This window comes from Coregonus lavaretus (genome assembly GCF_964263955.1).
Source record: "Coregonus lavaretus genome assembly, contig: HAP1_SCAFFOLD_347, whole genome shotgun sequence".
Classification (NCBI taxonomy): Eukaryota; Metazoa; Chordata; class Actinopteri; order Salmoniformes; family Salmonidae; genus Coregonus; species Coregonus lavaretus.
In genome coordinates, this window is record NW_028162446.1 from 308,717 (window position 1) to 370,877 (window position 62,161).

The 62,161-nt window shown below is 43.6% G+C and overlaps 2 protein-coding genes and 1 long non-coding RNA gene across 4 annotated transcripts in view; 1 reads left to right on the forward strand and 2 right to left on the reverse strand.

Moving 5' to 3' along the window:
- The window catches only part of LOC311119230 (PHD finger protein 3-like), a 20,607-nt gene extending 8,856 nt beyond the window's left edge, over positions 1-11,751 (reverse strand). The window contains exons 1-15 of the mRNA XM_084193956.1: positions 11,644-11,751; positions 10,831-10,915; positions 10,058-10,320; positions 9,786-9,917; positions 7,467-8,853; positions 7,117-7,264; positions 6,740-6,883; positions 6,080-6,134; positions 5,701-5,824; positions 4,173-4,329; positions 3,788-3,904; positions 1,986-2,114; positions 1,345-1,501; positions 857-1,112; positions 370-517 (exon numbers count right to left, since the gene is read on the reverse strand). Of these exons, the coding sequence (XP_084050082.1) occupies positions 370-517; positions 857-1,112; positions 1,345-1,501; positions 1,986-2,114; positions 3,788-3,904; positions 4,173-4,329; positions 5,701-5,824; positions 6,080-6,134; positions 6,740-6,883; positions 7,117-7,264; positions 7,467-8,853; positions 9,786-9,917; positions 10,058-10,295 (3,192 nt within the window). The 5' untranslated portion in view covers positions 10,296-10,320; positions 10,831-10,915; positions 11,644-11,751. The remainder of the gene's footprint in view (positions 1-369; positions 518-856; positions 1,113-1,344; positions 1,502-1,985; positions 2,115-3,787; positions 3,905-4,172; positions 4,330-5,700; positions 5,825-6,079; positions 6,135-6,739; positions 6,884-7,116; positions 7,265-7,466; positions 8,854-9,785; positions 9,918-10,057; positions 10,321-10,830; positions 10,916-11,643) is intronic.
- A 14,446-nt stretch (positions 11,752-26,197) lies between these two features.
- slc1a4 (solute carrier family 1 member 4) lies at positions 26,198-58,343 on the reverse strand. Of its 2 annotated transcripts, none has more exons than XM_084193961.1 (8): positions 57,744-58,343; positions 50,939-50,981; positions 44,351-44,416; positions 42,040-42,206; positions 41,457-41,690; positions 38,405-38,599; positions 28,109-28,243; positions 26,198-27,545 (listed from the first exon to the last, which is right to left on the reverse strand). In XM_084193961.1, exons 1-8 carry the CDS (start codon positions 58,253-58,255, stop codon positions 27,296-27,298), a joined length of 1,602 nt encoding a protein of 533 aa, XP_084050087.1. In that variant the 5' UTR covers positions 58,256-58,343; the 3' UTR covers positions 26,198-27,295. The 2 variants fall into 2 exon arrangements, with proteins under 2 accessions (XP_084050087.1, XP_084050088.1); XM_084193962.1 differs by lacking the exon at positions 57,744-58,343 and adding an exon at positions 53,957-53,977.
- On the forward strand, positions 30,321-38,165 carry LOC311119235. The gene is made up of 2 exons (XR_014611927.1): positions 30,321-31,164; positions 36,676-38,165. It is a non-coding gene; the product is annotated as an uncharacterized lncRNA (long non-coding RNA).
- Positions 58,344-62,161: the final 3,818 nt, after the last annotated feature.

Consider the following 62,161-nt stretch of genomic DNA (forward strand, 5'->3'; position numbering starts at 1 on the left):
TTTCCCACATGACTTCGGCATTCTGATCGGTTTTATGTAATAACTCCAAAAATAGAAAAGTGAGGTGTAACTTTGCATTGGGATTGCATTCTCGTGCATATACTAATGCAAATCCATATGCTATCTACCCTTCAACTTGATAGTTTGTTGAGTTGTTAATATAAATGGCATTTACAAAAGAAAAGGGCATTCCATAACTAGAAAATCGAAATGCTGTGTTGGTAACACTTTAGCACTTTAATGAATAAGCATTAAGAAGATTTATAAAACAATTAATTATTAAAGTATTTAACGCATTACATTTAATTAAAGCATAAAAAAAAAATATATGCATTATACGAATGAATAAACATTTATAAGTGGTTTTACCTCTGTGAGGTGGTCCAGGACTCCTGATACAGGGAAGGCTTTAGTGAGGAGCTTGGCCACAGCAGGCATGTTAACCAGCCCTCTCCATAGTGACTGCAGGTTGGACAGGAAGGAAGCCTCGCCATCTCTGCCACTCATAGACACTGACCTGGAGGCCAGGAATACAAACACAACTTTAGAATAACCCTGCACTTAATTATGGGTTTATTGGTCATTTAATAATATTAATATACATTTTCTAAATACATTCAGAATGGTCGCGTAACTAACTCAACACCGCTTAACTTCAGATGTTATTTTTTTGTATGACAGAATTACATTGATAGCCTTTGTGATTCTATCACAAGGAGGAGAATGATGGAGGACAATATGGCCACTGTGCTAGTGCTTTGCCTGCTCTTTGGGCTGTAGGCCGGGTATACTGGAAAAGCACTAACATCTGCCGACTGACTGGATGGCTGGGTAATTGACCGATTGATCCACGTACCTCCCCTCGTAGTTGGAGAAGACTTTGGCGCTGAGGAGGCTCTCCTCTAGGACTTTGAGGTGAAGGTCGTCGTCCTTAGCAGACGAGGAGGAGGGTGTGTTCTCGGTCTGTCCCTCTGTAGAGGTGGAGGTAGTGGACGGTGTGTTCTTGGTCCCTCCCTCTGTAGAGGTGGAGGTAGTGGACCATCTCCTCACTACAGTAGTGGCCACTTTCACCACTTTGGTAGGAGCCTCCTCCACAGGTGGAGCCATACGACCTTCATGAATTACAATTCCATTAGTCCAATAGAAAACCACTGGTAAGACTTGACTTAAAGCCACAATCCTGGGTTTGTGGGGCTCATTCGCCGTGTTCACCTTTTCTCCCCGTCTAATCTATCTCCCCTCTACTTCCATTCTATCTGATCAAGCATCAACACATAATCTATAGTACTTCCACTATCCTTAAAAACCAAAACCAGAAACGGAAAGAACAGAATCAGAGCCTACCTGTGCAGATCTTGCAGTTGAGGTCAAACAGGTGAGTCTTATGCAGACTGGTTGTATCTTGGAAAATATTGACGCTCTCTGTTGTTGTCGACGTCTTCTTCTCTTGGGGAACTTCCGCTGGCTCCTCTGTCACTTTGGGAGCAGCCACAGGCTCTGGCTGGAAGAGTTCAAACACAACAACAGTGAAGAGTTCATAAGAAATGTATGGACACACTGGGTAAAATGTCAATTGTATTTCCTTGATTCCTCATTGTCCTCTCTGATGCGTGTTAAGGAGGCAAGGAGAGATGAGGGCGTGTTAATTTGAGTAAATACAATTGAGATTCACCCATAAATGATTAAAAAAGGTATGAACTATTTCTTAGGAAGAGAACATGCTCAACTCTAAATCCTCTTGAACCAAAAATCCAGGTGGTCAATAAAGGTGTTAGGAGCATATGCAGTGTGTGGGCCATTCTGTTTATGTGTCCTACGTTTATAAGGATGTGCCTATGACTAAGGCCGTAATACAGTCACCGTAACAGCCCTACCTATGACCACTAACTTTTCTAGAAGCCAAAATATATCACAGAAAAGTGAGAAAAGGCCAGAACTCACTTGAATATGAAGCGGTGTGTTTCTCTACATCAGCTATGTCTTACCTCCGGCTCTGTGGCTTCTGGTGCCTTCCCAGACTCCTGGCTCTCGATCTCTATCTCTCCTTTGTGTGTGATCTTGGTGATGGGTCGCCTCTCCGCCTCTCTCTGCTCCTTCTCAATCATCTCAATCGCCTGGGGGGGTGAAAGGTCCTTTATAGTTCAGGTCACACAAACCGTTTTAACTTGTCAACAATAAATCAATATGATTTGGTGTGATATGACTAAGTTTAATTTATAGGGAGGTGTGATCAACCAATGAGGTAAGCTACTCTCATTCTACAATGCCTTTTCTATTAACTGTTTTTAGGGCAGCTTTACCGGACATAGATTAAGCCTCGTCAGGGACTGAAAAGCACACTCAATAGGGAATCTCCACTGAAAGGGTTATTTAGTCCAGAAGTAAACTTAATCTGTCTGGGAAACATGTCCTTAGAGTATTAGTCAAATACTTTGAAGGAGGGCAGGCAGTGTGTTTCAGTGCTGAAGGAGGACAGGCAGTGTGTTTCAGTGTTGAAGGAAGATAGGCAGTGTGTTTGAGTGTTGAAGGCGGGCAGGCAGTGTGTTTGAGTGTTGAAGGCGGGCAGGCAGTGTGTTTGAGTGTTGAAGGAGGGCAGGCAGTGTGTTTCAGTGTTGAAGGAGGGCAGGCAGTGTGTTTCAGTGTTGAAGGATGGCAGGCAGTGTGTTTCAGTGTTGAAGGAGGGCAGGCAGTGTGTTTCAGTGTTGAAGGATGGCAGGCAGTGTATTTCAGTGTTGAAGGAGGGCAGGCAGTGTGTTTGAGTGTTGAAGGAGGGCAGACAGTGTGTTTCCGTGTTGAAGGAAGACAGGCAGTGTGTTTCAGTGTTGAAGGAGGACAGGCAGTGTGTTTCAGTGTTGAAGGAGGACAGGCAGTGTGTTTCAGTGTTGAAGGAGGACAGGCAGTGTGTTTCAGTGTTGAAGGCGGGCAGGCAGTGTGTTTGAGTGTTGAAGGAGGGCAGGCAGTGTGTTTCAGTGTTGAAGGAGGGCAGGCAGTGTGTTTCAGTGTTGAAGGAGGGCAGGCAGTGTGTTTGAGTGTTGAAGGAGGGCAGGCAGTGTGTTTGAGTGTTGAAGGAGGGCAGGCAGTGTGTTTGAGTGTTGAAGGAAGACAGGCAGTGTGTTTCAGTGTTGAAGGAGGACAGGCAGTGTGTTTCAGTGTTGAAGGAGGACAGGCAGTGTGTTTCAGTGTTGAAGGAGGACAGGCAGTGTGTTTCAGTGTTGAAGGAAGACAGGCAGTGTGTTTCAGTGTTGAAGGAGGACAGGCAGTGTGTTTCAGTGTTGAAGGAGGACAGGCAGTGTGTTTCAGTGTTGAAGGAGGACAGGCAGTGTGTTTCAGTGTTGAAGGAGGACAGGCAGTGTGTTTCAGTGTTGAAGGAGGACAGGCAGTGTGTTTCAGTGTTGAAGGAGGACAGGCAGTGTGTTTCAGTGTTGAAGGAGGACAGGCAGTGTGTTTCAGTGTTGAAGGAGGACAGGCAGTGTGTTTCAGTGTTGAAGAAGGACAGGCAGTGTGTTTCAGTGTTGAAGGAGGACAGGCAGTGTGTTTCAGTGTTGAAGGAGGACAGGCAGTGTGTTTCCGTGTTGAAGGAGGACAGGCCGTGTTTCAGTGTTGAAGAATGGACAGGCAGTGTGTTTCAGTGTTGAAGGAGGACAGGCCGTGTTTCAGTGTTGAAGAAGGACAGGCAGTGTGTTTCAGTGTTGAAGGAGGACAGGCAGTGTGTTTCAGTGTTGAAGGAGGACAGGCAGTGTGTTTCAGTGTTGAAGGAGGACAGGCAGTGTGTTTCAGTGTTGCTTACGTGGCGATTCTCTCTTTGTCTCCATGCAGCCAGTTCCTTTGAGGCTAGTTCCTCGGGACTCATCCTTATCAAAGTGCCAGGAGAAATCTCTCCTTTCAGGACCCTCTTGAATAACACCTGAAATACACAAGTTATAAAGTCATTTATACCCAAGTTATAGTACCGGAGCTTGATATCTAGGTGAACTGATATCAAAATGTATTTTACATTATGTTTGCGTTTTATACGTTTCATGTAGTTAACGTTCAAGCGTATCTCATTTCAAGACCAAGTACCTACTACAAGCTGTGAGAAAATCCAGTATAACATCCATACAATTGTGAGTAGTCAAAAAAATTCAAAATTCAAGAGAATTCCTTGCATAAAAATTGTTAACATAACTTACATTGTTTTTGGTGTCTTTGAGGTTGAACATCAAGCTCCGGTACTTGCTCTTGTATTTGCAGTCTGTGTCTCTGTAGAACGCAAACAGCTCTCTCTCAGTCTTCTTAGCCACCTCAGCAGCCTTCTCTGGTGACGCCTGGAAATCAGACTCCTTCAGCCTGAGACAACGTAGGGCACAATAGAGGATTACACAGGATCACCACCATTCTCTACGGCAAGTATGTGGACACCCCTTCAAATTAGTGGATTTGGCTATTTCAGCCAAACCTGTTTCTGACAGGTGTTTAAAATCAAGCACACAAATTTCTGCCCTGCTAGAGCTGCCCTGGTCAACTGTAAGTGCTGTTATTGTGAAGTGGAAACGTCTAGGAGCAACAATGGCTCAGCGGCGAAGTGGTAGACCACACAAGCTCACAGAACGGGACCGCCGAGTGCTGAAGCGCGTAAAAATCGTCTGTCCTCGGATGCAACACTCAATACCAAGTTCCAAACTGCCTCTGGAAGCAATGTCAGCACAATAACTGTTCGTCGGGAGCTTCATGAAATGGGTTTCCATGGCCGAGCAGCCACACCCAAGCTTAAGATTACCACGCACAATGCCAAGCGTCGGCTGGAGTGGTGTAAAGTTCGCCACCATTGGACTCTGGAGCAGTGGAAACGCGTTCTCTGGAGTGATGAATCACGCTTCACCATCTGGTAGTCCGACAGAAGAATCTGGGTTTGGCGGATGCCAGAAGAACACTACCTGCCTCAATGCATAGTGCCAACTGTACAGTTTGGTGGAGGAGGAATAATGGTCTGGGGCTGTTTTTCATGGTTCAGGCTAGGCCCCTTAGTTCCAGTGAATGGAAATCTTAACGCTACAGCATACAATGACATTCTAGACAATTCTGTGCTTCCAACTTTGTGGCAAAAGTTTGGGGAAGGCCCTTTCCTGTTTCAGCATGACAATGCCCCATGCACAAAGCGAGGTCCATACAGAAATGGTTGGTCGAGATCGTGTGGTAGGATTTGACTGGCCAGCACAGAGCCCTGACCTCAACCTCATCGAACACCTTTGGGATGAATTGGAACGCTGACTGCGAGCCAGGCCTAATCGCCCAACATCAGTGCCCGACCTCACTAAAGCTCTTGTGGCTGAATGGAAGCAAGTCCCCGCAGCAATGTTCCAACATCTAGTGGAAAGCCTTCCCAGAAGAGTGGAGGCTGTTATAGCAGTAAAAGGGGGAACCAACTCTATATTAATGCCCATGATTTTGGAATGAGATGTTTAACGAGCAGGTGTCCACATACTTTTGGCCATGTAGTGCATCATCCAACTGTTATAATGGTTATTAGACTAAACAGATTCCATCTGACTGTTATGTGTTTATAATGTTATGCTACTGTTATAGCATGTTTAATTACCTCTTCAGGAGGATGTCCTTCAGGGTAAGGGTTATGCTACTGTTATAACATGTTTAATTACCTCTTCAGGAGGATGTCCTTCAGGGTAAGGGTTATGTTACTGTTATAGCATGTTTAATTACCTCTTCAGGAGGATGTCCTTCAGGGCGTCACGGACGCTCCGTCTGATGTGGTCAACAGACACGGGTTTCTTAGAGGAGGAAGACGACACCTTGGGCCTCTTGGTCTCCTGTTTGACTGCCACTCCTAACGGGACACAGCCACAGACAGTAGGAGACATCGCAGAGTAGGGCATGTTCATTAGGGCACCTTGTAGTAAAACATTTTGGAAAACGAAAACAAGCGTTTCTTATTGGACAAATTCAGATTCACCCTCCTGGTTTTGGCGTCCATTAACATCCCCTCCCCCTTTTCCAGTTTCATGCCTATTGAACCCGACTCCTGTGAGGGACATGGACAGCAGAACGTAGAGGCACACTACACAACAACAGTAAAACACACCTGATTTCTGCGTTGAATCTTTGACTTCAGTTGACTGCCTTCTTTCCACAGAGTCCTATGTTACGGAGTGAGACACAGACGCAGAATATCTCCTCAGTGAGACTAAAAAAATAATCTTAGAAAGTCAATAGTACATTAAAATGTTTGTTTTTCTTGGTGGGCAGGGGGGTTGTGCATGATGGTACTGAAAACATAAGGACATTTAAAATGGTGGTTAAGACAGATGTTGAATAGAATCACCATGGTAACCTAACACCCTTCCTTCCATGTGTACCCATGCAGGGAAGAGGACAACCAGCCCTTGAGTAGTGCCAACACTGGCTTTCATACATATCAGCTGAATAAGCTGAAGAGGACAACATCTGCATCACTACATTTCATCAATGGTAGGGCTTGTTGAAGATAATGTTACTAAAACATTTATTGGGTGTTAAATGTAAGATTTTGACAACAGATAATATGCATATAAAGGTTTATCATCAAATCTCTTCTCATAGGATTTAATATCATAAATATGCACTGACCCGATGGTAATCCATTATGTTACAGCTCCATTTAAGATTATTATAATATTCTTATCCGTTCTTCAGGCCTACATTAAATGTACAAAAATATATATTTAAAGCATTCAATGCAGACTACTAGCAGGGTGAACCTTACCTTTCTGAAGGGCCTGACTCCCCCGGAGGTGACAGGATGTGGGGACGGCTGTTTCTGCTTGGCGGCCATCTTGTTGTCCTGGGTCTCAGAGGGCTTCTGCTGTCCCTCTGTCCTGGCCTCCCCCTGCACAGCACCACCTGGCTCCTAATGAGGAGAAGAAGAAGATAAATAACATTAAAATGTTATTATTAATATATATCTATATTATTTTAGTCCTTTCAGGACACCATACATTAAAAATACATTAAAATCAAAGCGCAAGTTAAAATAAACTTTGAGCTAGTGCAACTTAAAATCAATTCACAGACCTTGCAGCACTTCAGAGAAATATACTCCCTTCTCCATTAAAAAGTCCATTAAAATCTAAACCCACAGACCTTGGTGTTGGTGTACTGGTGCTTGGCGCAGCACTTCAGACAGATATACTCCTGGTCCTCCTCCTCCATCTGCTTCACCTTGGCCAGGTCCAGACCCGCACAGTCCCCATGGAACCAGTCATCACAGTGCCCACAGCCCACCATGAACCTGAACAGAACAAAAACCCACAAAACAAACCTATGTTTAGAAGAACACGAGCTCACTTCCCAGGGAATATTCTACATGTTCCATTGTTGTAATTTAGCCTAAGATGTAACAACTTAGTAATAACAGGTTTACAATGTTGCATAAGTACTACATTTTCTATTCAACTCTCATCACTTTGGTATGCAAAGAACACTAGTCTTACTTGTTACTATGAGGTTTCTTGCACAACCCACAGTTCTTGTTTGGATCCCACACAACGGTCTCGCTGTTTGCGGGTTCCTTCTCTGGTCCCTTCCCGGATTCTTTAGCCTGTTCTTCCTCGCTGGTTTCCTTCTTCACGACGGCAGGAGCGTTGTCGGGGATGAAGAGCTGTGGTTCCTCCACGGAGATGCTTCTGCTGACGTTCCTGCTTCTCTGTTTCTGAAGAGACTTGTCTGGCTTCTTCACTTTAGGTTCGTCTTCCTCCTCCTCCTCCGATGTCTCCTTCTGAGGATTGGCAGGTTTACATGGTGTCCATCCAAACTGGGGTTGTGGTTGGGCTTCGGCCACGTGAGCGTTGGACGGTTTGGTTGTAGTCGTCGTCCCTTGCGACATACCAGGAGGACGCTTTCCAGACGGCAGTGTTTTTTTGACCGGACCGCCGCGACCCATGTCAGGTAATCTCTGCTTTAGTTTCACAGGACGTCCGTCTTGCGTCCTCTGAATCTTAGGGCCGGGTTGAGCTGGGTTAAATTCACCTGGCCTTTTCAAGGACATGATGACTTGCTTGGCTTTCATTTCGTCCATATTGTACATTTTGCCTCTCTGATGGAGCTTCTTCCCCAGGGCGTGTTGTTGGGTTCCTTTGGGCCCCTTACCTATGCTGCTTGGTCGACCAGCTACCAGGTGCTTGTTCTTAGCAGAGGACAGTGCTGACAGCTTCGGCTTGGGCTGCTGCTCTTTGGCTGGATTATTAGCGGTAGGAACTTTGCTGTTTGGCAGGTGCTGCCGCGCTGCCTTCTTGCTACTGGCATCTTTCCTCACCCCCGCTGGATCATGCTTCTGAGAATCGCTTTGGTCGTCGAGTTTGGTCTCGGCCGAGCAAGAATCTCCTAGAAGCGCCCCGTTGGAGGCCTGAACGTCATTGGGGTTCACGTAAGGTCCTAGCCCTAGGGGCAAGTCGTCAGCACAGTACTTCACCAAGAGCTGAGCAGCACCCACACCCCCTCCACTCCCTGGCGTGGGATTCTGTATGTGTAACGGTTCCTCTTGCACCATCGTGTATTCCATCCCCTCACCGTACAGCGAACCATCCTCATAGCAGGCGTCAGTGTTTTCAGTTGATGTGAAAGCAGTAAAAGAGGGTCCCGGGAGAAGCTCGATTTTGAAACCCCCGAAAGTGACCGTCAACCTCTGTAACACGACGACGGGGTTCATCGACGATCCCAAGTCAAGGTGGTTGATATTCACCCTGCCGCCACCCAGGTAAAGCTCTCTCCTTAACTCGTCAGCAGTAGTTATCTTCTCACTCAGAGTGGACTTCTTTCTAGGTCTCCCAGGTTTTCCCGGGGGCTTTTTGTTGTTGGAAGACCCTCTGCCAGCACTTCGCTCTGGAATGTAAAAGATGGAAACTGGAGCGTCACGCACTGACGATTCTCATTTGACAATATAAACGAAGCAATACGGCTGACAAAGTTAATTTAAAACTATGCACCACAACAATCCAGTCCTATATACATAAAGTCCTCTCCCCACCAGAGACCAAGGTTCAATCCCTGCTCTAACCCTTCACTGTTTCTCCCACCTGGCTGTCTCCCCGCTCCAACCCTTCAAACTGTTTCTCCCACCTGCCCGTCTCCCCGCTCCAACCCTTCAAACTGTTTCTCCCACCTGCCTGTCTCCCCGCTCCAACCCTTAAAATTGTTTCTCCCACCTTGCTGTCTCCCCGCTCCAACCCTTTACTGTTTCTCCCACCTGCCTGTCTCCCCGCTCCAACCCTTCAAATTGTTTCTCCCACCTGGCTGTCTCCCCGCTCCAACCCTTCACTGTTTCTCCCACCTGCCTCCCCATTCCCACCCTTTACTGTTTCTCCCACCTGCCTGTAAATTTTTTAAATGTTTTGTCATTTAGCAGACGCTCTTATCCTTATTACAGTTAGTGCATACATTATTTTTTATACTGGCCCCCCGTGGGAATCGAACCCACAACCCTGGCGTTGCAAACACCATGCTCTACCAACTGAGCTACATTCCTACCGGCCATTCCCTCCCCTACCCTGGACGACGCTGGACCAATTGTGCGCCGCCCCATGGGTCTCCCGGTCGCGGCCGGCTACAACAGAGCCTGGATACGAACCAGGATCTCTAGTGGCACAGCTAGCACTGCGATGCAGTGCCTTAGACCACTGCGCCACTCGGGAGGTAGTCTCCTGTCTCCCCACTCTGCCTGTCACGTCATAACCGTGCAAAAAAAAAAAATATATATATATATACACTCTCCTTTAAAAAACAAAAAACAAATGTAAAACGGAAATGTTGTTAACCTGGCGTAACTCCTAATGCGTATTTCCTGGGTCTGCCAACAGACCGTTTGACTTGCGGAGTCTCTGTACCAGCCAACCCACCACCAGGGGTACCGAGGATACCCTCTGTTGCACCAACATCAATATCTGCAACTACAGGGGGAGAGGAGAAGATGAGAGATTACATAATAACTTCGATTTATTTTAGAAGCATTAACAAAACATCAGTTGTTACAAATTGTGGTTTCTTTAAACACGGTCTTACAAAATAATTATATCTAGACTACAAATACCTGTTGCTCCGGCGATCTGGAAGTTGGCGTCTTCATTATCTAAGATATTGAAGTGTGAACTTGCAGATCCAAACATGGGATCTTTATCACTTAGCATGTTCCTCAGTGAGTCTCCCAGTTGGTCGACACCTGTTCCAAAGTCATTACTTGCTTCACATTCCAAGTTCTGGCCTATCAGTAAGGAGTCATCCAACTGGTCACTTGGAATCAAATGGTTGAAAGTGTCCACTACATCCATGAATGCTGTTCTCTTCCTGTCAGCTCTGCAGGAATAAGAGGATAGGATATTTACATTTACATTTAAATTTTAGTCTGCTAAATATTAATAACATAGGCTACAGTACAGACAACAGAGATGGTTCAGATTCAGAACAATCTATTTCAATCTTCAGTCACTCCATAACAAATAGGCCTCCCTAGACAGAGACAGACAGGAGTCAACAGCCATGTAGGAGAGATAGCTAGTACATTCACTTTCATGACATTTCTAAAAACAGTTCCTGTGCAGCAACTGCAAAATTGACTAGCTAAAGTTAGCTATCATTATTCAATAACAATCCATGGTGGATGACACTGGACATGTGTTGGACATTTAGTGCAGACAAGAGTAGCTGAAAGAGTAGATAGCTACTGAATAAGCAATAGCTACTGGGGATCCTAATAAACGAAAAAAAAATTAAGGAGAACGTCAGTTAGTTAGGCTACCTTGCTAAATTATATGACGTTGCTAGCTAGGTAGCTAGCAAATTAAAGAGAAATTAGCTAATACTTACTGTCAGGACTGACAGCTCCAGATAACTTCATTACAGGACTGCAAACACAATGTGTTTAGCTCCGTTTATGATACCTAGAAAGAGTCTAAAAACATAACTTTCATCAGAGTGGCAGGAATCAGATGCAGACAGGTGCACTAGCTAGTCAGTTAAAGATAGGCTAGGGGTCGTTAGCAGCTAGCTACTTCCAGTTAGCATAACAATCCAGCAATGCAGCTAACTAGCATACTTTAGCGTAACTTACCGAGGGCGAGGATATACATGCATGCATTTGCGCCAAAACTACTTTATCTTTATGATTAGCTTGTTGATGTTAGCAATGGATGCATATGTGCCATATGCAAGGTTGCATTCGTTGCAAAGTTAGCTAGGCAACTCCTGTAACTGCAGCTAAACATATTGGCTAACCAGTTACTGTAGCTAGCTAACTTAGCTAGCTGACAAACAAGCTCGTGCAGGCCTGACTGTGACAGTGACATGATAAGCTTTACTTAAAAGCACCATTCCCATAACGAAGTACTTAGCTACTTAGTTGTACAACCACAGAATACATGTAGCTAGTTAAGCATGCTCAACACAAATCATAGCCTGTAGAAATAGACTCGTTCAAAAATAAATAGGGAAGCTAACAATGTTACATGTTAGTTAGTTGGCTATCCAGCGGCGAGGAACATGATAGGCCGCGAGTTTGTTTGTAGCCTGCAGCAAGCTAGCAAATTCAGCACTGATCACGCCCCCCAATTCGTCTCATTGGACGCCTCCACTGAGGACGTTTCAATATTCACAGCGACAGAAACGTATAATGGCATTTACATTTCTCTGCGGTGTCAACGCCAGTGCATTCCCGAGCGATTCTAGTAGCTTTACACACTAGACTTCCTCGCTACGCACCGCCGCCATTCTCCCCTGCAAAGCTACTCCAAAGATGGTTATAAGTAACCCAAGATAGACCGCAGCCTGTCGTTTCCAATGGGAACAAATGAGTCATAGTGGGCAGAACCAAGAACGAGCTAGCGAGATCCAATTGGCTCGTTGTAGCACACATTTCCATATTTCCGTTAGAGAACCCCTACTCTGTGAAGTGCGCGTGTGCAAAAGCTAAATTCGCCCTTGCACTCCTTCTAAACAACGCAATTTGTAGAAACTTTGACAAAGGGTAAAGTCTACTTAACTTAGTCTACTCTGTTCGTAACATATTCTAGTTTTGGGAACAGAAAACTGTATTGAGATCAAATGTTTCATCGATGAGAACATTTGCAGAATATCGGCCAAAATCCATCTTCTCCCACTGCCGGCTACTGAGCTTCCTCTCACCACCATAGTTGGTAGTGAGTGGAAACGCCAATCGGATGCTTCACATTTATACATCTGGTGAAATATCTGTCTCATTGTTATTTTCGTGGCTACTCCGGCAAGCGACGTTAGTGTCACGTGCCTCGTGTTTACAATGGCCCACGCAACTGGCGTCAACATTGCGTGGTGTACAGAGTAAAGTGTGGATCACCAATCAATCAATCAAGCAACAAAGCACTTTTTACATCAGCAGGGAGGACTTTTACCGTTGCCTAACCCCAGTACTCCAAATAGCAGGCAGAAGCACAGAGGCAGAGAGGAGCCAGGCTCAGAGGGGAGGCCCACCAGTGGTCATGACAGAACTAGAATTACAACTAATTCTATGAGACCCACCCTCTTCCGGCTGCAGTGGGAAATGCTCAGTAACTAGGCTCTCTTGTAGGCTAAATTCAGTGAGTTTGTAAAGGGAACTGCATTTGACAGATTGCTGCTTGCTTATCAATCTGCCCCAATAGCCATGGCATATTGCTGCATCATTATATCTGTCTCAATAGCCCCAAATGCAGTGTAAGCTATATTAGGCAGTGCTGTACAGAAATATATACCTACCTTTCATACAATGAGAGGATCTCCACTCAAGGGCACCCTAGGCAAGGAAATTGTTTTGTGGGCGAAGCAAAGTAACGTGACCTTAGCATATTGTTGCGTCAAAAGACAGGTATTCATATTCAAGGCATTCACATTTTCAACTTATTTCATAGATAAAACACCAGCAGGGGGCGAAAAAGTGTATGCATTGTGGAACCTATCATTAGCTTGTGTTTCCCTGGGGAATATATATATATACTGGTGCACCTTTGTGATAGCAGGTGGTGAAATGTTTGGTGAAAAAGTATTTAACTAGAATTCCTTCATGGAAGAGGAGACTCTCATTCATACACATTCAGCTCATTTAGGATTCTGGAGACTCAACCGGTAGGCACATGGACATTGTTGTATACAATTGTTGCCAGTTAGGTGTTTATTTGTGTTGAGAATTGAGACCAATTGTCTAATTTAGTATATATAGTATAATTTAGATAATATGACCACATTGAGATTATATATTTAATTTGAAATGACCTTACTTGAAGTAATATATATTTATTTTTGTGTTTTGCCTTTAAAGGTTATCAACCTAACTGACTAACTGACTAACTAACTAACTAAAGAACTGGAATTAAATAAAAGAAGTCAGAAGAAAATTGAGTTGTCCCTTGCGTCCTTCAGTCCTTAAAGAGGCCTTTTTCAAGTTTGGGCAAAGAGCTGCAGTGTGAACCATACACAACTTGACAGTTGATAACCGGCGTGGCAGTGAAGACAAAAGGATTAACGGCCTGAAGTCAGGAAAGCTGTCGTCGCAGAGAGGAGTATTGACTGACATCTCAACATGGCGGAGGAAGCTCTTGGAATAACAGTGAAGGAGCTGAAGCAAAAAAGAACTTTAGCTAAAAGCACTTTTACCAAGCAGGCAAACTTCCTCAGCAGAGGCGCAAAGCACATGACTAAAAGAGAACTACAAGAGGAGTTCAAGAAGCTCAAGTCGGAGGCGAGGACGGTCAGTGAGACAAATGACGAATACAGGGTTGGCCTTCTGGCAGACATTGAAGCTGGAACCGATGAGGGTGAAGAAGCTGAACTGAGCAAGGAGCAGCAGACTGAACTTGAGAAGATGTTCCAAGAATGCGAAGCACGATTGGATGAGGTCAGGGAGATGGTCCAGTCCAATCTATGGCCTAGATACGGCGAGAATGAGGTGAAGTCTGCAATCCATGAAGACGAGACAGCCTGTGATGGAGTTGCTCAGATACCTGTTACCGCTGTAAACAGAGATGGCTTTGAGCTACGGTGGGATAGTGCGAAAACACAAGTCCAAAATGCAATCGCAAGCCTAGCAGAGTGGGAAATGTGGATTCCAGTGGCAGAAAAGGAAAGGCTGGGCGGCAGAGTGAAGGATCTGAAGGCATTCGGCAACAACCTTGAAGCAAGGAGGGCAGGATTTCTCACAGCACAAAGAATTGCAGAAGAGGAGAGAGACAGAGGGAGAGTGCCGCAGGTGCCCATGCCAGCTCCACAACCGACACTGAGGATAAAGCCAATCTGTCTACCCAGGTTCAGTGGGTATAAAAGGAATTTCCATCGATGGAGAAGAGACTGGGAGAGTCTGCAAAAGCAGAGGGAACCAACAGGCTCAGTCGAAGTAAAGAAGATCCAACTCATTGACAGTATAGATGAGAGGATATGCAGAGACCTCCGTTTGTCTTCTCACAACACTGCTGAGGACATGTTCAGGGTGCTGGAGAACAGGTATGGAAACAAGTCTACAATTGCCTTGGAGATAATGGAGGATCTGGAGAACATTCCTGCTTTAAGGGCAAATCAGCCTAGGAAAGTTATCGACATGATCCAAACTATAGAGAAGGCCCTGGATGACCTCACGGAGCTTGGAAACAAAGGAGCCGTCAACAACCCTCTAGTGATCAGATCCATAGAAAGCAAGTTACCTGACAACATCAAGAGAGATTGGCTTGTCTTCATGGTTAATCCGAGGAATAATGTCACACCAGACAATCACTTTGAGAACCTTCTTAAATTCCTGAAAACACAAGAGGAAATTCTTGAAAAACTGGAGCAGCTGGGAATGAGTGAAAGGCCAGAAAATAAAAATGCTTGCATGGAGAGGAAATATGCGTCCACGTGGTCCACAACGAAAGGCGGCTGTGTTTTGTGTGTGTGTGTGTGTGGAGATGAAAAGCACAGAGAACATATTCTTTTGCAAGCGTTTCAAAGAACTGAAGCCAGTGGAAAAGTTGGCTGCTGTAGAAAAGCTGGGGGCCTGCAAGAGGTGCTTGGTCTGTCATGGAGAAGATGGTGAATGCAAAGAGACATACCTGTGCAGGAACAGAAACTGTAAAAAAGACCACCATTTCTTTATATGCCTGAAGGGAGACTTCAAGAGGAGTGACTCAGAAAGAATACAATTCAATGTGAGAAGGCATAAGTGGACTGAGGAGCAGGAGGAATGTGTATCTAAACTCTCCCCAGAGATGGTGGACAAATTCAAGAGAGCGTTCACCAACATCACCGCAAAGACAAACTGTGTTGAAAAGATCCAGCTTGGAGAGATTGTGTCAAGTGCAGTAGAATAATTGCCAGTTATTCTAATGCTGCTCGAGGTAACTGCCAATGCAGGACAAAAAATTGGAACCCTGATCGACTTGGCATCGGACACAAATTATATCACCCACAGAGCTGCCAGGAGATTAAATCTTTGAAGTGAAAACATCACTTTAGTCGTCCATGGAGTTGGGGGAATGGCCATGAAGGTTGAAACCAGAAGATATCTCCTCAGAGTGAGGGTCAAAATGCCTAGAGGCACAGAAAGAGCCCATGAGCTTGTCTGCTATGGTTTGAATGAAATTGCCAACATCCACAGAGTCATCAAACCTGAGCAACTCAAGAAGTTCTTCCCAGAAGTCAATCTAGGAGATCTGAGGAGATCGGAGAGCATTGAGCTACTGATAAGCCACCACGAAGGAAGACTTGCTCCGCAAAGAGTGAAGGTGATTGGAGACCTTGTATTATGGGAGAGCCCGCTAGGAAAGACTGTTGGTGGAGCACATCCAGATCTGTTTGAAGAAGTCGATATGGCCGCACACAGGTCTGGAACGCACTTTGCGCGATCCATGAGAGCAACCGCTATCAAGAGATAACTAAAACACAAGAGTTCACAGCTGAAACCAAAAGCACAGTTGCTCGCAGAGAGTTCTTGGATTGGTGGAAATGGGATAGCATTGGAGCAGCTTGCGAACCGAAGTGTGGAGGATGCCGGTGCGGCAATTGTCAACCAGGAGGCAAGGAAATGACTCTGAGTGAGGAAAGAGAGCTGGAGATCATGAGGAAAGGCCTCACCTACATCAAAGCAGACGCTCACAGCGATGAACCGCACTGGGACACAAAATACCCCTGGATTCAAGATCCAAGTTCCCTTCCCTACAACAGGAGTGGGGTTGAAGCCACCTTCTTAAGAACAGAAAAACAACTCAAAAAAGAGCCAGAGTGGAAAATAGCATACACAGCTCAAGTGCATGAAATGGTGGAGAGAAGAGCAGCAAAGAAACTCACCAAAGAGATGATCGCCAGCTGGAAAGGACCAGTATGGTATGTCAGCCACTTGGTGGCGCCAAACCCCCACTCTGTCACAACACCTGTGCGACTGTTATGGAACAGCAGCCAGAAGTTTAGAGGGGTCAGCATGAATGACCTGCTGCTGAAAGGGCCTGATGTCCTCAATCCCATCTGAGCAGTACTACTCAGGTTCAGAAGAGGTGTCCATGCTGCTCTTGGCGACATCAGGAAGATGTACAATTCAGTGTGGTTAGAAAACCTGGAGATGCATCTCCACATATTTCTCTGGAGAAACACTGAGGAAGAAGAGATTGAAGAGTATGCCATCACCAGAGTCAACATTGGCGATCGACCAGCAGGGTGCATTGCACAACTGGCCATGAGGGAGACAGCAAAACTGCCCATGTTCGCTCACCTGGAGGAGGAACGTAGGATCCTTGAAGAGGATGCCTATGTCGATGACATCCTGACTTCCCATAATGACTTACAAAAGCTGGACAAGGACACCAAAAGAGTTGAAGAGATCCTGAGGACAGGCGGATTCTTCCTCGAACCCTGGGTCCGGTCAGGCCAAAGTGGGAGGCAGGAGATCGTACCAGGAGAACAAGGAGCAGAGTTAAGCACAGTACTTATTCTCCCAAACCAGATGAGGAAAGGAGACACTAAAGCCCTTGGAGTTGGATATCTTTCTTCGCGAACAGAGTTGGAGAGATCCAGAAATCCACATCCGTCGAAGATTGGTGGTGGATCCCGGGAGGCCTGAACAGTGCTGACATCATAACAAGAGGGGCAGCCCCGGAAGACCTCCAAGAAGATTCCATGTGGCAGAATGGACCAGCGTTCCTGCGGCAACCTGTGGAAGAGTGGCCACAGAAGTCAGCCAAAGAAATTGCAGCTTATGCCAAGGAAGGCATAAACAAACTTCAAAGGAAATATTTCTCTGCAGCACTGACCAGAACGCAGGCCAAGAGAAACAAGAATGATGTACTTCCTGAAGTGGGAGTTCAGAAGGAAAGTCAGAGTGATGCACAGCAAAGCAGGCAAAATAACCCAGATGAACCTAAGACTAAGATCCGAAGACCACCAGCTGGCTCTGCGGTAACAAAACTGATTGACATCAGGAAATTTAGCAGCCTGACCAGGCTGATCCGAGTCACTGCCTGGGTTTGGAGAGCAACAACGAAATGGAAAGAAGTGTTGACCAAGAATTCAGCCTCAGATAAACCAAAGTGGGAGGGAATTTTCTCAACAAACTGGAGGTCCAGAGGCAATCAAGCTGTACTCACTGTTGGGGAGTGTGAAGATGCACTAAGAGACCTGTTCCTTGCAGCTGAAGAAGGTATAACCTTTCAAGACACCACTCTCAACAGACTCGCTGTTTACAGAGATGAAGAGACTGGGATCTTGGTTTGTGGAGGGAGGTTCAAGATCTTTGATGAGGACGAGACTGCTGTACCAATTCTACCATATGAGGCATGGATATCCACTCTCCTAGCTCAAGAGGCCCATGATGCAAACCATGAAGAAATAGCAGGTACACTCCTCCGGATGAGGAAGAAAGCCTGGGTGATAAAAGGCCAGAAGCTGGCTAAAAAGAGAGTTGACAACTGTGTGGTGTGCAGAAAGGCTAGGGCCAGAAAGTGCCAACAGATCATGAGTGACCTTCCACCCAAGCGTATAACACCAGCCAGACCATTTGAGTACACAACAGTGGACTTATTTGGACCATAGGAAGTCAAGGACGAGGTGAGAAAGAAAGTCAAGCTCAAGATGTGGGGAATTGTCTTCTGCTGTATGGCATCCAGAGCTATACACACAGATGTTGTCAGTGACCAGTCAACTGAAGGCTTCTTACTGGACTACCAAAGATTCACGGCACTGAGAGGGCATCCAAAGAAACTGTGGTCAGATCCTGGAAATAACTTTGTGGGTGCCAGACCTGCCCTCAAAGAGCTCTACCACTTCCTGGATCAACAAATTACATCTGAGCTTGAAAATGAAGCTTCAAAGCATGGAACAGAGTGGAGGTGGAAGATCCACCCAGCAGACTCCCCTCACAGGAATGGTGCTGCAGAAGCAGCTGTTCGCACTGTGAAACGGGCCTTGCACAATATGAGAGGAGAAGGACTCTTCACATGGAGTGAGTTTCAAACATTTATGTTCATGGCTGCTAACTTTGCCAATGAAAAGGCCCATAGATGCCAGGACTCAGAGCCGGGAGGACTGCATAGAATATGATCAGCCCTAATTCTCTTCTGCTTGGAAGGACCTAGGGGAGACTTAGGAAGCTTTGAGTTTGAAGACTACTCCTACAAACGGTTAAGAGTCATTCAAGTGGAAGTTAACTGGTTCTGGAGGAAGTGGAGTCAGTTGGCTGGACCTAACCTGTTTGTGAGGAGTAAGTGGCACACAAAGCAGCGAAACATGGCCGTTGGAGACGTCGTCTGGCTTGCAGACCAGAACGCTTTGAGGAGTCAGTATAAGCTTGGTAGGGTCGTCAATGTCAACGCTGACAAGAAGGGCATTGTGAGAGATGCAAATATACGAACCTTCCCAAGTTATCCCATCTCAACTTTGAAGCATGTTCATGGAGACAAAACAAAGAAACGTTCAACCAAAATCCCTGCTACAATTCTTCACAGGGACGTCAGGCGTTTGGTTGTGTTATTACCTGTAGAAGAGCAGAAGTAAAGCCATCGAAGATGAAGCCGATGTGACCTCCTTGGGTTCAAGAACCAGGAGATCAAGTGGGAGGTGTTGCGTCAAAAGACAGGTATTCATATTCAAGGCATTCACATTTTCAACTTATTTCAAAGATAAAAGACCAGCAGGGGGCGAAAAAGTGTATGCATTGTGGAACCCATCATTAGCTTGTGTTTCCCTGGGGAACATATATACTGGTGCACCTTTGTGATAGCAGGTGGTGAAATGTTTGGTGAAAAAGCATTTCACTGGAATTCCTTCATGGAAGAGGAGACTCTCATTCATACACATTCAGCTCATTTAGGATTCTGGAGATTCAACCGGTAGGCACATGGACATTGTTGTATAAAATTGTTGCCAGTTAGGTGTTTATTTGTGTTGAGAATTGAGACCAATAGTCTAATTTAGTGTATATATATATATAGTATAATTTAGATAATATGACTACATTGAGATTATATACACTGCTCAAAAAAATTAAGGGAACACTTAAACAACACATCCTAGATCTGAATGAATGAAATAATCTTATTAAATACTTGTTTCTTTACATAGTTGAATGTGCTGACAACAAAATCACATAAAAATTATCAATGGAAATAAAATTTATCAACCCATGGAGGTCTGGATTTGGAGTCACCCTCAAAATTAAAGTGGAAAACCACACAACAGGCTGATCCAACTTTGATGTAATGTCCTTAAAACAAGTCAAAATGAGGCTCAGTAGTGTGTGTGGCCTCCACGTGCCTGTATGACCTCCCTAAAACGCCTGGGCATGCTCCTAATGAGGTGGTGGATGGTCTCCTGAGGGATCTCCTCCCAGACCTGGACTAAAGCATCCGCCAACTCCTGGACAGTCTGTGGTGCAACGTGGTGTTGGTGGATGGAGCGAGACATGATGTCCCAGATGTGCTCAATTGGATTCAGGTCTGGGGAACGGGCGGGCCAGTCCATAGCATCAATGCTTTCCTCTTGCAGGAACTGCTGACACACTCCAGCCACATGAGGTCTAGCATTGTCTTGCATTAGGAGGAACCCAGGGCCAACCGCACCAGCATATGGTCTCACAAGGGGTCTGAGGATCTCATCTCGGTACCTAATGGCAGTCAGGCTACCTCTGGCGAGCACATGGAGGGCTGTGCGGCCCCCCAAAGAAATGCCACCCCACACCATGACTGACCCACCGCCAAACCGGTCATGCTGGAGGATGTTGCAGGCAGCAGAACATTCTCCATGGCGTCTCCAGACTCTGTCACGTCTGTCACATGTGCTCAGTGTGAACCTGCTTTCATCTGTGAAGAGCACAGGGCGCCAGTGGCGAATTTGCCAATCTTGTTGTTCTCTGGCAAATGCCAAACGTCCTGCACGGTGTTGGGCTGTAAGCACAACCCCCATCTGTGGACGTCGGGCCCTCATACCACCCTCATGGAGTCTGTTTCTGACCATTTGAGCAGACACATGCACATTTGTGGCCTGCTGGAGGTCATTTTGCAGGGCTCTGGCAGTGCTCCTCCTGCTCCACCTTGCACAAAGGCGGAGGTAGCGGTCCTGCTGCTGGGTTGTTGCCCTCCTACAGCCTCCTCCACGTCTCCTGATGTACTGGCCTGTCTCCTGGTAGCGCCTCCATGCTCTGGACACTACGCTGACAGACACAGCAAACCTTCTTGCCACAGCTCGCATTGATGTGCCATCCTGGATGAGCTGCACTACCTGAGCCACTTGTGTGGGTTGTAGACTCCGTCTCATGCTACCACTAGAGTGAAAGCCCCGCCAGCATTCAAAAGTGACCAAAACATCAGCCAGGAAGCATAGGAACTGAGAAGTGGTCTGTGGTCACCACCTGCAGAACCACTTCTTTATTGGGGGTGTCTTGCTAATTGCCTATAATTTACACCTGTTGTCTATTCCATTTGCACAACAGCATGTGAAATTTATTGTCAATCAGTGTTGCTTCCTAAGTGGACAGTTTGATTTCACAGAAGTGTGATTGACTTGGAGTTACATTGTGTTGTTTAAGTGTTCCCTTTATTTTTTTGAGCAGTGTATTTAATTTGAAATGACCTTACTTGAAGTAGTGTATATTTCTTTTTGTGTTTTGCCTTTTAAAGGTTATCAACCTAACTAACTAACGAACTGGAATTAAATAAAAAAAATCAGAAGAAAATTGAGTTGTCCCTTGCGTCCTTCAGTCCTTAAAGAGGCCTTTTTCAAGTTTGGGCAAAGAGCTGCAGTGTGAACCATACACAACTTGACACATATAGATGTTTAACCTTTGCCCTGACCTGACACACCCAACCCACTTAGCTTGTGTGTATAGCCAGAGGCGGACTTTGCTACGTTTCAGGGGTTTCAATTTAAATCGGTCCAGGGGTCCCCCACTGACTGAGTTTAACGGACATTTGTTAAAAACAGCTCTATCTGTTCTATATCTATCTGCTCTATATATCTAGCTGTTCTATCTCTCTAGCTGTTCTATAGCTATAGCTGTTCTATATCTATCTGTTCTATAGCTATAGCTGCTCTATATCTCTATCTGTTCTATATCTCTATCTGTTCTATATCTATCTGTTCTATAGCTATAGCTGCTCTATATCTCTATCTGGTCTATATCTCTATCTGTTCTATATCTCTATCTGTTCTATAGCTATAGCTGTGCTATATCTCTATCTGTTCTATATCTATCTGTTCTATATCTCTATCTGTTCTATAGCTATAGCTGCTCTATATCTCTATCTGTTCTATATCTATCTGTTCTATATCTCTATCTGTTCTATATATCTAGCTGTTCTATCTCTCTAGCTGTTCTATAGCTATAGCTGTTCTATATCTATCTGTTCTATAGCTATAGCTGTTCTATAGCTCTATCTGTTCTATATCTATCTGTTCTATAGCTATAGCTGTTATATCTCTATCTGTTCTATATCTCTATCTGTTCTATATATCTAGCTGTTCTATCTCTCTAGCTGTTCTATAGCTATAGCTGTTCTATATCTCTATCTGTTCTATATCTCTAGCTGTGCTATATCTCTATCTGTTCTATATCTCTATCTGTTCTATAGCTATAGCTGCCCTATATCTCTATCTGTTCTATAGCTATAGCTGTTCTATATCTCTATCTGTTCTATATCTCTATCTGTTCTATATCTCTATCTGTTCTATAGCTATAGCTGCTCTATATCTCTATCTGTTCTATATCTCTAGCTGTTCTATATCTCTAGCTGTTCTATATCTATCTGTTCTATAGCTATAGCTGCACTATATCTCTATCTGTTCTATATCTCTATCTGTTCTATATCTCTATCTGTTCTATATCTCTAGCTGTTCTATATCTCTATCTGTTATATACCTCTATCTGTTCTATAGCTATAGCTGCTCTATATCTCTATCTGTTCTATATCTCTATCTGTTCTATATCTATCTGTTCTATATCTCTATCTGTTCTATATCTCTATCTGTTCTATATCTCTATCTGTTCTCTATATATCAGTTCTATATCTCTATCTGTTCTCTATATATCTGTTCTATATCTCTATCTGTTCTATATCTATCTGTTCTATATCTCTATCTGTTCTATATATCTATCTGTGCTATATCTCTATCTGTTCTATATCTCTATCTGTTCTATGTGGTTGTTGTCATCTATGCCATGTTGTCTGTAAATGTTGATGGTTTAATGTTGTCGTCTTTGACTCAGTGCTCTGGAATGCGGAACACATTTCCTGTAAAAGGCCTAATAAATGAACTGAACTGATTATGGGGCATGATCACTGAGCCGACCATCTGTAGTAGGCTGAGACACCACTCAATTGGCTTTGCAACATTAGACAAGGTACAAAGACACTTGTAGATGTTGTTGTCCTTTTTAGCTCAGTTGGTAGACCATAGCGCTTGCAACGCCAGGGTAGTGGGTTTGATTCCTGGGACCACCCATATGTAAAATGTATGCATGCATGACTGTAAGTCGCTTTAGATAAATGGCATACAGTGGTTTGTGAAAGTATTCACCCCCCTTGGCATTTTTCCTATTTTGTTGCCTTACAACCTGGAATTAAAATTGATTTTTTGGGGGGGTTTGTATCATTTGATTTACACAACATGCCTACCACTTTGAAGATGCAAAATATGTCTCTATAAGCTTGGCACATCTAGCCACTGGGATTTTTTGCCCATTCTTCAAGGCAAAACTGCTACAGCTCCTTCAAGTTGGATGGGTTCCGCTGGTGTACAGCAATCTTTAAGTTATACCACAGATTCTCAATTGGATTGAGGTCTGGGCTTTGACTAGGCCATTCCAAGACATTTAAATGTTTCCCCTTAAACCACTCGAGTGTTGCTTTATCAGTATGCTTAGGGTCATTGTCCTGCTGGAAGGTGAACCTCCGTCCCAGTCTCAAATCTCTGGAAGACTGAAACAGGTTTCCCTCAAGAATTTCCTTGTATTTAGTGACATCCATCATTCCTTCAATTCTGACCAGTTTCCCAGTCCCTGCCGATGAAAAACATCCCCACAGCATGATGCTGCCACCACCATGCTTCACTGTGGGGATGGTGTTCTCGGGGTGATGAGAGGTGTTGGGTTTGCGCCAGACATAGCCTTTTCCTTGATGGCCAAAAAGCTCAATTTTAGTCTCATCTGACCAGAGTACCTTCTTCCATATGTTTGGGGAGTCTCCCACATGCCTTTTGGCGAACACCAAACGTGTTTGCTTATTTTTTTCTTTAAGCAATGGCTTTTTTCTGGCCACTCTTCCGTAAAGCCCAGCTCTGTGGAGTGTACGGCTTAAAGTGGTCCTATGGACAGATACTCCAATCTCCGCTGTGGAGCTTTGCAGCTCCTTCAGGGTTATCTTTGGTCTCTTTGTTGCCTCTAAGATTAATGCCCTCCTTGCCTGGTCCGTGAGTTTTGGTGGGTGGCCCTCTCTTGGCAGGTTTGTTGTGGTGCCATATTCTTTCCATTTTTTAATAATGGATTTAATGGTGCTCCGTGGGATGTTAAAAGTTTCTGATATTTTTTTATAACCCAACCCTGATCTGTACTTCTCCACAACTTTGTCCCTGACCTGTTTGGAGAGCTCCTTGGTCTTCATGGTACCGCTTGCTTGGTGGTGCCCCTTGCTCAGTGGCGTTGCAGACTCTGGGGCCTTTCAGAACAGGTGTATATATACTGAGATCATGTGACAGATCATGTGACACTTAGATTGCACACAGGTGGACTTCATTTAAATAATTATGTGACTTCTGAACGTAATTGGTTGCACCAGATCTTATTTAGGGGCTTCATTGCAAAGGGGGTGAATACATATGCATGCACCACAGTTCCGTAATTAATTTTTTTAAAGTTATTTTTTTCATTTCACTTCACCAATTTGGACTATTTTGTGTATGTCCATTACATGAAATCCAAATAAAAATCAATTTAAATGACAGGTTGTAATGCAACAAAATAGGAAAAACGCCAAGGGGGATGAATACTTTTGCAAGGCACTGTATACGCCCACCTAAACATGTATTTATTACATATTTGACCTCTAACCCCATCTTCAGGCTAATTCTGGTGGACAAGATGAGTTTACCAACAGACTAGGCTACTATTCAGACATCAGGAAACACCAGCAAATCATCTCTGTTGGCTGAAACACACATATTTAATTTTAGAAGACTGAGACAAGTAAAAGATACAGCTGTGTTACAAAGAATGACATCATCATTGCACAGGAAACATAGTAGTTATTCCTGTTGGTCAAAATACCACAAAACAAAATGGAGGACATACTTTATAGCTTGAGTGCCAGATCTGTTTGTGCTATCATGCCATGCCACTCATTGCTATGCCAAGTATATTGTCTTGACAATTACAGCAATGGAGTTGGCAAGAGCACAACCAGAGCTGGACCAGGCTACATACTTAAGGCTGTAAGAAAAATACTTTGACATCAGAGAAAGGCGTTAGGGACAGATTTCGCAGCTAGAAATTGAGAGCAAATACCTAAATCGTTTTTTTCAAAAATACAAATTATACAAAATGTTAATGCAATTAGAATAAATTAAAATTCCTTCATATAGCTTATTCAAGTACATATCTGTGATTGTTCCAGATCATTTCAGCATATTCTCACGATACTTTAAATTCAGTCAGCTTTAGTGTGAAAAAAAGATTTATAAGTCATAAAAGTAAAGGGTCGTTCAACTGAAAGATGATCATGTTGAATAAAGAAAGAATATTCAAACATAATGCTCCTTCTAACAACCAGTTTCTGGTTTTCAAAACATATATATTAATTCACTGTCAAACAATGTAGGGCCATAGTTTTCCAATGACAGATTGGCAACTTCTTCACATTTTTAAGGACAGGTTTAGAGTTTAGAGACAATATATTCCCCAAGATTCTGACATCAGGGTGGATACAATTTTGTATAAAAAAAGTTAATAACATATACTTTTCCTTGCTAGAGGAACAACCTTCAATTTAAAACACCTAAAAACTGCTTCAGCAAATGATTGGTCTGAGTAGAAGTGCAATTGTGGAACAGAGTTGGTACATTAGTGAGTTAGTACAACATTCCCCCCCCCCCCCCATAGGTCTGAGTAAATCATTTCTAGCAAACAGACATATTGATTCTTTACAAAGAAATAAGAAATCAATTTGACCACAGATAAAATAGTCCACATTGGCCCATATAGGACCAAATTAATAAATACCATAACAATGCTGTACTTTCACATGCTTGCTCCATTCTCATGCCAGAACTCAAAACATTGAGCCATGCCACCACTAGGTGTCAGCAGAACCACTACTGTAATATGATCATTATTTTGTACATTTTAACATTTTAGTAATTTGTAAAACATACATGTATCCCATAGACTGTATAGATGTACCTAGCAACAGCAAAAGGCTGCTCTAACAACTTCGGCCATTTCCTTCATGTCCAAGGATAGAGATAAATACTATTAGGAGTCAATAATGAGAGCATGCCTTTACCAATGCACATGGCTGCATCCCAAATGGCTATCTATTCCTTACATAGTGCACTACTTTTAACCAGAGCCCTATGGGTCAGTTAGTGCACTATATAGGGAATAGGGTGCCAATTTGTGATACAACCCGTCTGACCATGCTTCCTCTCAATCCCAAAAAGAAAAAGTTCCAAAGAACGCATGGTTTGGTTTCTTCAGTAAATGAAACCCATTTAGCAAGGGTCTGGGACATCACTGATGGAGGCAACTTACGGTTGAAAGTCATCCATTCTCACAACAATAGAAGGATAGGATAGCCCTTGTTGTCCTCGGTCTGCACTTTAACGTTTTAGTAAATGGAGTGTGCTCACCACCATATTTCAATGCATTGCCTAAGGAATAAATCCTAACTTCCATTTAAGACAAATGTCCACTTAGTCATGTACTGATGTCAATGTGAGACTAAGTGAAAATTCTACTTAAGTAGAAGTTAGGATTTGCCCCTAATTGAACCTGCACTATATCGACACAGATCCTTATGGTCCCAAATCCAATATTACAGACAGTCACCATAGTAGGTCATTGGGTCAGTAGGTTCTAGTACATAACCAAAAGGCAAACCAAAAGGCTCTTCCCTAATATTTACCCCAAATATTTGAGAGACTTTTGTCATTCGAGGTGTTAATGTTTCACGTTCTGGGTCGACTATCAACAGAAAACAAACAAAAAAACTCTGTCAGTTAGTTAATGATTCTCCTTCCTATCTGCCTCGTGAGGTCACAGCCACGTCATGGTTAGGAGAGATTCCCTTTTTTAGATTCTATGTCAAATAGACCAACCACCCTTATCCAAAACCAGAAATCAATTTGAGCAAGAATCATTCTAAAGGGCTAGGCTAACCTTCTTGTGGCTTTTAAATACACTTTTAGAATACTCCAAATAGGAAGTACCACAATATAAAACAAACATGACTTCACCTCACGAGAACTTTATCTCTGGCACTGCTTTCCTAGAAGTGAAATGACTCATGAACTGTTTTAAGAGGTATAGTAAAGGTGCTCAGAGTCGATTCGGTTGACTTGGTCGTGTCAGCAGTAGCAGCAGCATTGTCGTAACCTTAGACACCAGAGGAGGCTGGTGAGGGGAGGACGGCTAATAATAATGACTGGAATGGAGTGAATGTAATGATATCAAACACAAAGAAAACCATATGTTTGAATTGTTTTGATACCATTCCATTCATTTCGTTCCAGCCATTGCTATGAGCCCATCCTCGGATTTAAAGTGCCACCAGCCACCACCGATTGTAACCATAGAGACGGAATTCACAGTTGGTTTACGAGTTCACAGCACAGACTCAATGGCTTCCGCGGTCTCCCTGGGGGACTGGTCGCCCGCTGAACCCGGGGTTTGATGTGTGACGAGCGGGGAGGTCTCCTCGTCAGCCTGGGTGTTGGCTACCGCTTCCACCAGAACCTCTGCTAGCTCCTGGTCCAGTTGTTGTTGTTTCTTCATCTCCTGTTGGTTGATGTGGTGGAGGATCCCTGCCCCCAGGGCGTCTCCCTCCACGTTCACTACGGTGGTGGTGCGGTCCCTGCACACACACACACACACACACACACACACACACATACACATACACATACACATACACACACACACACACACACATACACACACACAGATGTACCCACACAAACAATTTATTAGGATACTTTTTGTCAGAAGCTAAGCAGTATATCAAGTTTGATATGATGAATCAGGAGCTATCTTTGACTGTTAGCATACATCTAAGGTAACATTACCACAGTTGATAAGATGAATCAGGAGCCATCTTTGACTGTTAGCATACATCTAAGGTAACATAACCACAGTTGCTATGCAGAACACATCTATTTCAGTACAGGTCTACTGTTAGTTTATGTTACTGGAATTAACGCCTGATATTTTGATATAGCAGCTGGCCAAAATGACTGAGTGAGTACATTGGTAAGAGTGTGTCTATGTGTGTGCTTGTGTGTGTGTGTCCATGTGTGTGTACAAGAATGTGTCTGTCCGTGTGCGCGTGCGTGTGCTTGTCTGTGTGTGTGTGTATGTGTGTGTGTCTGTGTGTGTGCGCGCTCTATAGATTCTCTATACTATACAGGTGTTACTCACACGATCCAGTCGACGGCCAGCATGAGTGACAGGTCGTTGGTGGGCAGGCCGATAGCCTCCAGGATGATGGCGATGGTGATGATCCCCCCGGCTGGGATGCCCGCTGCGCCCACACTGGATGCTGTGGCTGTCACACTGTGGGGACAGAGGCAGAGTTATAACCTCCACTTGAGGACAAACAGCAACACACAGCAGGCTTTACTAATCCTCACCAGAGTTGATGCATACTTTACAGCCTGCTACACTGCTACACGTAACCTTTGCCGTTTACACTTCCAGTGTAGCAGTTTAAAAACCTACTGTTTTCACAACACTCCAGTGTAGCAGATATGTCAGAGCCAACCACAGACATATTATATTTCATTAGTCAACACACCACCCACCAAGCCAACCTAGGGAATAGAAAGATGAACTCCCGTGGTACCAGAGACAGCTATACATGCAGCAATGGATATACAGTGCATTCGGAAAGTATTCAAACCCCTTGACTTTTTCCACATCTTGTTACGTTACAGCCTTATTCTAAAATGGATTAAATAAAACATTTTCCTCATCAATCTACACACAATACCCCATAATGACAAAGCGAAAACAGTTATTTTTTTATGTTTGCAAATGTATTACAAATAAAAGACAGAAATACCTTATTTACATAAGTATTCAGACCCTTTTCTATTAGACTCGAAATTGAGCTCAGGTGCATCCTGTTTCCATTGATCATCCTTGAGATGTTTCTACAACTTGATTGGATTCCTCCTGTGGTAAATGTAATTGATTGGACATGATTTGGAAAGACACACACCTGTCTATATAAGGTCCCACAGTTGACAGTGCATGTCAGAGCAAAAACCAAGCCACGAGATCGAAGGAATTGTCCATACAGCTCCGAGACAGGATTGTGTCGAGGTACAGATCTGGGGAAGGGTACCAAAAAATGTCTGCAGCATTGAAGGTCCCCAAGAACACAGTGGCCTCCATCATTCTTAAATGGAAGAAGTTTGGAAACACCAAGACTCTTCCTAGAGCTGGCCGCCCGGCCAAACTGAGCAATCGGGGGAGAAGGGCCTTGGTCAGGGAGGTGACCAAGAACCCAATGGTCACTCTGACAGACCTCCAGTGTTCCTCTGTGGAGATGGGAGAACCTTCCAGAAGGACAACCATCTCTGCAGCACCCCACCAATCAGGCCTTTATGGTAGAGTGGCCAGACGGAAGCCACTCCTCAGTAAAAGGCACATGACAGCCCGCTTGGAGTTTGCCAAAAGGCCCTAAAGGACTCTCAGACCAAGAGAAACAAGATTCTCTGGTCTGATGAAACCAAGATTGAACTATTTGGCATAAATGCCAAGCGTCACGTCTGGAGGAAACCTGGCACCATCCCTTCGATGAAGCATGTTGGTGGCAGCATCATGCTGTGGGGATGTTTTTCAGCGGCATGTACTGGGAGACTAGTCAGGATCGAGGGAAAGATGAACGGAGCAAAGTACAGAGAGATCCTTGATGAAAACCTGCTCCAGAGTGCTCAGGACCTCAGACTGGGGCGAAGGTTCACCTTCCAACAGGAAAACGACCCTAAGCACACAGCCAAGACAACGCAGGAGTGGCTTCGGGACAAGTCTCTAAATGTCCTTGAGTGGCCCAGCCAGAGCCTGGACTTGAACCAGATCGAACATCTCTGGAGAGACCTGAAAATAGCTGTGCAGCGACGCTCCCCATCCAACCTGACAGAGCTTGAGAGGATCTGCAGAGAAAAATGGGAGAAACTCCCCAAATACTGGTGTGCCAAGCTTATAGCGTCATACCCAAGAAGACTCGATGCTGTAATCGCTACCAAAGGTGCTTCAACAAAGTACTGAGTAAAGGGTCTGAATACTTATTTAAATGTCATATTTAATTATTATTATTTATTTATTTTTGCTAACATTTCTAAAAACCTTTACTTTGTCATTTAGGGTATTGTGTGTAGACGTATGAGGGAGAAAAAAACAACATTTTAATCAATTTTAGAATAAGGCTGTAACGTAACAAAATTAGAAAAAGGCAATGGGTCTGAATACTTTCCCAATGCACTGTACTATATAATGTCCCTTCTAACCAAGACTACATGTCTAAAACAAGAAAGATTCATCAATATATACAGTGTATATACTGCATGTGATACTGTGGTGTTATTTTATGTATCATGAAGGTAAGTGTAGGGAAAGGTCAAAGGTAAAATAATAATATTAGTAATAAGCATGGATCTGTTGTAAAATTGAAAATCTATATGCCTTGGAGTGTTTATGGATTGAGAGCCAGTTGAATTCAGAGCAGAGATAATTATGTGTTTTTCATGAAAACTTCTGCAGCTGGTTTAGGAATGTGAATGACGTGATGGCTGTGGAGATAGAAGTAACAATGGAGCTAGTGTTTGCGTTTCTTTATGTTTATGACCTTATGACCTGACACATGGCCACATGCACATCATCTCAGGGGCTGGAGAGGATGATGAATGATAAATGTTGTATAATGTATTATGAAATGATAATGGTGAAACAGAATGAACATGTTTGATATTTTATAATCCAGATATATGTTTAAATAATGAATATAGACATTAAGGATATGATGTGTTATTTTACAGGGGTTTTTAAACTGAGGCCATGGGGTTGTTCTAGACATCTGGTTTGCATTTACATTAGTTTTTTAAGAAGGGGCTTTTGAGAAGGGGCCTAGGCACGCAGCCAATAGAATGATCGAATGAGAGGGTGGTACGAACTAAAAAAAAGTTAGGAATGTTTGTACATGTGGCTATAAAATTGAGCTCTTGGCGAAAAAGGGACAGTCTTTGTCTCTTTGGAAAAAGGCTCGGCTTTGTTTTTTAAATAAAGTCTAAATTCTTAAATTCACAGGCTCTGATGTCTTGAGAGATATTTTTGAGTTAATTATCTAGTAAAATGTTTCTACAACATAATTGGCGACCACGAAGGGACTTGATAGGGATCAGTGACGGTATGTATTTGCAGTTGTGAAACGGCTTGGACGGACCATACAAACAAAAGCGGCCGCTTTTAAAAAGGTAAGAAGTTCTTACTAAAATAGTATAAAGTTTGTGTGGTCCGATCCGGGACTCGGCAACATCTAAAGAAATACCAAGTAGGTCTCTCCAAATTTAAGAACCAGAAAGTTAGACACTAGGAGCTTTTGAATTTAAGAATACATGTTGCTGTTGTTTGTCTGAACCGTCTGTTCAATTGATTTGATTCATTTGATTCAGTTGATTCATCTTGCTGATTGCTCTGTCTGGGTCATTTGGACATGGGTGGTTGTACGGCTGGTTGAGCGATCAGACAATAACAGGTTAAGTCCTGCAGATACCGCTTTAGACGTTAATCGTCTTGAGGACTGCATAGGTAGGCAGAAATCCTGGGGTAATACCGCTTCTTTTTCTGTGTTGAGGAAGTGTAACAGAAAAATTAGGGCAGAATTGACAGGTCACTTAGGAAAGTGTAGTATAAATAGAAATCTTGTGGATACCGCTTTGGGGGGCTATAATTAGCATTCCATTGGCCTGAACAGACAAGATTACTTACGGATACCGCTCTGATGATAAATTCTTTGTTAGAGGTCTGTACGGGTAAGTAGTGAATCATCCTGTGTTGTGATGATGTCAATATTATGTAGGGTCTATCAGGAAAAAAGTTAGGTCATCCTGAGTAGGTGAACGGGTTAAATAGCTACAAGGGCTTCCAAATTTTGATAAAGTGTTATATATAGAGTAGGTCTGCTCATCTGTGTGAGTGAGAATATAATATTAAATCCTGTAAGTAGATAGTCTTTCTGTAAGGAAGGGAAATCTATTTGAGGTTGTTTGAAGCTTCTGTCTGATGGAGAAAGGGTGTGCCCAATCACTTAGGAAAGAGAAGAATAAATGGTGCGTGGGTATTCATTGACCAACTGAGTGTAGAAAATTCACGTTACCAGGAGGGGTAGAATAAATCCTGTTGGAGGAACAGGTCACGTTTATTGGTATGGTCATATGACGTCTATGCATTGTATTTTGATACATCTGTTAGGGTATGTTTGGACGATATATTTAGAAACGTTAGAGGTAATGCAGTATTATGATAAATTGACTACGTAAAATAATAAAATTATAGGTGTTGACTTGTTCAAAAACGTAGGTGGATGTGGAAATGGGAGAGAGTACATAGGACATGTGGTAGAATTAAGCATAATAATAAACTATATATTATTTCAGAAGCAGATATATAATTCATTTGGTTAGGTTGTTAGATCTGTTTCCAAATCAATGAATGTGGGGTTTGACTTGTTGACTGCTAAGTTGATTACGTTGAGCGTGTGAGAACTGTGTCCTACAGAACTATTTTCTGATAAAGTGTGGTATGTTCCAGATACTAATACTACTGACTATTATCATTGGAATAAAAGAGGATTAACTTGTCATTTCGATAAAGCATGGATTCTGCATCGCTGAACAGAGTCTAGGTTTTCTAAGTATAGTTTAGCTATTGTTGGGATGTGAATAGATTTTACTAAAAGCATGAATTAGTTTCCGGTAAAAAGAGAGTCATACTTGTTTGACTGTATCGAGCTGAAATAGTTATTTAAATAAATTTTGAATAGTTGGATGGAAAACATCTATTTGACAAAATTCTAATTGTTATTATTTTATTCTATGGTTTGCGTCACCAGTGGTGTATGCGAATATTTGGTGAATTGTAGAATCATAATGTATTTTCATTACGTGAACTAGGGGATGCAAAGAGCTTTGGTTATTATGCTGAGTGAATAAGCACCCATTTATAGTGGGTTCTAGATTTATTGACTGAACAAACGTATATTTTAAACAAAAGTAATGCAATAGGCTACAATTATAACATTATCAGAAAAGGGCGCTATACGCTTATCTGTGGCTGTAGCTCAGTTGGTAGAGCACGGTGCTTACAACGCCAGGGTTGGGTGTTCGATTCCCAAGGGGGGCTAGTATAAGTAAAGGAATGTATGAGCTCACGAATTGAGTGTTGTTTGGAAAGAGAGCATCTGCTAAAATGTTAATGGAGAGGAGACAACGTGGTAGTAATTTTTAGTCATTGAATGAGGTTTTGCTAGATTAAACAAATGGCAATAGTGGGATATGTCTATAGATACATTGGATTGGGATAAATTGATTATTTAAATATATGATGGTAAACTATAGCAAGTGTTTGGTGTTACTTGTAGCTTACATAGCAAGGATAGTTAATTCATTCTGTAATGGCGGAGTGATGGTTTAATTGTGTGGCTATGATTTTAGTTGATTACAGGAGAAATAGGATATAGTTTGCTACGCATGGAGAAGTGAATGTCTTATATGGTAATAGATATATTGAACCAAACATGACGTTACTATGGCAATTTAGGATGGTTAATGTTGTTGAGTGGGGTTTTTAAACCCTATGATAGAGGTAAATGCAGAATGCTGTTTGAAAGTGGTTTTATTTCGTCTGCTAGGAAAAATTGAAGAATTTCCATTTTTTCTCTGTGGATGTTAAACTTGCTGAAACATGAGAGCGCTATAATGGACGTTATGGGTACGTTAGGTGTACGGGGATCGCGTGGTTTGTGGGAGGTCGTGGAATGGTATCGGCAGGAGATTGCTAGCTGGTTAGCGGTGAAAGCTAGTGTGGTTTTCGTTGGGTGATGTCATTTGCTCTATGAACTGGAAGTAGATGCTTTGTGTGGCACTGGTGGAGCGACGGGTAATGGTACTTTTATGGTGAAAGTTGTCAATGTGTGCAGAGGGTCCCTGGTTCGAATCCAGTAGGGGACAGAAAGCAAATCTTTTACATTGATGTTATTGATGTGGATTACTGGTTTCGTTGATAACATTATAGGGAAGATGTCCTACCAATCTATGTCGAATAGGATAACATAGTAATTGAAATAGCATATTGGTGAATTGGATGTTTTATTGGTTTATATTTAGGAGAATGAGAATATGTTATTAGGTAGTATTGCTTTGTGGAGACGATTAACTAATGAAGAACATGTCTCGATAGTTGAATAAGGAACGATATTTGATAATTGATCATTTTATTATGACATTATATTGTTTGTTTAAACAGCAGTGAGTTATGATGATGTTTTATTACTTCAGATAATGATAAATTGTTTATAGTACATTGAACCTGGGGAGGTAGTTGTTGCTGTTGACTCGATGGATTAAGTAGACATCTTTTTATGGGTTTTGGATTATGAAACAATAAGTTTATATTTGGGGAAAAAAAAAAGAAAACATCGATGCAACAGTTTGCGACGTTTAAATTACTAAAAAGGGGTTATAGGTTTATGATGTTTTGTGTGTAATTACTATCTTTGGATTGATGATTATATGTTAACGACATGTATACTTTCTCTTCCAGGAACATGGGGATTTCTTTATTGGGAGGTTAGAAAAGTCTGTAGGCTAGGGTGGAACTAGTTAGTAAAATTAAGTAGTTTTATTTTTAGGTTGTCATAGGGAGTTACAAAAATAAATAAGGCCTGGCCATTTTTGTTTGGTTATTGTTTTACTATATGGTGTTCAAATAACCACAAACAAACTACTTAGTATGAAATGTTAGTTGTATAGGATTTTTATTTCTATTTGGGGTTTTTTGACAGGATGGAAGTGAAATATCTTAAAGGGGCATACACATGTAAGGGGGTTATTTACTGAGGGATAAGTAAATATGTATGATTTATTTTGAAAAGAGCTGTAATAAGGAATTACAACATTTATGAAAGGTTTTGATGGTTGTTAGAAGTAGTATACTATAGGATGAAACAATTCATTGAATGATTTCAATGACCTCTGAAATCTGTCCTGGCTTTATAGTGTGATCTGATCAACCGCACTATGAATTCTAGAGGCATGCTGAATTAAGGGGTTAGATAAAATAAGGATAATTGTGAAGAAGTTTACAAGTTGGAAAAATCCTATATATAAATTAGTCTAAACAGGATAAGGATGTAGTGAGAGAGTTAGTCCTGAATGAGAAGTATTCATTGAATAGTGTTATGGAATACAGTTAAGTAAAGATATGCTCAAGGGTTGTTATTTTAAAGTTAGTTATTATTTTAGGTTTGATAGGCAATATTGTTTTGTTTTGTTTTTGTACACATAAATCACGATGTGATGTATGTGTCCAAGGGGGGAAGTTGGATTTATTAGAGGTTTTAATGGTTTATTATGGTTTTGTGGGGAAATATGCAAGGTGTATTAAGGATGTAAGCAGTAGTAATAGTGTGTTATGGGTTAGGTTAAATCATTTTTGTTTTTGTGATAGGAGGCATGGTGTAGAGGTGGACTACAACAAGCTGGAAGCAGGTGTGCTTCATAATCTCAAGGCTTCTTTTGACGGATGAGAGGACATGAGTAGCATATTGTGTCTCACCTAACATAACAATGTTCTTAAGATTTTATTTTCATGGGTGAAGATAGCTATGTCCAACTGAGTAGGATAATCTGAGTATTTTCTGTGCCCTGGAGACTATGTGATGGCAAAAGACTACAGAAGAAAGAGCTGGAAAGGTGTTGTTGGCTGCCTTAATGATGGTAAAACTGGTGGAGACAGATACTAAGATTAATGTTTTCCACTATAGGAGTGTTCCAACCTCAGCCATTGGGTAGTATTGTTGTTTTTTGTGTGTGTCTGTGCTTGTGTTTTTGCAGCAGTAACTCTGAGTTTCCTTATGAGAAGGCTGATAGAAGGACACTTTTCACAGACCGATGTCGATAGATTGAGAGGGACTTTGGCTGATCCGGAGATCCTAGTGATGGGGGAAGGTTAACAACAGAAGTGACTTACATATTGTTGTCCAGGTTATACCAACGATGGTACGGATAGAGGGGAGTATTGGGTATCATCTTAACCATTGTACCAGAGTGAGGGAACTGATGATTGAGAGATTCCAGATCTCCAAGATGCACCAGATATCCTTATCATTGATTTATATGTATTTGACTAGTTACCTGAGAATAAGGGGAATGGAGTACTGATGATAATAATAAAGAGCAGAAGAACAAGACATAGAAGGGATATAGACAGGAGTAGAATGTAGATTCTTGCACAGGCAGGAACTATAACTAAAAATACAGGAAGGGATCACTATTAAAATACTAGGGTTAAATAGTATTGGTGTGTGAGAAACTAGCACAAAGAGTATGGGGAAGTCACATGGGGTAGGGTGACCTTAAGATAATGAAAGAAAGAGACAAGTGAATCATAGACATAAGGAGAACAGTCCAAGACTTAGATAACCAATTTGATGTAGTATTTGGTGTTAGATTTCCAGGGGAAAGTGTTATTAGAAGAGAGAAGTATAAGCAAGTGTTCGAATAGGAACAAGGAAAGGGAAACTTAATGTCAAATAGAGTATAAGAAAAATATAGGAATGTTACAATAAAACAATTGGGTTATATAATTTGGGAAGAATTCAAGGGAAAATGTGAAACATAATGATTTGTCATGTAGATGATGTTACTAGGGATGTTTTGGATTGGAAATTAACTCAACTGAACTGTTATGATCTGTCCTTTCCTGAGGTTACAACGGATGGTGTCGTAATGCATTGCAGAGATCAATTGGCTCAGAACGGTGTAAACCTCAATAAAAACCAAAAATCCTCTACTTGGCTGAAGAGGAAACAACAAAGGCGTTGAAGATGTTCCTGTCCGACCCACTTCTGCATCAAATCAAAGCAATATACTGGGTTGCACATGGACAAAACAGGATGAGGGTGGAGGTGTGGTGGTTCAGGTGTGACATTGGAATTGGGACATTGCTATTGGAAATTCAAGATGAACTATGAACAACATAATGAAGAATAATGAAGACGCCAGAAGATTGAGTGCCGGTAGAGGAAGGAGTGTTAGTTGAGGTAGTATGTTGATTAAGGAGGTATTATACACTACTAAATTTATAGTAATTTGGACAATGCATTAGGGTACTGATCTGATGTAATTCTTGTTATGAGGAAGGTAATGCTAGAATTATTATAACATACATGTACATTCGGCCAGTATTGATGGGCCAAGGTGAGAGTTTTAACTTGAATGATGGAACAAAGGTGACTAATTAAGAATTGTCATTTTAAGTTGTTTTGGGTAATTCATTTGATTATGATTATAAATTATAAGTGGACTGACTGATCTGAATAACTTATAATATTAATGCTTAGTGATGTTGACATGGCAATTAATTGATTAGATATGGATATTGATTATTTTGATTGTTATAATACTTGTGATATGAGTAATTAATTTTTGTATTGATGGGACAATATTATAATGTCCCAAAGGGGGGATATGTGGTGTTATTTTATGTATCATGAAGGTAAGTGTAGGGAAAGGTCAAAGGTAAAATAATAATATTAGTAATAAGCATGGATCTGTTGTAAAATTGAAAATCTATATGCCTTGGAGTGTTTATGGATTGAGAGCCAGTTGAATTCAGAGCAGAGATAATTATGTGTTTTTCATGAAAACTTCTGCAGCTGGTTTAGGAATGTGAATGACGTGATGGCTGTGGAGATAGAAGTAACAATGGAGCTAGTGTTTGCGTTTCTTTATGTTTATGACCTTATGACCTGACACATGGCCACATGCACATCATCTCAGGGGCTGGAGAGGATGATGAATGATAAATGTTGTATAATGTATTATGAAATGATAATGGTGAAACAGAATGAACATGTTTGATATTTTATAATCCAGATATATGTTTAAATAATGAATATAGACATTAAGGATATGATGTGTTATTTTACAGGGGTTTTTAAACTGAGGCCATGGGGTTGTTCTAGACATCTGGTTTGCATTTACATTAGTTTTTTAAGAAGGGGCTTTTGAGAAGGGGCCTAGGCACGCAGCCAATAGAATGATCGAATGAGAGGGTGGTACGAACTAAAAAAAAGTTAGGAATGTTTGTACATGTGGCTATAAAATTGAGCTCTTGGCGAAAAAGGGACAGTCTTTGTCTCTTTGGAAAAAGGCTCGGCTTTGTTTTTTAAATAAAGTCTAAATTCTTAAATTCACAGGCTCTGATGTCTTGAGAGATATTTTTGAGTTAATTATCTAGTAAAATGTTTCTACAACAATACATTAACAGTGTGTCAGACATAGGGTTGAAAAAATCCAGTAACTTTCCCACATTTCCAGATTTCTTGCTTATTCCCTCGTGATTCCCAGAATCTTCCAACTAGAAATTCTGGAAAACCTGGGAACCTGGGAATTTTGCAAACCCCACCATCCCTTCTGTCCCCACCCCACTCACAGGATGGTGAAGATCTGACCGGCGTTGAGATCTACGTTGTTGAGCTGTGCGATGAAGACAGCCGCAACGCACTGGAAGATGGCCGCCCCATCCATGTTGACGGTGGCCCCGATGGGCAGTATGAAACGACTGATCCGCTTGTCCACTCCATTGTTCTCCTCTACACACTTCATCATGGAGGGCAGGGTCGCCGAGCTGAGGAGAGAGAGGGGGAGGGAGGGAGGGACCAGTCAAATACAGGAAGCAGTTGTTTAATTACAGCATATTAATCTGGAACATTTTACAGTACTTTACTGGCAACTTCAATTCCTCTGCTTTGACAGTATTTACATGAGTATTCTGCAAGTAAAGATGTATTGAATAGCAAGAGAAGGAAAGGGAGAGAGAGAGAGAGAAATAGAGAGAGAACAAGTGAGAGAGAGATAGCAACCCAAAGAAAACAGCTACATAGAACCAAAATCCTTCCATACAGACAGAGGGTAAATACCACAGAACTAGAATGAATAGAGGTCAGAGGTTACAAGCCATTCTACTCATTCTATCTCTATGGTAAAGACCCTTCAGGAATGTCCTGGCTCCCCATGGATTAGATAGAGAGGTGGTGGGGTCCATAGTCTGAAAATTGAGGTTGGAACAAATCAGCCAAAGGGTTAGGTTACTTACAGCAGCTTACTTACAGCAGAGAATACTTGGAGACAATGAGTGTGTCCCAAATGACATTACTTTTGACCAGAGCCCAGGTGTGTGTGCAGGCTCTGGTCAAAAGTATTGCACTATAGAGAGACTAGGGTAGCATTTGGAATGAAGCCTTGGAGATAAAGCCTGCTAGCAATGCACTGCTAATGCACTGGGTTCACAGAGGTGGAGGGATTTACTGGGTAACCAGGTCACACTTGGTTTATTACTGTTTATTACTGTTTGTACGTTGATTGGCTGCTTTGTATGTTTGATCTGATCTGACTCCTATGCTGTTAATCTGAGGGATTGTGTACACAAACAAGGCTAAAATACAACAAACACTCAACGCCTCCTAAAGATTGGTCGGTTTGGAGAGCAGTGGCTGTACGTTGTAGTTTCAGTTGATTTACAGCATGACCACATTTTACATTACATTTTAGTAGACACTCTTATCCAGAGCGACTTACAGGAGCAATGAGGGTTAAGTGCCTTGCTCAAGGGCACATCGACAGATTTTTCACCTAGTCGGCTCAGGGATTAGAACCAGCGACCTTTCGGTTACTGGCACAACGCTCTTAACCACTAAGCTACCTGCAGCCCCACCACCACACCATAAAGTAGGGACACATTATGGCTTCTCACTCATTAACCTTTAGCATTACTCACATTATGGCTTCTCACTCATTAACCTTTAGCATTACTCACATTATGGCTTCTCACTCATTAACCTTTAGCATTACTCACATTATGGCTTCTCACTCATTAACCTTTAGCATTACTCACATTTTCTGAAGTGGTATAGTAGTTAATCTGAAGTGATATAGTAGTTAATCTGAAGTGATATAGTGGTTCATCTGAAGTGATATAGTGGTTCATCTGAAGTGATATAGTGGTTAATCTACAGTAGCCATTGTATGCCTGCCTGCCCTGGCCTGTGATGTTGTCATGCTTTCCTTAGACAGGTAAGCAGAGAAATACCTAGTACCTGGACAGGTGGAGGGATAGTACCTGGACAGGTGAAGGGCTAGTACCTGGACAGGTGGTGGGATAGTACCTGGACAGGCAGAGGGATAGTACCTGGACAGGCGGAGGGATAGTACCTGGACAGGTGGTGGGATAGTACCTGGACAGGTGAGGGCTAGTACCTGGACAGGCGGAGGGATAGTACCTGGACAGGCGGAGGGCTAGTACCTGGACAGGCGGAGGGATAGTACCTGGACAGGTGGAGGGATAGTACCTGGACAGGTGAGGGCTAGTACCTGGACAGGTGGAGGGATAGTACCTGGACAGGCGGATGGATAGTACCTGGACAGGTGGGGGGATAGTACCTGGACAGGCGGATGGATAGTACCTGGACAGGCGGAGGGATAGTACCTGGACAGGTGGAGGGATAGTACCTGGACAGGTGGAGGGATAGTACCTGGACAGGTGAGGGCTAGTACCTGGACAGGTGGAGGGATAGGGCCTGGACAGGTGGAGGGATAGTACCTGGACAGGCGGATGGATAGTACCTGGACAGGCGGAGGGATAGTACCTGGACAGGTGGAGGGATAGTACCTGGACAGGCAGAGGGATAGTACCTGGACAGGTGGAGGGATAGTACCTGGACAGGCGGCGGGATAGTACCTGGACAGGTGAAGGGATAGTACCTGGACAGGCAGCAGGATAGTACCTGGACAGGTGGAGGGATAGTACCTGGACAGGTGGAGGGATAGTACCTGGACAGGTGGAGGGATAGTACCTGGACAGGTAGTGGGATAGGACCTGGACAGGCGGAGGGATAGTACCCGGACAGGCGGATGGATAGTACCCGGACAGGCGGAGGGATAGTACCTGGACAGGCGGAGGGATAGTACCTGGACAGGCAGAGGGATAGGGCCTGGACAGGTGGAGGGATAGGGCCTGGACAGGTGGAGGGATAGTACCTGGACAGGTGGAGGGATAGTACCTGGACAGGTGGAGGGATAGTACCTGGACAGGTGGAGGGATAGTACCCGGACAGGCGGATGGATAGTACCTGGACAGGCGGCGGGATAGTACCTGGACAGGCAGAGGGATAGGGCCTGGACAGGTGAGGGCTAGTACCTGGACAGGTGGAGGGATAGTACCTGGACAGGCGGAGGGATAGTACCTGGACAGGCAGAGGGCTAGTACCTGGACAGGTGAGGGCTAGTACCTGGACAGGTGGAGGGATAGTACCTGGACAGGTAGAGGGATAGTACCTGGACAGGTAGAGGGATAGGACCTGGACAAGTGGGGGGATAGTACCTGGACAGGTGAGGGGATAGTACCTGGACAGGTGGAGGGATAGTACCTAGACAGGCGGACACGATAGTACCTGGACAGGCGGAGGGATATAGTAACAGAGGCCTACCTGGAGCAGGTGGCGAAGGCGGTGGTGAAGGGCGTGATGAGGCCGGACAGGAAACTGAAGGGGTTCTTGCGTGTGAACCCAAAGTAGATGAGAGGCAGGACGACCCCTCCGTGGATGATATGACCCAGGACGGAGGCCAATATGTATTTCCCCAGACTGGTCACCAACAGAACCACATCCTCCATCTCCACTATCTTACTGCCCACCAGGAACATAATGCCGAACGGGACGTACCTGAGGTAGGAGAAATATATCATTTATACCATTTGGTGAGGTAAGGTGCTGACTAACGGAATATTTATTTTAGCTGCGGAACAGCTAAAACATTTATCTTTAATATGTTATTTTATTTACAATTAGATTCAACGTAAGTAGGCGCTTCCCAGTCAAAAAGGAGGCTTCTCATTTTAGTGTGAAATGCATCATGTCAACCTACAACACGTCATACTTATGCAGTCCTTATGGAATAAACAGAACAGACATATCTAGTGGCCATCAGAAGCTCCTCTTGCTTTCCCTTGGGAATAGTCTTGGCAACCAGGAGAGGCTAATCACATGATCTGGGTTGTTTAAGGTCACTCACCACATGATCCAGGACACCAGAACCATGGTGGCTTCGTTGAACGCGTTGAAGAAGCGTATGAGCTCCTCCCCCTCCGCTCCCAGCTTCCTCAGTGCCACCCCGAACACCATGGCAAAGAGAACCAGACCCAAGATGTTCATACCATCTGGTTCTGTGCCCACAGGAACCTACATAGAACACATAACACACTTTTGTTTATGTATGGTTGTTATTGTTTAAAAAAAAAAATGTACCAAAAAATAAGAACTCACATCAGAACACAGAACATCAAAACATTGAACATCAGAACACCAGAACACAGAACATGAGAACATAGAACATCAGAACATAGAACATGAGAACATCAGAACTTCAGAACATAGCCTTTCATTTGTATTAGATTCAGAAGGCTACCATTTAAATAGCCTCCTCAGATGATATTCAGACCAGAGAAAAGAGCTATGCTCCCATTGACCCCTTTAGGGGGGACCCACCACTCTTGGCACTGGTCCGAGGAGGGTCTGCCATGTCTGCCCATCAGTGCCCCTCATAGACTGGTAATTCTCTGCCAATGAATGAGTCCACATTCTTGTGGGAACGTCCCAAATGGCACCCTAATCACTATAAAGCATCCAGGGCCCTGGTTAAAAGTAGTGCACTTTATAGGGAATAGAGTGCCATTTGGTACACATGCCCTTGTCAGTCTAACAGCTGGGTTCAAGAGGGGGACTCAGAGAGGGACTGGCCCTGTCCCCTCCGATCCTTTTCACCCCTCCCAGTCCCTGGCTCCAGTCTTTTCTTCCTCCGCGGGCCCTGTGGTGGCTGGGCCAAACTACCCAGCTGAGTGATGACATGGCTGGGCTTCCTCCCGGATCATTAACCCTTGCATGCTGGTGATCTGTGTATTTCATTCCATGTTCATGGTGGACGGACACGACACGTTGGTTGACGTTTTGTTTCTTTGGGACATCGTCCCCTGTGAAACGCTGTGCCTACATGTTTTTGACCTGATGAAGCTCCTTGGGATCAAAACGTTGTCAACAAAGGTGGTAATTGGGAGCATATGCAGGAACGGGGTGTGCAGGCTTTTCTGTTCTTTTTCCATCTGTAGGCTTTTAAAATGGTAGACTACTGAATCTTCCTCAGACAGAGGTGGGTGGGAGCTCATATCATCACTGCTGACTGGACCATGACATAACAAACTGCCAAGGCAGGATCTTCTTGCAGTATCCTGAGGTTGTGGCTACAATGTGGCTTTGTTAGGGCGCAGGAGCACATCAAAGCTTCTTCTAAGCATTCTTGAAGGTCTTCCGAAATTCACACTGTGTTCCTCTGTGTTTGCTGTCCACCCACTGGTCTCTCAGAGCTATTTAGGACGTACCCCCAATAACAGACTCAGAGCTGTTTAGGACGTACCCCCAATAACAGACTCAGAGCTGTTTAGGACGTACCCCCAACAACCGACCCAGAGGAAGTATGCTAACTAAGATCTTTACTCCATCTTCTTCCTGTCTGTCTCGTTATTTGTACTGTCCGTGGACCAGCCCCCTCCTGTCCGTGGACCAGCCCCCTCCTGTCCGTGGACCAGCCCCCTCCTGTCCGTGACCAGCCCCCTCCTGTCCGTGGACCAGCCCCCTCCTGTCCGTGGATCAGCCCCCTCCTGTCCGTGGACCAGCCCCCTCCTGTCCGTGGACCAGCCTCCTCCTGTCCGTGGACCAGCCCTCTCCTGTCCGTGGACCAGCCCCCTCCTGTCCGTGGACCAGCCCCCTCCTGTCCGTGGACCAGCCCCCTCCTGTCCGTGGACCAGCCCCCTCCTGTCCGTGGACCAGCCCCCTCCTGTCCGTGGACCAGCCCCCTCCTGTCCGTGGACCAGCCCCCTCCTGTCCGTGGACCAGCCCCCTCCTGTCCGTGGACCAGCCCCCTCCTGTCCGTGGACCAGCCCCCTCCTGTCCGTGGACCAGCCCCCTCCTGTCCGTGGACCAGCCCCCTCCTGTCCGTGGACCAGCCCCCTCCTGTCCGTGGACCAGCCCCCTCCTGTCCGTGGACCAGCCACCTCCTGTCCGTGGTCCAGCCCCCTCCTGTCCGTGGACCAGCCCCCTCCTGTCCGTGGACCAGCCCCCTCAACCATCTCCAACACAGACACCTGTTCTTCTATAGTGTATATTTCCAGTGTGTCTGTGTTCTTACTGTACTGTGGTTGTCATTCCACTTTCTTAATAGTTGTCATTCGTTTGGTCTTTTGGTCTTTCTTGGATGAATAGCCTATGACAGGCTAAATGAGACCCTAACAAACAATCAAACAAACAAATATGAGGGATGTCATAATAAATACCTTCTGGTAGAGGATGGTTCCATTGGTGTCGTTTCCCACAGCGACCATCTTGTAATCGGTGGCATACTGTGACACACGGAGGAAGAGACAGAGAAAACATGATAATAATAACTTGATTTAAATAACAATTATTTGGAAATGTTATCAAAGAAATTCATAAACAAGTAGCTAGTTATATTTAAGGAGCAAACCTGTGCAAGGTTTGCTCCAATATTCTTCAGATCGAATGGAAATGAACGCTAAAACCATTAAAGTGTCATTTCTACATTCTAGCTCTATGATTGTGTTCCTTCTGAACTCTACATTCTATGTTTTATACCCTTCAATAAATAACAGGTTAGCATCAGTACATGCAAACACTAAGCAGACGAGACCCATAGTCTCTAGACTGTTTCAGATATGTGTCTTTAGTTCCTGTGCTGATGAATGCCTGTTTCAGAGATGTCTTTAGTTCCTGTGCTGATGAATGCCTGTTTCAGAGATGTCTTTAGTTCCTGTGCTGATGAATGCCTGTTTCAGAGATGTCTTTAGTTTCTGATAAAGTTATAAAAAGTTAAACATTTTTTTTATAAGCTTTAGATCTGTGGTGGAGAGTACCTGGCAGCCTGTACACCACCAGACAATGGCTCCCTGTTCACACACACACACACACACACATGCATGGACACACACTCCTTTTTCCTCTCTGTCTGTTGAGGCCCTGCACTTTCAAAGATGTGGACCCCCACCGCTGTTCAGCTGGCCCCCCCCTACCCTTCACCCAAATAACACACAATGAGACACACACACACACACACACACTCTGACCGATAGCACTGTGATCTCACAAGCCAGCCCAAACTAGTGAATATTAATGTTCCTTTTAATAGTATGGAATGCTCTTCTTGCTTTGTCTCTCAGCTCGTTCACCGCCATGTGAAAGCTACCGGTGTTGCTGATGTTTAGACCTAGATACACTATATATATACAAAAGTATTTGGACACCCCTTCAAATTAGTGGATTCGGCTAGTTCAGCCACACCCATTGCTGACAGGTGTATAAAATCGAGCACACAGCCATGCAAACTCCATTGACAAACATTGGCAGTAAAATGGCCTTACTGAACAGCTCAGTAACTTTCAACATGGCATCGTCAAAGGATGCCACCTTTCCAGCAAGTCAGTTTGTCAAATTTCTGCCCTGCTAGAGCTGCCCTGGTCAACTGTAAGTGCTGTTATTGTGAAGTGGAAACATCTAGGAGCAATAACGGCTCAGCCGTAGGCCACACAAGCTCACAGAACGGGACCGCCGAGTGCTGAAGCGCGTAGCACGTAAAAATCGTCTGTCCTCAGTTGTTCCAAGCTGCCTCTGGAAGCAATGTCAGCACAAGAACTGTTCGTCGGGAGCTTCATGAAATGGGTTTCCATGGCCGAGCAACACGCACAATGCCAAGCATCGGCTGGTATTACTGCACTGTCGGAGCAAGAAACACAAGCATTTCGCTACACCTGCAATAACATCTGCTAAACAAGTGTATGTGACAAATAACATTTGATTTGATTTTGAGTCTGTACCTAGTCAAATATGTCCTTAATTTTGGGTCAGTCACAGTGGTCAGGTATTCTGCCACTGTGTACTCTCTGTTTAGGGCCAAATAGCATTCTAGTTTGCTCTGTTTATTTGTTAATTCTTTCTAATGTGTCAAGTAATTATCTTTTTGTTTTCTCATGATTTGGTTGGGTCTAACTGTGTTGCTGTCCTGGGGCTGATGTTTAGGCCGAGGTATAGTTTTTTCTGTGCTCTAGGGCAACGGTGTCTAGATGGAATTTGTATTTGTGGTCCTGGCAACTGGACCTTTTTTGGAACACCATTATTTTTGTCTTACTGTGATTTACTGTCAGGGCCCAGGTCTGACAGAATCTGTGCAGAAGATCTAGGTGCTGCTGTAGGCCCTCCTTGGTTGGGGACAGAAGCACCAGATCATCAGCAAACAGTAGACATTTGACTTCAGATTCTAGTAGGGTGAGGGCGGGTGCTGCAGACTGTTCTAGTGCCCTCGCCAATTAGTTGATATATATGTTGAAGAGGGTGGGGCTTAAGCTGCATCCCTGTCTCACCCCACGGCCATGTGGAAAGAAATGTCTGTGTTTTTTGCCAATTTTAACCGCACACTTGTTTGTGTACATGGATTTTATAATGTCGTTTGTTTTTCCCCCAACCTCACTTTCCATCCATTTGTATTTTGACATTTGCTCAGTACATTGTTTTCAGTGAGGAAATGTACGGGTCTGCTGTTAATGATAATGCAGAGGATTTTCCCAAGGTTGCTGTTGACGCATATCCCACGGTAGTTATTGGGGTCAAATTTGTCTCCACTTTTGTGGATTGGGGTGATCAGTCCTTGGTTCCAAATATTGGGGAAGATGCCAGAGCTAAGGATGATGTTAAAGAGTTTAAGTATAGCCAATTGGAATTTGTGGTCTGTATATTTTATCATTTCATTGTAACAATGTACGCTGGGAGTCGGGAAGCAAGTACAGGGAGTGCATTTAATGATGAATAAAACATGGAACAAAACAAGAGTAGAGTACAGACAGGAACAGAGTAACAGGAACAATCACCCCTAGGGAAGGAACCAAAGGGAGTGACATATATAGGGGAGGTAATCAGGAAGGTGATGTCTGATGAGGTGCTGATGCGCGTAACCATGGCGACAGGTGTGCGTAATAAAGAGCAGCCTGGTGACTGAGAGGCCAGAGGGGGAGTATATGTGACAGTACCCCCTCCCTGACGCGAGGCTCCAGCCGCAGGACGCCGACCAAAGGGACGATCACGGGGATCAGGAGTGGACCGGTCACCTCTGCTGAAGCGCGGGAACCTGTGGAGCAAGCTGAGGCGCGGGAACCTGACGAGCCGGCCGAGGCGCGGAAACCTGTCGAGCCAGCTGAGGCGCGGGAACCTGTCGAGCCGGGCTGAGGCATGGGAGCCTGACGAGCCGGCTGAGGCATGGGAGCCTGACGAGCCGGCTGAGGCGCGGGATCCTGTCGAGCCTGCAGTGCCTATATATGTAATCTGTGTTCAGCATAGTTGAAGATTAGATTCCTCTAGACCTCCCCCCTCACTCTCCCTCTCCTAGACCCCCCCCATCTCACTCTCCTAACCCCCCCCCCCCCCCCCCCCTTTGGGGGCTCCTTCTCTGGGTACTCAGTCTGCCTCCTTAGCCTGTCACTCAAGTGGTTTGTCCAATGTTGGTTGACATAGTTTGTGGAGGTGGGGTCTATCCCACACCAAAAGAGAGGGGAGTTGGTTTTACCATGATGTAGTACTACAGTAGCTGACAACAGGTTATACCATGATGTAGTACTACAGTAGCTGACAACAGGTTTTACCATGATGTAGTACTACAGTAGCTGACAACAGGTTTTTTCCATGATGTAGTACTACAGTAGCTGACAACAGGTTTTACCATGATGTAGTACTACAGTAGCTGACAACAGGTTTTACCATGATGTAGTACTACAGTAGCTGACAACAGGTTTTACCATGATGTAGTACTACAGTAGCTGACAACAGGTTTTACCATGATGTAGTACTACAGTAGCTGACAACAGGTTTTACCATGATGTAGTACTACAGTAGCTGACAACAGGTTATACCATGATGTAGTACTACAGTAGCTGACAACAGGTTTTACCATGATGTAGTACTACAGTAGCTGACAACAGGTTTTACCATGATGTAGTACTACAGTAGCTGACAACAGGTTTTACCATGATGTAGTACTACAGTAGCTGACAACAGGTTTTACCATGATGTAGTACTACAGTAGCTGACAACAGGTTATACCATGAGGTAGTACTACAGTAGCTGACAACAGGTTTATTAAAACTGAATTATACTGATGATTCATTGTTCTTTGTGTTGTTTCGTTAACGTTTGGTATCTGTAATACGTATGACAAGGCGTTACGTGGATGTCATTTCTCATTCCAGGATGTTGATGATTCTTATTCAGCTGTGTGTGTGTGTGTGTGTGTGTGTGTGTGTGTGTGTCTGTGGACTTGTTCTTCTATCCTCGTGGGAACCTGAAATCCCCAAATGTTCCCACAAGGACAGTAAAACAAGGAAAATTGTCCCTCGTTGGGACATTTTCCACGTCCCCATGAGAACAAAGGCTATTTTAAGTTTAGGGTTAGGTTTAGAATTAGGAGTTAGGGTTAGATTAGGGAAAATAGGATTTTGAATGGAAATAAATGTTAGTTCCCCACGAAGATAGAAGGACACATTTGTGTGTGCGTGTGTGTGTGTGTTCCTCCCCAAACATCGAACCCTCCTGACCCTCTTTCAGCCTTAATGGACAGACACTCACACAGTTCCAGGAAATGGTACCGGGCAGCCACCGGGCATGTTAAAGAGCAACGAGGCGAGACAGGTTGCTAGGCTGTTTGGAATGGAATCGCCTCACTTTGGTAACGGTTGGTGAAAGGAAGATGAGAGGTGCTAAGACTAGAGGGAGAGCAGCACTCTCTTTATTCTGAGTCTCTTCATGAATTACCTTATATAGACTGATAACGCTAAGGAGAGGATTTATGGTATATACAGTACCCTACTCATTCAAGGGTTTTTCTTTATTTTTACTATTTTCTACATTGTAGAATAATAGTGAAGACATCACAACTATGAAATAACACATATGGAATAATATGTAACCAAAAAAGTGTTAAACAAATCAAAACATATTTTATATTTGAGATTCTTCAAATAGCCACCATTAACCCTTGATGACAACTTTGCACACTCTTGGCATTCTCTCAACCAGCTTATTTAGGTAGTCACCTGGAATGCATTTCAACTAACAGGTATGCCTTCTTAAAAGTTAATTTGTGGAATTTCTTTCCTTCTTAATGCGTTTCAGCCAATCAGTTGTGTTGTGACAAGGTAGGGGGGTATACAGAAGATAGCCCTATTTGGTAAAAGACCAAGTCCATATTATGGCAAGAACAGCTCAAATAAGCAAAGAGAAACGACAGTCCATCATTACTTTAAGACATGAAGGTCAGTCAATATGGAACATTTCAAGAACTTTGAACGTTTCTTCAAGTGCAGTCGCAAAAACCATCAAGCGCTATGATGAAATTGGCTCTCATGAGGACCGCCACAGGAAAGGAAGACCCAGAGTTACCTCTGCTGCAGAGGATAAGTTCATTAGAGTTACCAGCCTCAGAAATTGCAGCCCAAATAAATGCTTCACAGAGTTCAAGTAACAGACACATCTCAACATCAACTGTTCAGAGAGGACTGTGGGAATCAGGCCTTCATGGTCGAACTGTTGCAAAGAAACCACTACTAAAGAACACCAATAAGAAGAAGAGACCTGCTTGGGCCAAGAAACACAAGCAATGGACATTAGACCGGTGGAAATGTGTTCTTTGGTCTGGAGTCCAAATTGGAGATTTTTGGTTCCAACGGCCGTGTCTTTGTGAGACGCGGTGTGGGTGAACGGATTATCTCAGCATGTGTATTTCCCACCGTAAAGCATGGAGGAGGAGGTGTTATGGTGTGGGGGTGCTTTGCTGGTGACACTGTCTGTGATTTATTTAGAATTCAAGGCACACTTAACCAGCATGGCTAGCACAGCATTCTGCAGCAATATGCCATCCCATCTGGTTTGGGCTTAGTGGGACTATCATTTGTTTTTCAACAGGACAATGACCCAACACATCTCCAGGCTGTGTAAGGGCTATTTTACCAAGAAGGAGAGTGATGGAGTGCTGCATCAGATGACCTGGCCTCCACAATCCCCCGACCTCAACCCAATTGAGATGGTTTGGGATGAGTCGGACTGCAGAGTGAAGGAAAAGCAGCCAACAAGTGCTCAGCATATGTGGGAACTCCTTCAAGACTGTTGGAAAAGCATTCCAGGTGAAACTGGTTGAGAGAATGCCAAGAGTGTGCAAAGCTGTCATCAAGGCAAAGGGTGGCTACTTTGAAGAATCTCAAATATAAAATGTATTTTGATTTGTTTAACACTTTTTTTGTTTACTACATGATTCCATATGTGTTATTTCATAATGTTGATGTCTTCATATTCTACAAAGTAAAAAATTGTAAAAATAAAGAAAAATCCTTGAATGAGTAGGTGTGTCCAAACGTTTGACTGATAGTGTATATGAAGAGGTGAACATAGGACAGTATGTGTGTGTGTGAGAGAGAGAGAGAGAGAGAGAGAGAGAGAAAGGTGGAGAGAGAGAGAGGTGGAGAGAGAGAGAGAGAGAGAGAGAGAGAGAGAGAGAGAGAGAGAGAGGTGGATAGAGAGAGAGGTGGGAGAGGAGAGAGAGAGAGAGAGAGATAGAGAGGTGGAGACAGGAGAGAGAGAGAGGTGGAGAGAGGAGAGAGAGAGAGAGGTGGAGAGAGGAAAGAGAGAGAGAGAGAGAGAGAGAGAGAGAGAGAGAGAGTGGAGAGATAGAGTGGAGAGAGAGAGAGAGAGAGAGAGAGAGAGAGAGAGAGAGAGAGAGAGAGAGTAGAGAGAGAAGAGAAACAGAGACAGAGAGACAGAGAGAGATAGAGAAAGATATATATATATATAGAGAGAGAGAGAGATATACTTACAGAACGGAAGGCTGCAGCCACCAGGTTAGCTGGGAATAAATTCCTGCAGAGGAAGACCAGAGAAACAGGAGAGGTTTCATTAATGTGTTGGTATTGAACCGGGGTGCATCCTAATAATATCCCCTTTCTCCTGAAGTGTGCACTTGTTCACTACTTCCCACAAATCTTGAAGCTTTGGATTGGTGGAGGCATGGATTAGTGGGAGTTTCCTTCATATCTCTTAAACCAGTAATCTCCTTTCGAATCAGTGATGGGAAGTGAACAAGAGAACACTTTGGGAGTTTAACCACTACAAAGCAAGCCGTACACGACGAATAACCACAGAATCTGCGTAAATTCACAACTTAAATCGTACATATTTTTCTCTGATTACATAATATTAATGAAAGCAGCGGTTAAGAAACACATTCAATGTTTAAATCAATTGTTCAATGAGGCCATGGCATTTATTCAACAATGGCATTTATTCAACAATGGCATTTATTCAACAATGGCATTTATTCAACAATGGCATTTATTGAATTTAGAAAGCAACAACACTACACTCTTAAAGGAGAAGTTTACCCAAAATCCAGAAACTCCAAGTGATTTCATCTTTTGAAACTAGTTCAGTGGAGTTGGCCTTCTCCCCCTCTCTCCCTCTAGTGCAGAACTGAAATGTGTACTTTTCTACCTAAAATACTTGTGATTATTTTATATCATTATTTTATGTAGCCGACTGCCACAGCAGCAGATATTTAACAACTGACAACGGAGCAGAGTGAGGCCTGCAACCAGCAACGTCACGAGTCACATGACCGGTTTTTGCAGCTGTCTCAGTTCTGCACTCCAGGGAGAGAGCGGGGGAGGGGGCAAACTTCACTGAACTACAGTCGTTTCAATGTATGGAATCACTTGGGAGTTCCTGGATTTTTGTAAACTTCTCCTTTAAGTTACCCACATAGTTAAACCACATAATGCTGGGGTGCAGCACTACCCACATAGTTAAACCACATAATGCTGGGGTGCAGCACTACCCATATAGTTAAACCACATAATGCTGGGGTGCAGCACTACCCATATAGTTAAACCACATAATGCTGGGGTGCAGCACTACCCATATAGTTAAACCACATAATGCTGGGGTGCAGCACTACCCACATAGTTAAACCACATAATGCTGGGGTGCAGCACTACCCATATAGTTAAACCACATAATGCTGGGGTGCAGCACTACCCACATAGTTAAACCACATAATGCTGGGGTGCAGCACTACCCACATAGTTAAACCACATAATGCTGGGGTGCAGCACTACCCACATAGTTAAACCACATAATGCTGGGGTGCAGCACTACCCACATAGTTAAACCACATAATGCTGGGGTGCAGCACTACCCACATAGTTAAACCACATAATGCTGGGGTGCAGCACTACCCATATAGTTAAACCACATAATGCTGGGGTGCAGCACTACCCACATAGTTAAACCACATAATGCTGGGGTGCAGCACTACCCACATAGTTAAATCACATAATGCTGGGGTGCAGCACTACCCACATAGTTAAATCACATAATGCTGGGGTGCAGCACTACCCACATAGTTAAACCACATAATGCTGGGGTGCAGCACTACCCACATAGTTAAACCACATAATGCTGGGGTGCAGCACTACCCACATAGTTAAACCACATAATGCTGGGGTGCAGCACTACCCATATAGTTATACCACATAATGCTGGGGTGCAGCACTACCCACATAGTTAAATCACATAATGCTGGGGTGCAGCACTACCCACATAGTTAAATCACATAATGCTGGGGTGCAGCACTACCCATATAGTTAAATCACATAATGCTGGGGTGCAGCACTACCCACATAGTTAAACCACATAATGCTGGGGTGCAGCACTACCCATATAGTTAAATCACATAATGCTGGGGTTCAGCACTACCCACATAGTTAAATCACATAATGCTGGGGTTCAGCACTACCCACATAGTTAAACCACATAATGCTGGGGTGCAGCACTACCCACATAGTTAAACCACATAATGCTGGGGTGCAGCACTACCCACATAGTTAAACCACATAATGCTGGGGTGCAGCACTACCCACATAGTTAAATCACATAATGCTGGGGTGCAGCACTACCCATATAGTTAAACCACATAATGCTGGGGTGCAGCACTACCCATATAGTTAAACCACATAATGCTGGGGTGCAGCACTACCCACATAGTTAAACCACATAATGCTGGGGTGCAGCACTACCCACATAGTTAAACCACATAATGCTGGTGTGCAGCACTACCCACATAGTTAAACCACATAATGCTGGGGTGCAGCACTACCCACATAGTTAAACCACATAATGCTGGGGTGCAGCACTACCCACATAGTTAAACCACATAATGCTGGGGTGCATCACTACCCACATAGTTAAACCACATAATGCTGGGGTGAAGAACTGCTGTCCTTGAGTGTTGTGTTTTCATTCTCACCTTTCAATAAGTGACTGATTTAGAAATTAGAAACCAGGTGTTTCTCTCTCTCTCTCTCTGTCTCTCTCTCTCTCTCTCTCTGTGTCTCTCTCTCTCTCTCTCTCTCTCTCTCTCTGTTTCTCTCTCTCTCTCTCTCTCTCTCTCTCTCTCTCTCTCTCTCTCTCTCTCTCTCTCTCTCTCTCTCTCTCTCTCTCTCTCTCTCTCTCTCTCTCTCTCTCTCTCTCTGTCTCTCTCTAATTGTCAATTAGTGACGTTAATAAGTTAGACACAGATTCGTGGGACAGCCATGTCATCTTAAGACAGCTCTCCCTTGGAAAATAGATACTTGATCTGAACTGGGTCGCCTAGTAAAGTTAGTATGTAAAGTTAAATATAAAGTAAAGTAGGTCAGTTATAAATGAAGTGTCAGTGAGATCTGGAATGTGGCCCTTGTGGATGGAGTAAAACTAATAATAATCTGTATTCAGTTTGTAATAGCCCACAAATACTTCAGGACTTGTGGATTCTTGTCCCAGACAGTCTGCATTGATACCTGATGCTGTGTTTCTTGACAGTGTCCCTCGACCCCCCCTGTTTCAGCCTCCAGTATCTATGCTGCAAGGGGCACAAGTGTTTTCAGTCATGCACCCACAGTGGCATGTATAGAGTATAGGAATACATGTACATGCCTGGGATACATGGCTGTGATATATGACTGGCTGTGATATACAATGGGGAAAAAAGGTATTTAGTCAGCCACCAATTGTGCAAGTTCTCCCACTTAAAAAGATGAGAGAGGCCTGTAATTTTCATCATAGGTACACGTCAACTATGACAGACAAATTGAGAAAAACATTTCCAGAAAATCACATTGTAGGATTTTTTATGAATTTATTTGCAAATTATGGTGGAAAATAAGTATTTGGTCACCTACAAACAAGCAAGATTTCTGGCTCTCACAGACCTGTAACTTCTTCTTTAAGAGGCTCCTCTGTCCTCCACTCGTTACCTGTTTTAATGGCACATGTTTGAACTTGTTATCAGTATAAAAGACACCTGTCCACAACCTCAAACAGTCACACTCCAAACTCCACTATGGCCAAGATCAAAGAGCTGTCAAAGGACACCAGAAACAAAATTGTAGACCTGCACCAGGCTGGGAAGACTGAATCTGCAATAGGTAAGCAGCTTGGTTTGAAGAAATCAACTGTGGGAGCAATTATTAGGAAATGGAAGACATACAAGACCACTGATAATCTCCCTCGATCTGGGGCTCCACGCAAGATCTCAGCCCGTGGGGTCAAAATGATCACAAGAACGGTGAGCAAAAATCCCAGAACCACACGGGGGGACCTAGTGAATGACCTGCAGAGAGCTGGGACCAAAGTAACAAAGCCTACCATCAGTAACACACTACGCCGCCAGGGACTTAAATCCTGCAGTGCCAGACGTGTCCCCCTGCTTAAGCCAGTACATGTCCAGGCCCGTCTGAAGTTTGCTAGAGTGCATTTGGATGATCCAGAAGAGGATTGGGAGAATGTCATATGGTCAGATGAATCCAAAATAGAACTTTTTGGTAAAAACTCAACTCGTCGTGTTTGGAGGACAAAGAATGCTGAGTTGCATCCAAAGAACACCATACCTACTGTGAAGCATGGGGGTGGAAACATCATGCTTTGGGGCTGTTTTTCTGCAAAGGGACCAGGACGACTGATCCGTGTAAAGGAAAGAATGAATGGGGCCATGTATCGTGAGATTTTGAGTGAAAACCTCCTTCCATCAGCAAGGGCATTGAAGATGAAACGTGGCTGGGTCTTTCAGCATGACAATGATCCCAAACACACTGCCCGGGCAATGAAGGAGTGGCTTCGTAAGAAGCATTTCAAGGTCCTGGAGTGGCCTAGCCAGTCTCCAGATCTCAACCCCATAGAAAATCTTTGGAGGGAGTTGAAAGTCAGTGTTGCCCAGTGACAGCCCCAAAACATCACTGCTCTAGAGGAGATCTGCATGGAGGAATGGGCCAAAATACCAGCAACAGTGTGTAAAAACCTTGTGAAGACTTACAGAAAACGTTTGACCTGTGTCATTGCCAACAAAGGGTATATAACAAAGTATTGAGAAACTTTTGTTATTGACCAAATACTTATTTTCCACCATAATTTGCAAATAAATTCATTAAAAATCCTACAATGTGATTTTCTGGATTTTTTTGTGTCATTTTGTCTGTCATAGTTGACGTGTACCTATGATGAAAATTACAGGCCTCTCTCATCTTTTTAAGTGGGAGAACTTGCACAATTGGTGGCTGACTAAATACTTTTTTCCCCCACTGTATGGCTGTGATATATGGCTGTGATATATGGCTATGATATATGGCTGTGATATATGGTTGTGATATATGGCTGTGATATATGGCTGTGATATATGGTTGTGATATATGGCTGTGAGCATGCCTGTGAGCATGCCTGTGATATATGGCTGTGATATTTACATTTACGTCATTTAGCAGACGCTCTTAGCGACTTACAAATTGGTGCATTCACCTTATAGCCAGTGGGATAACCACTTTACAATGTTTTTTGGGGGGGGGGGGGGGGGGGGGGTTGGGGTAAGGGGGGGGGTAGAAGGATTACTTTATCCTATCCCAGGTATTCCTTAAAGAGGAGGTGATATATGGCTGTGAGCATGCCTGTGATATATGGTTGTGATATATGGCTGTGATATATGGTTGTGATATATTGCTGTGATATATGGCTGTCAGCATGCCTGTGATATATGGCTGTGATATATGGCTGTGATATATGACTGGCTGTGATATATGGCTGTGAATTTTTTTTTTAAATTTTAAATTTCCCCTTTATTTAACCAGGTAAGCCAGTTGAGAACAAGTTCTCATTTACAACTGCGACCTGGCCAAGATAAAGCAAAGCAGTGCGATAAAAACAACAACACAGAGTTACATATGGGGTAAAACAAAACATAAAGTCAAAAATACAACAGAAAATATATATACAGTGTGTGCAAATGTAGCAAGTTATGGAGGTAAGGCAATAAATAGGCTATAGTGCAAAATCCAGGATACCTGGGCCAGGTCAATTAGGAAGGCATGCTCGCTAAAGTGTTTTAGGGAGTGTTTGACAGTGATGAGGGGTGGTCGTTTGACCGCGGACCCGTTACGGACGCAGGCAATAAGGCAGTGATCGCTGAGATCCTGGTTGAAGACAGCGGAGGTGTATTTAGAGGGTAAGTTAGTCAGGATGATATCTATGAGGGTACGGTTGTGATATATGGCTGTGATATATGGCTGTGATATATGGCTGTGAACATGCCTGTGTAGGTGACATACGCCAGCTGTGGTGTAGCTTGGGCTTCCCTGCAAACAACTTTTCCTTGTGCAGAACGGAATCCCTGGTTTAACTGCTGTCAGATTTCCCTCAGACACAGACAGACTGACAGGCAGACAGGCAGACAGGCAGACAGGCAGACAGACAGACAGAAAGGGAGTTAGGTAGGCAGACACAGGCAGGCAGACAGGCAGATATAGATAAACAGACAGACAGACAGACAGACAGACAGACAGCGAGAGAGGCAGATATAGACAGACAGACAGACAGACAGACAGACAGGCAGACAAGCAGGGCGTTAGGTAGGCAGACAGGCAGGCAGACAGTCAAGCAGGGAGTTAGGTAGGCAGACACAGACAGGCAGACAGGCAGATATAGATAGACAGACAGGCAGACAGGCAGATATAGATAGACAGACAGGCAGACACAGACAGGCAGGGAAGCAGGGCGTTAGGTAGGCAGACAGGCAGACAGGCAGACAGTCAAGCAGGGAGTTAGGCAGACAGACTTACAGGCAGACAGACAGGCAGGCAGACACCCAATGACACACTGTGTGAGAACCTCATGTAACATGGGAATGCTATAGCCACATGTTTTTTTTGCAGTGATTCTTCCTGTCACCGTCTGGTTATTTTTCTTACTGCTTTATCTTGTACCATTATGCATAAACGAATCAAGTAAATGAAAAACATATGTAGTCTATTTCCCCAAAAAATATTGATCAAAGATCATTTAAATCCAGGCCTAGGTCTCTTGATTTCTGAGTGCCATGTAATTCCATGTCAGTTACTGGAACAAGCATGCGCTTGGGCGCTTATGTGTGTAACCTATATACAGTATTGACCCCGGGGGAATGAGACCCCGGGGGAATGAGTGGAGCATGCATCTACTCCACCCCCTTCAGCCATGCTAGTTTATTTCCTTTCAAGAAACACTCTTTATCAGAATACATTTATTAGCCTATTGAAACAATAACCTCATCCCCGTAACCGTTACCTTGCAAGATCTAAAAATGAATCCGTGGTTTCCTTGTTGGTATTGACGCTCTCGAGACCTAGGTTATTGGTGTTCAGAGCCCCGGCACCGACACCCGGTTTAATAATGAAGGCGAGGGACACACCGATTCCCGATGCGATGAGGGTGGTCACCAAGAAGTAGGAGACCGCGATGCCTCCTAGTTTCCCCAGGGAGCGTGTGTCCAGGCTGGCGGCGCCGGAGATCAGGCTGCACACGACCAGAGGAAGGATAATCATCTTCAGCATCCTCAGAAGCATCTCACCGGGGAAAGCGAAATAAGTCATCTGCGCCCGGGTTAGGTTCATATTCCGAACCATCATTCCGAGCCCGACGCCTACTAGAACCCCAGACACCGTCATTATCACCAACATATTCCTATTCAAAAATCTGATAAACTTGTCTTTCCAGCTTTTCTTCTTCTTTCCACTCTTCTCCAAGATGTCGTCGGTGGAGACCGAATTGGTGATTGTGTATCCGTTTTTCTTCTCCATTTTGATGGAAATTGTCGGCTAGAACTCTGAATAACGGTAATTCGTGAGAAGATTGCCCGTTCCTGGAGCAGCGTGGGTGAGCACACACACTGAGTAGCAGCTGTGCGAGGAGACTGATGCAAGCGTTATTAGTCCTGTCAAACGCAACGTGTTTCTCCACCAATGGTGAGAGAGGGGCTACACAAAAAAGAGGACATGCGCACTTTTTCCTTACACTCAATATTAAGTCCAACTGATGCAACACTGGGAGAAATTGCCTGGGTCTGCAATTGTGCATTTCAATGTAGGAAATTAGAGAAAAATTAGAACATTTCAAATTACTTTATTAAGCATACTGAGTGACACAAACTCTCCATGAATGTCATTTACTTTAAGCAGTACCTATTTGGTGATGGTGGGTGAATCATACCTATAGGTTATTAATTAATGAAACATTTGAGTGAGACAAACTCTCCATGAATGTCATTTACTTTATGCAGTACTATTTGGTGATGGGGGGTCTGAATGGGGGTCTGAATCAATAGGGGTCTGAACCTATGTGGCTCTGGTAATGTGGTGATGGGGGGTCTGAATGGGGGTCTGAATCATGCCTATGTGGCTCTGGTAATGTGGTGATGGGGGGTCTGAATGGGGGTCTGAATCATGCCTATGTGGCTCTGGTAATGTGGTGATGGGGGGTCTGAATGGGGGTCTGAATAATGCCTATGCGGCTCTGGTAATGTGGTGATGGGGGGTCTGAATGGGGGTCTGAATAATGCCTATGTGGCTCTGGTAATGTGGTGATGGGGGGTCTGAATGGGGGTCTGAATAATGCCTATGTGGCTCTGGTAATGTGGTGATGGGGGGTCTGAATGGGGGTCTGAATAATGCCTTTGTGGCTCTGGTAATGTGGTGATGGGGGGTCTGAATGGGGGTCTGAATAATGCCTATGTGGCTCTGGTAATGTGCAAGCTATTGGGATGGGGCATACAGTGCCTACCCCTTGACTTTTTACACATGTTGTTGTGTTACAACCTGCATTTAAAATGGATTACATTAAGATTTTGTGTCACTACCCTACACACAATACCCCATAATGTCAAAGTGGAAGTATGTTTTTCGAAATTTTACAAATTCATAAAAAATGAAAAGCTTAAATGTCGTGAGTCAATAAGTATTCAACCCCTTTGTTATGACAAGCCTACATACGTTCAGGAGTAAAAATGTGCTTAACAAGTCACATAATAAGTTGCATGGACTCACTCTATGTGCAATAATAGTGTTTAACATGATTTTTGAAAGACTACCTCATCTCTGTACCCCACACATACAATTATCTGTAAGGTCCCTCAGTCGAGCAGTGAATTTCAAAGACAGATTCCACAAAGACCAGAGAGGTTTTCCAATGCCTCGCAAAGAAGGGAACCTATTGGTACATGGGTAAAAAATAAAAAAGCAGACATTGAATATTCCTTTGAGCATGGTGAAGTTATTAATTACACTTTGGATGGTGTATCAATACACCCAGTCACTACAAAGATACAGGCGTCCTTCCTAACTCAGTTGCCGGAGAGGAAGGAAACCGCTCATGGGGTTTCACCATGAGGCCAATGGTGACTTTAAAACAGTTACAGAGTTTAATGGCTGCGTTAGGAGAAAACTGAGGATGGACCAACAACTTTGTAGTTACTCCACAATACTACCCTAAATGGCAGAGTAAACAGAAGGAAGCCTGTTCAGAATAAAAAATGTTCCAAAAACATGCATCCTGTTTGCAATAAGGCACTAAAGTAAAACTGCACAAAATGTGGCAAAGGAATTACCTTTATGTCCTGAATACAAAGTGTTATGTTTGAGGCAAATCCAACACATCACATCATTGAGTACCACTCTTCATATTTTTAAGCATGGTGGTGGCTGCATCATGTTATGGGTATTCTTGTAATCGGCAAGGACTAGGGAGTTTTTTTTTTTTTAGGATAAAAAGATCCTAGAGGAAAACTTGATTCAGTCTGCTTTCCAACAGACACTGGGAGACAAATGTACCTTTCAGCAGGACAACAACCTAAAACACAAGGCCAAATATACACTGGAGTTGCTTAGCAAGACGAAATGTATTGTTCCTGAGTGGCCTAGCTACAGTTTTGATTTAAATGGGCTTGAAAATCTATGGCAAGACTTGAAAATGTCTGTCTAGGCAAATATCAACAACCAACTTGACAGAGCTAGAAGAAAATAATAATGTGCAAATATTGTACAATTCAGGTGTGGAAAGCTCTCAGAGACTTACCCAGAAAGACTCACAGCTGTAATCAATGAAAAAGGTGATTCTAACATGTATTGACTCAGCGGTGTGAATACTTGAGTAAAATAAGATATTTCTGTATTTCAATTTCAATAAATTTGCAAAGATGTCTAAAAACATGTTTTCACTTTGTCATTATGGGGTATGGTGTGTAGATGGGTGAGAACAGAAATACATTGAATCCATTTTGAATTCAGGCTATAACACAAAATGTGGAATAAATACTTTCTGAAGGCACTGTATATGCTGGGTGGTAGTCCTATTGGCTATAGGCTAGGCAACAGTTCTTAATCATATAGCCTATCTTGGATACAATTAGGTGCTCCTAAAATCTGTGCATTGATGCGTACTGTCAGACCATTCTCTCATAACTCCTATGTGCTTCATGTTGTCATTGAGACCGAAATACTTTGTTCCCAATCCCAAAATAACACGTGCAGTTGCTAAAGGAGTGGAGGGGCGGGTTTACCGCACGCATGCTTTCCAGTCCCCCTGGCCCTGCTAATAATCCATTCAACACTGTACAGTCGTGGTCAAAAGTTTTGAGAATGACACAAGTATTGGTCTTCACAAAGTTTGCTGCTTCAGTGTTTTTAGATATTTTTGTCAGATGTTACTATGGTATACTGAAGTATAATTACGAGCATTCCATAAGTGTCAAAGGCTTGTGTTGACAATTACATTAAGTTTATGCAAAGAGTCTTCTTTTTCAAGACCTCTGCAATCCGCCCTGGCATGCTGTCAATTAACTTCTGGGCCACATCCTGACTGATGGCAGACCATTCTTGCATAATCAATGCTTGGAGTTTGTCAGAATTTGTGGGTTTTTGTTTGTCCACCCGCCTCTTGAGGATTGACTACAAGTTCTCAATGGGATTAAGGTCTGGGGAGTTTCCTGGCCATGGACCCAACATTTCGATGTTTTGTTCCCCGAGCCACTTAGTTATCACTTTTGCCTTATGGCAAGGTGCTCCATCATGCTGGAAAAGGCATTGTTCGTCACCAAACTGTTCTTGGATGGTTGGGAGAAGTTGCTCTCGGAGGATGTGTTGGTACCATTCTTTATTCATGGCTGTGTGTTCTTAGGCAAAATTGTGAGTGAGCCCACTCCCTTGGCTGAGAAGCAACCCCACACATAAATGGTCTCAGGATGCTTTACTGTTGGCATGACATAGGACTGATGGTAGTGCTCACCTTGTCTTCTCCGGACAAGCTTTTTTCCGGATGCCCCAAACAATCGGAAAGGGGATTCATCAGAGAAAATGACTTTACCCCAGTCCTCAGCAGTCCAATCCCTGTACCTTTTGCAGAATATCAGTCTGTCCATGATGTTTTTTCTGGAGAGAAGTGGCTTCCTCGCTGCCCTTCTTGACACCAGGCCATCCTCCAAAGCCCTTTTTGTGCAAAGCAATGATGACGGCACGTGTTTCCTTGCAGGTAACCATGGTTAACAGAGGAAGAACAATGATTTCAAGCACCACCCTCCTTTTAAAGCTTCCAGTCTGTTATTCTAACTCATAGACAGAGTGATCTCCAGCCTTGTCCTCGTCAACACTTTCACCTGTGTTAATGAGAGAATCACTGGCATGATGTCAGCTGGTCCCTTTGTGGTAGGGCTGAAA

What these genes read in the sequence shown, in the direction of transcription:
- slc1a4 (XM_084193961.1), bottom strand. Translation starts at nt 58,255, where the DNA reads ATGGAGAAGAAAAACGGATACACAATCACCAATTCGGTCTCCACCGAC. An exon ending in TCATTTTTAGATCTTGCAAG is followed by an intron (nt 50,982 to 57,743) that starts GTAACGGTTACG and finishes CTTCCTCTGCAG; the next exon opens with GAATTTATTCCCAGCTAACC. An exon ending in GAACCATCCTCTACCAGAAG is followed by an intron (nt 42,207 to 44,350) that starts GTATTTATTATG and finishes TGTTCTATGTAG; the next exon opens with GTTCCTGTGGGCACAGAACC.